General features: G+C 36.8%; 3 protein-coding genes and 1 long non-coding RNA gene across 4 annotated transcripts; 3 read left to right on the top strand and 1 right to left on the bottom strand.

Annotated features, from left to right (window-relative positions):
* The first annotated feature begins 24577 nt into the window (after positions 1-24577).
* LOC149389396 (uncharacterized) lies at positions 24578-26129 on the top strand. The gene is made up of 3 exons (XR_016301080.1): positions 24578-24818; positions 25544-25643; positions 26030-26129. It is a non-coding gene; the product is annotated as an uncharacterized LOC149389396 (long non-coding RNA).
* A 9609-nt stretch (positions 26130-35738) lies between these two features.
* On the top strand, positions 35739-38712 carry PHT3;3 (phosphate transporter 3;3). The gene is made up of 6 exons (XM_089624038.1): positions 35739-36016; positions 36319-36671; positions 37267-37310; positions 37409-37623; positions 38076-38200; positions 38368-38712. The coding sequence occupies exons 1-6, from the start codon at positions 35870-35872 to the stop codon at positions 38426-38428; spliced, it is 945 nt and encodes a 314-aa protein (XP_089480164.1). The 5' UTR covers positions 35739-35869; the 3' UTR covers positions 38429-38712.
* A 22534-nt stretch (positions 38713-61246) lies between these two features.
* On the top strand, positions 61247-65324 carry LOC149389394 (calcium-dependent protein kinase 26). Its single transcript, XM_089623153.1, has 9 exons — positions 61247-61510; positions 62048-62908; positions 63001-63144; positions 63241-63393; positions 63580-63695; positions 63900-64067; positions 64262-64486; positions 64584-64731; positions 64849-65324. The coding sequence occupies exons 2-8, from the start codon at positions 62152-62154 to the stop codon at positions 64704-64706; spliced, it is 1686 nt and encodes a 561-aa protein (XP_089479279.1). The 5' UTR covers positions 61247-61510; positions 62048-62151; the 3' UTR covers positions 64707-64731; positions 64849-65324.
* A 541-nt stretch (positions 65325-65865) lies between these two features.
* LOC149389393 (glycerol kinase) lies at positions 65866-68349 on the bottom strand. Its single transcript, XM_089621592.1, has 5 exons — positions 68088-68349; positions 67522-67875; positions 66746-67035; positions 66187-66393; positions 65866-66070 (listed from the first exon to the last, which is right to left on the bottom strand). Exons 1-5 carry the CDS (start codon positions 68302-68304, stop codon positions 66032-66034), a joined length of 1107 nt encoding a protein of 368 aa, XP_089477718.1. The 5' UTR covers positions 68305-68349; the 3' UTR covers positions 65866-66031.
* Between the last annotated feature and the right edge of the window lie 3740 nt (positions 68350-72089).

Below are 72089 nucleotides of genomic sequence, written 5' to 3'. Positions count from 1 at the left end.
TTTTTTCACTGAAATGTTGGGTTGACTCATGCATGAACCAACCGGTGGTTGCTCATGTGGCCAAAGATTCCTATAAAATTGGTAGTTAGTGAGCATAGTTATGAAGGTGCATGTACTATGATTGCTCACTAATCTGAGATGGTTCTCATTTTCACTAGGTGTACTCCGTTACGTCACCAGAGTGAAACGGACTGTGGCTATTAGTCGAATTACCTTGGAATATAAAAACTGGGTTCTTTTGATTAGTATTTTATCTCGTGCATGTTTGCATTATAGTTTTTATTTCCTAAATTATATTGATAGTTGTTTCTTTTCATATTGCTAGTAAATGTGCTTTTATGTTTTTTAGTAATCATGTCGAACCCTATTATGGCTATGTTGTCGAAAGACGTCCAGACTGGAGATAACTTCCCTAAGTGGAAGTCGAATCTCAACATTGTGCTTGTGAGTGAAAGCATTCGCTTTATCCTCACTGAAGACAGACCTCCTCCTCCTGCTCATGGTGCCTCCAAGAACTTGAGGGATGACTATGACAAGTGGACTACTGCCAATAACAAGGCGGTGGCCTACATGCTCGCAAGCATATCTGATGAGTTGCGAACTGAGATGGAAGGGAAGGAGACTGCTGTGGAGATCCTTGACTCGTTGCAACAAATGTTTGGGATGCAAAGCGAGCAAGCCCGCATTGAGCTCACCCGGTGAGGGATCATGTCATGAAGATGACTAACTACTTTACCGAAGCTGAACTCCATGGGGCACAGATGGATGAGGTTACTCAGGTGGAAATAATCCTGAATTCCCTTTCGAGTGACTTCATACAGTTTACGTCCAACTACATCATGAACAAGTTGACGTATGGACTGTCTCATCTGTTGAATGAACTATAGACTTTCGAGTCTATCACTCGACATGGGAAGAACAAAGGGTCAGCTCTCTATGCTGACAAGAGTTCTTCGCCTAAAACCAAGAAGAAGTTGACTTCTGGTGCTGAGTCATCTAAGACACGCCCGAATACTTCAAAGGGGAAAGGTCCCGCTAAGAAGGAAAGGAAGAACTTCAAGAGAAGTGGAAAAGGAAAAGAGAAGAAACGAGAAAGCATTGGTAAATGCAACCACTGCAACACTGAAGGTCATTGGAAGAGGCATTGTCCTTTGTACTTGGCTGAGCTTGAGAAAAATAAGAAGAATGCTGGTATGGTACCTTAAAATTCATGATTAAAGATATCCTAAAAATGTTTTGAGGATAATTATTCATGAGCATACTTCTTTTCTTGTTGCAGAGCAGATCTGATGGAGCACACGTGTGTAGACGAGCTTACTAAACAATGTCAGATTCAAGCCCGAATTGTAGAGAAACTCATGCTCCGTTTGAAGATCTAATTTCCCGCTAGTTTTATTACTTTCATTTTTGGATTTACTTTTGAACATGGGATGTGTCATTTAATAATCCGAGGTTTTCTGGACTGTAGCCTTTATGGTTATTCCAGAAAGGATGAATCTTTCTTTCTTTATGTTTTATTACATTATTTATGAACACATGGTTGTGTCTTTAAATATTTCCTTCTAAAATTGAATGCCTTGATTGCTTTTATGATATTTGAATATGCATGAATGCTTATGTCCTTATGAAAAAGATATAGAATATGAAGGTCACGTTTTTCCGTTCGTATGCTATATAGAAGCACAATAAATAAATATAAATATTTTCTAAGTTATTATCTCTGTTAGAATTTAATTAGCTTTTATTGCTTCATTAAATTCTTATGTTGAATATGTTTGATTGTTTAAGAACTATTTAGAACTTTGAAAGCGTCTAAATAATTATTACCATTATTCGACAATGACTTGTGCGAATAATAAGTAATAAAGGAGACACAACTAAAAGTTAGTGTTGATTATGAATTAAATTAGTGGGAGCTTCCTTAATTGGAACCTAGTCACTAATATTCGTATTGATTGAGTGGAATCATCCTTGAAAGGAACCTAGTCACTCTAGATTTATTGATTGAGTGAGAGCATCCTTAATTGGAACCTAGCCACTCTAAAATTCAATTATTGAGTAGGAGCATCCTTAGCTGGAACCTAGCTACTCTTATTCATTGACTTAGTGGGAGCATCCTTAAATGGAACCTAGCCACTAAATAACCAATATTATTGAGTGGGAGCATCCTTAATTGGATTTTAGTCACTATTGTTCAATAAAAGAGTGGGAGCTTTCTTTAATGAAATCTATGTTGGAATCGATCTAGGGTTTGAGAAAATAATTAACGCTTCGGTAAGCGGCGGAATTTTAAAAATTTTCTTTTACAAGTAAAACAGTTTTTACTAACCTAGACAAGTGCAAGTACATGTAATTAAAAACCAATATGAGCTAGAAGTTTACTAACCTTTCTTGAAGCTTGAACTTTGAAGAAGCTTGTGGAAAGTTTGCAACGCTCGTCTCCCCTCGCAGCACGTCTCTCTTTCTTTCCTCGGCACCTCGAGCAACCACGAAAGTTTCTATCACTAAATCACTCGAAAAGAAGGAATCAGTGAGTGGGCACTTTTAAACGCTACGACTTAAGAACAAGTCTCGAAGTCGCAGAGCTAAACACTAGGTCGAGTGAGGACCTAGGTGCCAAAACAAGAAAAATCAAAAATAAACTAGAAAGAGAGAGAGAGAGGAGTTCGGCCACCACAAGGTCTAGAGAGAGAAGCTCTCAATCTCTAACTTATGTGGAATGAATAAAATGAGGGGAATGAGAGTCCTATTTATAGGAGAAGGGTTGGCCTTGGAAAGAAGTAGTTTCCTCTTATTTTCCAAGCTATCTTGAGCAACCCTTTATTTCCCATTTCTATCCAAGTCACTCGGCCAACATGTGCCTTCATGACACCTTGGATTTGTTTCCTCTTTTATTCTTGCTTCCCCTTAGACTTGTCTTGGCCGAAATACTTGATTCCTCATAGAGGAAATTTGTTTCCTCTTTTTCTTTTGGCAAGTATCTTGATACATTTATGCAGAAAATAATCTCCATTTCTTTCTTAGGGTTGGGCGCCCAAGGCCTTCTAGAAAAGGCTTCTAAAAGCTTTTCCATTTGTTCATGACAACATGAAAAAGGCCCATTAAGAATTTTCAATAAAATTCTTATGAAATGAAATTAATTCACAAGGCCCAATGATCAAGTCATGGCCGAGTGACATTAAGTCATCAAATGAACTTGTCAAAAAATTTATTGACATTCATTTCATCCTTTGTCTCAAAAGACAAAAATACCCTTTTGACTATTTTCGTTCTTGTTTTGACTTAGCTTCCAGTTTAACTATTCCTATCGATGTGATTCGTGACAGTGACCTCATGGACCCAAATGAACAAAGCTTTAGCTAAACACTTGGACTCAAAAGTTCACAAACCTTTTCCAAGTTTAGCTTAATGCCAACTGACTCCACTAAAGAGCTGACACTGAAAATCTCTCGGTTCAAATGAATTTATTTTCTACTCAAGAATTCACCTAATTATAATGAGCGGATCCACTGAATATTATCTATGCTACCCTTCATGAATGTCATCAGCTAGTCGGGATTTACTAAATTACCATTTTACCCTTCTAGCTGTTATTTCCTCAACTCCTTTGTCGCTTGTGAATAAGTTAGAAACAATGTATTGACGAGGAGCTAACAAGTCACATTGTTTCATCCAAAAGAGTCAGGACTCAATTTGGACACTGGCCAGTTCATTTATTCACACTCCAAGGAACAAAGCATGAGGTGACATACATTGCATTTCAGCAATCTTGTACATGAATTCCATATCTATGAGAACTTCACAAAGTTACTCATGACATACTCACAACTTAGTATTTCACCAATAGGCCTTGTTCGGAATCACATAGTGAGTCCGAACTTTGACTTTCTCAAATGAGAATACTAAGGTGTGAAATGTCATGTCTCATTTCAGGATTAAGGTAAGCATGACGCAATTCATACATAGTGACTTCGAGACATAAGAGGTTAAATGGTTTGTTCTTATATTGTCTCTAGAAGTGCACTGGTCAATTCAGTACCTTCGGAAGATACCTAGAAGAACTATAGAGTCCCCAACTCTCAATGCCTCATAACCAGACATCATAGATTCTTCTAACAATCATACTGAGGTCAATAGTCCTTTGACCCTAAGATTGCGAATATATCGTTTTAAGCAAACTACGAAGAGTTTGTTCATGCAAATCTACATTTGTCTCTTCGTAAGTTGTTAGGTTTGTTTATGGACTAAAAGACTAGGGTTTTATCATAAAGCTTCAGACAAGGAAGATTGAATGAACGTTTCAACTTTTATTAATGAATAAACAATTACAAGCAAGAGTCTTCGTAAGACTATATTACATCAAATGTACACAAATAGACACTACTACTCTTCTTGTGGGCACCATTGACAACAATCTAGCTACTTGTTGTTCAATAAATAGCAACATCCTTCATAGGATTAAACCCATCATTGAAGATGGCATCCTTAACCGGAATGTATATGCTATTATTCAGTAATTAAAGTGGAAGAGTAATCAATGATTACCTTGACACATAAATCAATGAATTGAAAGGAAGGATAATTTTGAATTATCTTGTCGTTAAAATCAATAACCTAGTGGGAGCATCCTAGAATGGATCATTGTCACTCTCATCAACAATAAACTTTCCTTAAATAGAAAGACATGATCTTGAGATATCACTCTCGATCATACTAACTTGTCTGAAAGTTATTAGCCCATATTTAATAGATCTACCTGTTAAGCTATTAGCTTAAAGGAATAGAGAGATCTATAAAAGGATTAATGAAATGGTTTAAGCTTTAATAAGCTATAAGGTAAGGGATTGAGCCCTTAAGGAGAGACATTATCATCAATGATACTCTTCTTTCTGATACCACGAACCACTTCATTAGGGATCTTCAAAATTGAAGATGAACTGTCCTTTGAGGATGAAGTTCCAATAACATAAAGACATGGATCGAAGTAGTTATACTACTAAACCTTTTGAAATATGAAAGGTAGATCCTAAGTACTTAACAAACTAATCATGATTGTACATGGATGTTTGTTATAATCAATATTTTGAGAATGATCGATAAGTGTAGCTCCTAAACAAGTGTCATGAATAATGTCAGTACTATTATAGTTCTAGACCTCATTATGACACAAGTAAATTGACTGAGCTAACTGTTTCTAAAATTAAATTCAGAAACGACATGCTCGTTCCATTATGTCTCAAACATACTTATTGATATGAGGTATGAGCTCAAAGTTGAGGCTATAGACATTGTCTTTAAAAGGACTAATAATTAGACCTTAGACAATGTCGTATTTCCGAGAATAACTACATGTGTTGTAAACACTGTAATTTCTGGAAATAGTGAGATACTTAGTTATTTAAATATAGTAGATCCTTAAAGTCCTGTGTATATATTGAATATGAACACGACAAACAAGGATGAACTATAAATAACCAAGTAATGGAAATAGGTCAATAAAGTTCTTATTTAAACACGTTCAATAAATCACACTATAGTAAGTGGTGATGAGATCAAACCATGCAATGGTGCAACCTGTTTTGGCACCAAAGGGATGTACACCTTGATAGGGAGACTTGTTATCTTTAGATATAAAGTCTGGTGTATAATCTAAAGGTATGCGAAGTGTTAATTTGTTCTAAAGTAAATTTATTTACTGTGAACAAATTGACTTGACCTTAAATGGTAAGTCAAAGATAACTTGCAAAAATGCATTAACTAGAATAATATGAAAATGAGACATATGTCAGATCGACATAAATGATAGAGTATAGATAAAAGTGGGAATCCATATGATGGGAATCTCAATCCTGGGTCAAAGTCTAAACCGTCTATAATGATGGCAAAGAATTAAATTGGCTGAAGGAGACTTATCTTCTCTGGTCAAAGTGGGAGATTGTTGGGAATATTTCCCACTTGAAGATAATGAATAAATGATTACTAAATTCGATAATAAGATTACTTTATTAGCATTATATGATTAGTGGGTTGAGTTCTAAACAATTAGAATCAATAACAACTATCTTCCATAGCCTCCGTATTAAACTGAGTCACGTGCTGGGCACCTGAGTTCGGGCGGTGAGCTAAAACGAGGTCGATGACTAATATACGCCTGGAAAGCTATATCTAAAGTCATATATGTGGAACACATAGGTGAAGGCTGATCATTATGTGGGAGCATTCTACACTTGTGGTAAGTGTACGACTTGGACAGGTCTTGGTTGTAGATGTGTCGTTTAAGGACCGTTACGACACACTAACCGAGGTCACTATGATGGTCACAGTGAGACTTGATCTAAATCCTAAAGTGATCATGGACACTGGGTTATGTTACTGAGCTCTTTGACTCATTCGCTAAAAAGCTATTCATGCTAATCACAACTTATGTCTTGAGAGTTTTCTCAGAGCATAATTCGAGTGGGAAATGATTTACAGATACGGAATCCAGCCTTCCTGAAAGAAGGTTAATGTTCTCTCACCTAAGGGTTGATTCCAGAATCGATAGATTGCTAGCACTTTCGAAGTAAGTAACGTTCGAAAGAATCTTTCGCTGGGGAAGCAACAATGCTTATGGCTGATATGTATCAAAGAAAGTATAACAGAATAAATTGACTTCTCTCGATACGGGTTAAACCTGGAGGATCTTGATCACGAACTGACTATATCAGTGGACACTCGTCACGATGAGTAAATATAATTCTAGTATAAAGGAGAATTCAGTCTTGGCTTACAAGGTGGAGTATTTGACCAAGATTAGACGAATCGATGGAAAAAGAGAAATGACTATTTCGTCTTTTTCATCGGATTTGTTAAGCTTCTATTACTAGGTCCATAGTCCCCGATTCGGCTCTGATAAAGGCGGATAAGAACTTTCGTATAATAATGTTTATCATTATTAATCTCACTTGCTGTAATTGTGATTGACAGCATTAATTCTGGAAAACGGGTATTCGCAGAATTAAATAAATATTTATGGTAGAATTGTTTATTTATTGTTTGATCAAGTAAATAAACAATTATTAATTATTTGTTTATTATTGGACCAAGTAAATAAATGATTACTGGGTTCTAAGCAATTGGGCCTTGCACACATGGAAAGTCGAATTAGGATTTTTGGCACTAGGATTTGCGCAAATCTCCTTGGCCGTGTGCCATCAAGTTCGAAATTTTCTAGTTGGTATTTACCAATATTTTCTCTTTAGTTGCTTAAATAAAGGAGCGAGAATAATATAAGATATTGTCCTATATTTTCTCCTTATTTAAAAGAAAGTATTTAGGAGAGAATATATGGAAATATATTTAAAGAGAAATAATATATTCTCCTTTATTCTCTCACTAAATAAAATATTCTCTATTTAAATAGAGAATAATATCTCATAGATATTGATATGATGGATGAGAGAAAAAGTAGGATTCACTTGTTGAGATCCAAGGGCCTAGATTTAATCCACCAGTGTGAACACAATAAAATGAAATAAAATATTCTGGAAGATTCCATGAATATCTCATTTTACTACTATAAATAGGGGTTCATGAGAAGGCAAAAATAAGAAATTAATTTGTGAAAAAATTCGTGCATTCTAGCTCCCTTGGCCGTGCACTTCTGTCTCTCTTCCCCTCGGAAATTCGTTTCCATTCTTAGTAAAATAAGAGCGAGATCTCGAAACACCTAGTTTCGTGATCTAGTGAGATAAAGACTGTGCCCACTCATCTTTCTTATTCGTCTCGGAGATTACGTTTCGGAAGACTAAGGTGTCATCCTCGAGTCCTTCATCAAGACGACGCAAGGAGTACGCGATTGGTTTAGGAGCGTTCTGTAGCTGAACCGAAAATCAATGTAAGTATTCTTTTTTCGCTCAAATCGGTTGCTTGATAAATATGCTCTCGTGAATTAAATTAATTAAACATAACTAGATTTTGTTAATTATAACCATAATTTAATTAGCTTATGATCAGCGTAATTAATTATTTTTCCGCATTAATATGGTTATATGGTAGAATCATCTCCAACGAGTAGTATCAGAACGATTGTTCGTGTCTGATACACGCTTGATTCACCAACATTGTTGACATCTAGTTGATGAAGTGACCAATTTTTCATTGCAGCTATAGGAAGAAGAAGGCAAATTGTAACTAATTTTGCTACTGGGGCAAAAATATCATGATAATCAACACCTTCGATTTGTGTGTAACCTTTGGAAACTAAACGAGCTTTATATCGTTCAATGGTCCCGTTGGAATGGTATTTGATCTTATAAACCCATTTACATCCAATGGCTTTCTTTCCAGGTGGTAGAGGATGAAGAGACCACGTGCCATTTGATTTTAAAGCACGGAGTTCGGCGCTCATTGCATCACGCCAAACTGAAGATTGGACAGCCTGAGAATAATTTCTAGGTTCATCATGATCAAATATTTTACTTAGAAAAAAACAATGATGATAACTCAAATTAGCCAAAGAGAAATAATTGACTAGAGGAAAATGAGCGGAAGAATGAGTAATTGTGCATACATAATCACTAAGACGATGTGGTGGTCGCCGAATTCTCTTAGAGTGACTGATGTCTTAATAATTTCAGGACATAAGTTAGCGTTGTCTGATGAGCAATCATTATTAGCAGGAGAAGAAGCGGGAAGCGTGGGAGATTCAGTATGAGGTGCTAATAAATCATGATTAGGTAAATCAGACTCCTGTTGTGAAGGTAAGGTTGAAGAATCAATCATCTAGAGGTGTGATAGAAATGCCACTAGGATGGGAGTTTGAAACATCATGATATGGAAATCTGGATTCGCAAAAAATGACATCATGAGAGACAATAATGCGATTAGTTGATGGATCGTAAACGCGATATCCTTTTTGGTCATAAGGATAGATGTGGGGTTTTCCTCGAGCATCAAATTTGTGTTGGGTATGCATATTTTTAGCAAAACATAAACAACCAAAAACACGCAAAGAAGAATAATTTGGAGGTTTACCAAATAAAATCTCATGTGGAGATTTGAAATTAAGAATTGGAGTTGGTAACTTATTTATTAGAAATGCGACTGTGAGAACACATTCTCCCCGAAATGAGAGAGGATGATTGGCTTGGAGCCCTAACGAGCGAGTAACATCGAGTAAGTGACGATGTTTGCGTTCCACAATCTCATCTTGTTGAGGGGTAGAGACACAACTTCTTTGATGAATTATTTCATGTGAATGAAACCAATTTTGAAAGGTTGAAGAGATTAATTCAGCCCCGTTGTCAGATCTAAGAGTTTGAAGTTGTAGGATAAAAAATACCCCCATTTTCCATAATGAATTGTAGAAATTGTTAATCTGAATTGTCGATTAATTTGGTTATAAAAAATGTGTTATCATGTGGAAGGTTTGAGATTTTTTTTTCATTAGATACACTCAAGTACATCTAGCATAAGCATCCACAATTGTTAAGAAAAAAACGCGAACCATTTTTGGATGGAATGGAAAAAGGTCCCCAAATGTCGATATGACTTAATTCGAAACACTTCGAAGAACGAGAAATACTTAGAGGAAAAGAATCACGAGATTGTTTTGCTTGTGGACAAATATCACAAATAAAATCTTTATTAGCAACAATAATTGGAAAGTTCTTAACAAGGAACTGAAAATGGGAAACACATGGATGGCCTAGGCGTGAATGCCAAAGGTCAAATTTATTTGCAAGGGAAATCGAAAAAATTGAATTCAAATGAGCGGAAAAATCTAAGAAATAGAGGTCATGTTGAAGACTACCCCGATCAATCATCTTCTTCGATACATGTTCCTGAAAGATACAATGAGAAATAGAGAAAATTATGTCACAATTCAGTTGTTTTGTTAATTGTGAGATGAATAATAAATTGAATTTGAATTATGGAATAAAAAACATGTCTTTTAAAATGAATGAAGGAGAATATTTAACAACTCCAATGTGGGTCACTGATGCATATGAACTATCAGGCAATTGAACACGGATATTTTATTGAATTGGAGTATAAGAAGACAATAAAGATAATGATGTGCATACATGGTTAGATGCACCAGAATCAATAATCCAACAAGAAGACAAACAAGAAAGGGCAATACCTGCGAAGTTAGCCGGTCCATCGGTATCGTTTTTGGCAATGAGCGCAAGCACCTTGTTGTATTTCTCAGACGTCAGTTGGGTGGCTGGTGCAGCAAGATGAGTGGCTTGTGGCTGCTTGTCAGGATATCCGTGTAGCTAAAAACACTTCTCTCGGGTATGACCATGTCGGTTGCAATGATCACAGAAAAGATGCTGCCTCTTCGATGGGGCACGATTGCGATATGGTGGCTTTGCAAATTGGAAGGCAGAGGAATCAACAGATGGAATTGATCGAACGCTCAGCTCCTGTTGCTTATCTTCTTGGCGAACTTCTTGGCGAACAAGGTTGTAGAAACGTTGAATGGACAGGAAATGTTCCATCAAGAGGATCTTACTACGCACCGCGGAGAAGCTATCATGGAGCCATTGTAGAAACTCCATGGCGAGGTCTTGATTTTGTTGCTCGATGATGCATTTTCCGTTTCCGCACGTACACGGAATGATGGAAATAATGCTGCTTAATTCATCCCATAGGGATTTTAGCTGAGTGAAATACAATGAAACAGTCATACCTCCTGTTTGAGAGAAGAAATAGAGTGTTTAAGCTGATATATCTTGGGAGCATTGGACTGAGAGAAACGCTCTTTGAGATCCATCCAGATTTGGGTAGCGGTAGCGGTATCGGCATAGAGAATGCTCGGCCTGATTTTCGGAGAAACAGAATTGAGTATCTAGCTGCTAACGAGATCGTTGCAGCGGCGCCAGTTGGCGATGTCATTTTTGATCGTCGACTCCTGTAGCAAACCACCGACGAAGCCATATTTTCTCTTGGCCCGTAAAGCCACCGTAATGGCGCGATTCCAGGATGCGTAGTTATCACCCGTCAGTAGAGGCATGACGAGGACAGCAGGGGGACTATCAGAGTGAGGAATAGCATAAGGATCAGAGAGTGCCGGAGAGGAAGTGAGATTCTCCGGAAAGGCATGGAAGTAGGTTCATCAGACATGGTGAGAATAAGGAGAGTGAACAAGAGAGAAATAAAAAATGATAAAAAATCGCAAGGAAAGTTTAAAGCGTATTACTGCTCTGATACCATATTAAAAGACAAGTGAATGATTCTAAACGGATGATTTCTTTATTCAATAACAAGTCATATATATAGGCTAATGAATACACGTAAAATATAGGATGATGTAGCTAAATAGTCAATTTAAAGTTATGAATTTGCAAAATAGCAAATTTTTTTCTTAATTTAGTGAAATAGCCAAAATGTGCAGCAAGTTGGTTTAAAAAAAAAAATTTGAACCCAAGATTATTTTTTTTTTTAAGTGATAAATTGTTTATAATAATCGTCAAAAAATTTAATATTGGCTGTCAAAAAAAATTTGAAAACGTAAATTTGGCTACTTTGCCGAAAAGTTGAAACCTTGTCTATTTTGTTAATCAATAAGTTTCAAATGGCTATTTTGTACAATTTTTCCTAAAATATACGATAAGGGGAGAAAATTTGGTGCTGATTTTGTGGATAATAAATCACACGAAATAAGGAAAATAAAAGCAGATATTTTGGGATAGCAGATATTTTGATATAGCTACTAACTAATGCTATTATTTTATTGATTGCGTAATATTCGTTCAACACTTATAACTTTAATTATTATTAGTGCACGTAATAAAATAATTATTGTATAATGACCGGACTGAGAAACGAACCTGTTATATAATTTGGGGTAAGTATTCGAGCACGTTAAATTGCCATAATTCACAATACTAGCTTCTTCTTTTTTGTTGAAAAGTACACCTGATTTTATTCCTAAGTTTAATTTGTGACAAGAAGTCACATTGAACTTAAAATTCGAAGCTGTACGAGCAGAAGAAACTGTATAAAATTGACAGATTTTTGCATGTGGTAATATGCTTGCTTATCAAATTATTGATGGTTTTATGCACAATATATATCCAAGTATGAAATCATAGAAGCATATCATCAATTGAAGAATATATGTAACATGCCCGTACTCTTTTTGCGTCTAAAGACTAAACGGCCGTCGTTAATTTCACCAATGCGGAAAAAAAAATAAGAATTCAGGGTTTGAATTGAGTCTCGTCTCTCCATCGTCATTGTCCTTTTATAAACCCCAACTCGGAGAGGGCCTCTGAGCTTGGTGATGAGTATCTACATGTCCATGGCCCAGAGGATAGGCCCATATTCATAGTCAAACTTCAAGGGGATTATACCACAGCTATGGTATAATTTTGAACAAAATCCAATAAAGATATTGACACATATATACCATTTGATAACTCATTTATCATTTTCCACCAAAATGTTAATTTGAACAATTCTACTAATAAACAAATGAGAGATAATATTTGAGATTTGTTAATATCTAGCCTTTTTTTATAATAGAGAGATTAAAATAATAGCAAAACTATGAATTTATTAGTTAAATAGCCAACCCTTAATCCTAGTTCCAAAAATACCCTTATCTCCGTATCCTGTTGTTGCACATCTCATTTCGTTCGTGTCAAAACCAAGAATCCTGAACTTCTCGAGCGGATTCGAATCGCGCCAGTTAGGGTATCATCGAATGGAGCTCGGTTCGGGTCGTTCTCCGAGGGCCTCGGTGTTCCATCGCCTCGGTGTTCCTCCACGGCGTGATACGCTCGGCGAGATTGTTCGTGAAGGTCCTCAAATGGAGTCAGAGAATTGAAATATGGACACAGCGGCAAGATTTATCGAGTCAGGCGCGAGTTTCCGGCGAAATAGCCAACGAATTTCAGTTTACCGGACTCGATCGCGGCGCGAGGACCGCGAAGGACAGGGATCTGAAAATCCAGCTCGACGAAGGCGACGGAGATTCCGTCCCAACGGAGGAATCGGAATCCGATGCCGATGATGTGGATGAGAGACTAGATCTTCTCTCGGAGGCGCTGGATTGGGGCTCCAGCGAGGATATAACTCCGATGAGCCTAGACCGGAGAGCGAACAATGTGGAGCTTTCGGATGAAGAGGAAGATGTAGTGGAGAGAGAGATTCAGAGATGACGGAGAGTCGGGCTTTGTGCTCGGTGAAGAAATGTTTCTCTTCGATGGTGTTCATAATCAGAGAGCTCCACTGCTATTCGATTCTAATGAGGGAAGCTCTGTTCTACGAGGACTTACAGAGGATGGTTTTGTGCATAAAAAAAAGTCTTCGTCATTGGTATAGTTTTGTAACTTTTGTTCTTCAAGAATGCCTTAAGTGGGTCCCATGTTGTTGAATTTTTTTGCTCGGATCCCTTGCTATGGTAAATATAACAGTAAATCGGATTTACTGTTATATTTACCATAGAAACGAATGATTTACTCAATGGTTAATATGATTTATTGTCGGATTTTTAGTCCTCGATTGTTCACGGAAATAATTAGTAAATCGTATTTACTGTTAGATTAACTAGTCATACTTACCATAGAAACGAATGATTTACTCAATGGTTAATATGATTTACTGTCGGATTTTTAGTCCACGATTGTTCACGGAAATAATTAGTAAATCGTATTTACTGTTAGATTAACTAGTCATATTTACCATATAAACGAATGATTTACTCAATGGTTAATATGATTTACTGTCGGATTGTTAGTCCTCGATTGTTCACGGAAATAATTAGTAAATCATATTTACCGTTAGATTAACTAGTCATTATCTCTGATACTTTTCCTGTTAGATTAACTACAAAATGTTACGGTAAATAAAATTTACTTTTGTTCTTGTTATGGTAAATAAGATTTACTGTTGTTCTTATTACGGTAAATAAAATTTATTGTTTTCTTGTTACGGTAAATAAGATTTACTATTGTTCTTGTTACGGTAAATAAGATTTACTATTATTCTTGTTACGACAAATAAGATTTACTAATTTTTTTGTTATGGATGATTTTATTTACTATGATAGTTAATAATATTAACCTAAGGGTATAACTGGAATATTGGAATGTTGTCATGATAAATTGGCTATTTTCCTAAATATGTTAATAGTTTGACTATAATTTTAAAGTAGGGGTGTCATTTTGGCTAGTTCTTTAGCCGGCCCGATAATATTTTGTATCCATTTTTACTCTTTTTTCTTTTTCTTTTTCTTTTTCTCCGAGTCTCTCATTTGTCAAGAAATCTGGAGTTTTTTTCTTCTTTTTTTTTTAAAAAAAAAATCTAGGTTTGTTTGACGATTTGTTGACATATATATGTCAACAATTGACACAATTTATTGGCACATATATATATATATATATATATATATATATATATATATATATAAACAAATAACAACACGGGAAAGTTTGTTGATTTGTTGACATAATATGTCAACAAATAACATAAAGTTATTGACATAAATATCAACAAATGACATGATTTGTTAACATACATGTCAACAAATGACATGATTAGTTGACATAAACGTCAACCAATGACACGATTATCTCATTATTAGTTAATCAAACTCTTAAAATAAAATTACAAATAAAGAAATCAAAAGCTCCATTCAAATGAAAGAATAAGGTAATTAAGAACATGAGCGCATACATAGAAAATTCGTTCAATGAGCATTAAAAACATCCACTTCAGGTACCACCGCGACACCCTACTCTGCGAGCGGGGCGGCCGCGGTGAAATCTGTGAATGAGGTGGGTTCTACTTCGAAGCCAAAGAAGAAGTACAACATCCACTTCAGGTACCACCGCGACACCCTACTCTGCGACGATTTGTACTCGTCCGCCGGGCTCCTTAGGCAGCTTACTGTCGACGTCTTGCCGCTGTCCAAGGTTCATATGCTCATCGAGGCGGACTGGTATCGTCTCATGGCCCAACAGATCACCTCGGTAAGTCTTAGAATTTTAGTGGGCGGACTGAGAGACTTGCGGATTTTATTCAGGTTTTGACTTTGTGTTTGTGTTCGCAGCTCTCCCATCAGCTCAACAGGGGTGTGTTCCGATATGAGGAACACATCAAGAGAGCTCGGACGGCTGCGGCCAGCTCCGAAGAGGCGAAGAAGAAAACTGACTCCCTCTGTGCCGAGCTCAAAGGGATGGGTGAGAAGGTAAGCGAGCTTCGAGAAGATGTCCTGGCCAAGGACGCTCTCTTGGCGAGGTCGAAGACGGTGCAGGCTGCCTCGGAGGCAAAGATCAAGGAGCTTGAGGCCCAGGTTGAGAAGGGTAATAAGGCCATCGACAAGTGGGGCATCCACTCGAGCGCACTTACCAAGGAGCTTGCAGGGGCCAAGGCTCGGATTAAGAACAATGACAGGGACCTCGCCAATGCCCGGGACGAGATTGCCAAGCTCAAGAGATCGGCCAAGGCCGAGAAAGATAGGGCGGTCCTGGCGGCGAGGAAGGCGTCGTCGATGAAGTACCGGGAGCAGATACTTAAGTATCGCGCTCAGCGGGAAAAAACTGATGAGGCAATCCTGATCATGAAGAAACTGGAGCAATGTAGGGGCAACAAGGAGTTGATCACCGAAGTCATCAGCAATTCAGCCCCCGACTGGTCGAGCGAATTGGCGGATACCGAGGCAGACATCGCCGACTACGAGAAAGAGCTCACCGCCGTCACCATTCCGGAGGTAGAGGATATCCCCTTTACTCCTTATAATGATAGTTCGCCAATCGGTGCTCCAGCCGACTCCGAGGTTCCTGCCTTTGATGAGCATGGCTTGATGTTTGGCTCGACCGAAGAGGTTCTCGCCACCATCCCGGAGTCTCGAGAGGATCAACCCTTTACTCCGACCCCGGAGCGTGCTGGAGGCGAGGTTCCAAGCTCTGAGCGAACTGAGCAAGATGCTCCCGGCCAGACTTGAGTCCGCCCCCCACCTTCATTTAGCTCAAGAATTTTATGATTTTGTTATTTTTATTTCGTTGTTGCGTTTCTTTCATTTGGGCCCGCTTGTTTTGGGCGAAACCTTTTTAGTATTTTGAACAATTATGGAGGGCTTCGGTACCTCTACCTTCATTTCGCTGTGTTTTATTCCTGTTATTTATTTCAAACAATTATGGAGGGCTTCGGTACCTCTATCTTTATTACGCCTTGTTTTCTTCATATTGATTATTCTTATATTATTTGGTCCGAAACTTGTACATGTTTGAATGTTCGTAAAGTTGCCAAGTCATTCAGGTCGTCCGACTGTGTGTTTCAGGATACTCTGAATTGACACTTGATCGCGGTCCGAACTGACTTAAGATTCCCCTAAATTCGGTTAAGTATTTTAGATTGTCGATGTCTAAAATGTTTCCCTTTGCAAATCTAGGGCGAGGTTCGATGATCTTGTAGTATGTTTCTAATTCACCAAGTCTTTTAGATTGTTCAAATCTAAAATGTTTCCCTTAGTCAGAACGTTGTGATATTTGCTAAGTCTTTTAGGTCGATTGACATCTAAAAACGTTTCACTTATGCTTGAGTAATCACCCTTCCGTAGTCAAGTCTCTTAGACGGGCGAGGTCTATAGATGTTTCCCTTGGGACGAAATGGGCGAGGTCGACTTTATCGAGGGGGCGACCTCGCGACAGGGTGTTACGTGCTAAATTGGGGGAATTTTTCGGGCCTTACCGGAGTCGAGATGGGGTTCACTGCGAGTTCGATCCGGAGTCCGAGGTCTTTGGAGAAGTGTATGCTTTCGCTGTAAGGAGACTGTGCTTTTTTCAGGGGCTGCCTACGTACCCTTATACAGGGATCAAGTCAGTCGTAGTTCGATTCTTATTGTTTTTAGCAATAGTATTTCTTTAGGTTCGAGACGTTCCATGATCTCAAAATCAGAACGCCGTCCAGAGTTTCGAGTTCATAGACTCCGGGACGCACAACCTTGGTGGCCCTGTATGGGCCTTCCCAGTTAGCTCCTAATTTTCCGGCGTTAGCCTCGACGGTGTTTTGGAAGGTCTTCCGGAGCACCAAATCTCTTTCATCAAATCTTCTTTCGTTAACTCATTTATTATAGAATCTAGTGATGGATTGCCTATAGTGGGATAGCCATATCAGGGCTAAGTCCCGCTTTTCTTCTACGAGGTCCAAAGCATCGCAAAGCGATTCGTTATTTTTGAATTCATCCCCCGGCGCATGCACTACCCTAAGGGTCTGTACTTGGTGCTCGATCGGGATGACTGATTCGACTCTGTGGACCAAGGAAAATGGAGTTTCCCCTGTAGGCCTTCGTGGACTAGTTCGGTGAGCCCAGAGCACGCCTGGTAGCTCTTCCGCCCACCGTCCTTTTTTCGTATCGAGCCTTTTCCTTATGGAATCTACTATGGTTTTATTTGTAGCTTCCGCGTGTCCATTCTCTTGAGGATATCGTGGTGTTGACATCCTTAATTCGATGTTATTGTGGAAGCAAAAGTTTCTGATTTTTTTTTATATGAACTGTGACCCGTCGTCGTTATGATCTCGTGGGGAGTTCCGTGTCGACAGATTATATTTTTCCAGATGAATGCTGTGACATCAACATCTTTTATTAGGACGAAGGCGCCTGCTTCCACCAATCTTGAAAAATAATCTGTCAGGATGAGTAGGAATCTTAGTCCGCCAGGGGCGATCGGCATTGGTCCCACAATGTCCATAGACCATTTCATGAAAGGGTATGGCGCTGAGATGGAGGACAATTCTTCTGCGGGTCTTTTTATGTTAGGGGCATGACGTTGGCATTGGTTGCAGCGGCGTGAGTGCGCTTCGCAGTCTGCCAACATGGTCGGCCAAAAGTAGCCTTGCCTTTTTATTTTGACGGCGAGCGCTCGCCCGCCTGCGTGATTTCCGCATTCTCCTTCGTGCACGTCTTCCAGAATTCGTTTAGACTCATCCATCCCGACGCACTTGAGGTAGGGTCCTGCGAAGCTTCTTTTAAACAGGCTTCCGTCTATGATGCAAAATCTCGCGCTTCTCAGCACGAGCTTACGTTTTGCCATCTTATCGGATGAGACCGTACCAGTCGTGATGTAATGTAGTATTTCATCCCTCCAATCCCCCTCTTCTATTGTTATGACTGCGGCGACGGTCATGGCAATAGAAGGTTGTTTGATTGTTTCGACTGGTATGACCCTCTTGAGGCCCGGATCCGAGGTAGATGCCACGGCAACCAATGCGTCGGCCGAAGTATTCTCGCCTCGAGTGATCCTTGTCAGGAAGAATTCTTCGAAGTTTTTTGTTAGTTCTTTTACGACTTTTAGGTAAGCTTCCATCCGCTCATCCCTAGTCTCGTATTCTCCGGAGTATTGGTTTGCTACAAGTTGGGAGTCGCAGAAAGCTTCCACTTTTTTTTATCCGACTGCAGTGGCCAACCTAAGTCTGGCGATTAGTGCTTCGTACTCGGCTTCGTTGTTTGATACGACGAAGTCGAGCCTAAATGACTATTCTATAGTCTCACCGTGAGGGGAGGTCAGGTGTATCCCTACTCCAGCCCCTTGCTTTGATGACGCCCCGTCCACTTTAAGTGTCCAGGTGCCTTCGACCTCGGTCACGGTGGAACTTTCCCTTGGGAGTTCGATGATGAAATCCGCTAAAACTTGCGATTTTGCTGATGTCTTCACTCGGTACTCAATATCGTATTCGCTCAGCTCCACGGCCCACTTGTTTAATCTTCCTAATTGATTAGGGCTATGTAGGAAACTTCTGAGCGGATGTGATGTCATTACTATTATGGTGTGTGACTGGAAGTATGGTCGCAATTTCCGCGCGGCGGAAACGACGGCCAAGGCCAGTTTCTCCATAATAGGATATCGAGTTTCGGCATCGACTAACGACTTGCTTGTATAAAAGATTGGTCGTTGGTCCCCTTGTTCTTCTCTGACGAGTACTCCACTAACTGCCGCTTGAGATACTGCGACGTATAGATAGAGTGGCTCCCCCGCAACGGGTTTTGCCAAGATTAGGGGTGTCGATAGATAATCTTTCAATTTTTTGAACGCCTCTTCGCATTTGTCGTCCCATTCGAGCTTCTTGTTTCCTTTAAGGAGCTGATAGAAAGGAAGACATTTGTCTGTAGACCGGGAGATGAAACGGTTGAGGGCGGCGATGAGTCCCGTCAACCTTTGAACTTCACGCCTATTACGGGGTGAAGGCATCTCTCGCAAGGCGTGTAATTGATCCGGGTTAGCCGCAATTCCTCGTTGGGTAACTAAATACCCAAGGAACTTGCCGGATGATACTCCGAACGAACATTTGGTGGGATTGAGTTTCATTTTATATTTATTTAGTACCTCGAAACATTCCTCCAAATGCCCTATGTGGTCGTTCTCCCTTAAGGATTTTACCAGCATGTCGTCGATATACACTTTCATCGTCTTCCCTATCTTTTCTTTGAACATTTCATTGACTAACCTTTGATAGGTGGCGCCAGCGTTCTTTAGTCCAAAGGGCATGACCTTATAGCAATACGTGCCTCGGTCGGTGATGAAATCTGTTTTTTCTTGGTCATCCGGATGCATAAGGATTTGGTTATATCCTGAGAATGCGTCAATGAATGAGAGGATTTTATGCCCCGCGGTTGCTTCGACTAGCTGGTCGATGTGAGGGAGCGGGAAGCTGTCTTTAGAGCATGCTTTATTTAGATCGGTAAAATCAATGCATACCCTTCATTTCCCATTTTTTTTCTTTACGACGACAGTGTTTGCCAGCCAATCCGGGTATTTTACTTCGCGGATTGAATCTGCACTGAGCAATCTTTCAACTTCGTCGTTGACTACTCGTCCCCTGTCGGGGCCGGGCTTTCGTCTTTTTTGTTTTACAGGTTTAAAACTGGGATCGACGTTAAGTTGGTGAGATGTAACGTCGATGCTTATTCCTTGCATATCTTCGGTCGACCAGGCGAAGGTGGATTTGTTTCGTTTTAAGAAACATATCAGCTCTCGCCTGATGCCACCTTTAAGCTTAGTTCCGATTCCGACACACTTGGAAGGATCGGAGCCATCGAGCTGCACTTGGGCTGTTAACTCGGTGCTTGGTGCATCGAGGAAGTCGGGATCTTCTGGTGTGAGAACACTCCCGGCCGACTCCACACTCATTAATTGCTATTGCTCTTCTTTGGTTGCTTTAGCGTGATGCTTATGGCTAGTGAGATAACAACTGCGGGAGGTCGCCTGATTACCTCGGATCTCTTTTATCCCCTCAGGCGTAGGGAAACGAATACATTGATGAAAGGTTGAAGGCACAGCCCTCATCCTATGTATCCATGGTCTTCCCAAGATAATATTGTATGGAGAGAGACAGTCTAGTATTGAAATTCCACTATTTTGTTGATTCCATGCGTTTTTATGGACAGCCTGATGTATCCTAAGGACGGGGTAGTGGACCCATTGAAACCTATCAAATGGGTTTGTTCTCTTTCAATCTCGTCTTCGTTGATTCCCATCCTGGCCAGGGTATCTTTGAAGATAAGATCTACGGAGCTACCTCCGTCGATTAGGACTCTAGCGACCTCGCAGTTAGACACGTCAATCGTGATTACGAGTGCGTCGTCGTGCGGTTCGGTTGTCCCTATCGCTTCTTTTTCGGAGAACGAGATTTGGACATCTTGTTTTGATATGATTTTATTGGTTTTGTTACTTAACCGTCGTTGATGTGTTTAATTTGAGTTGACCGTTCCGTTGCAAAACTTTGAGCCGGCCATTATGAAGTCAACTCTATGTTTTGCGAAGGTTGGTGGGGAACTTGGTTCCCCTTCTTCAACATGTCTTGATCTCTTGGGGGAGGGGTTACCTCTTCCTTTGGTGTTGTTATTGAAGACCTTCTTTTTGGGCAGGGGTCCCAGATCAACGTCTTTCAACTCCCCTTTTGCGTATTTTTCTGCTAGAGCCTTGCGCATGGTCTCACAATTAACCGTGTCGTGGCCGTTAGCTTTATGGAAACTTCAATACGCGTTGGGATCCCGCGTCCATTTTTTTGCCGGGGGGCCTCCCTCCCTAATGTCTTCACTGATGTTGAAGGCGTAGTTTGGAGGGGTGTATGGTTTTCTGACATGAGGTGTAGCGTCGTGGGGGTTGACCCTGCGGGGGTTGCTCCCAGCATTTACAGGTCTTACCCAAGTGTTGGAGGACGGTTTCTTCTCCGCTGCGCGTTGCCTCTCATAGGAAGCGAATTCCTCTTCGGCTTTCGCGTAATTTGCGGCTTTGTGAATCGCATCTTCCAACGTGAGGAGACGGTTAACAGTCATCTCTAGTTTCAGCTTCGAGTCGTGCCTTAACCCGTTTCTCAGAGAGGTTATGGCAGATTCGTGACATACGTTAGAGATTTTTGAGAGCACGTCCTTGTAACGGATCATGAAATCCTTCAAGGACTCGTTCTCTTTCTGTTGAATTCCCCATAAATCTGCTATGGTCAGGTCATCCTCCACGAACATCGAATAGTGTTTCAGGAATGCAGCCGATAGTTTATCAAAACTATTGATAGAGTTCGGCTCGAGTTTGGAGAACCACTCTAAAGCGGACCCGGACAAGCTTTTTGCGAATAATTGGCAATAACCTGCCTCTAATTCTCTCTCTGTGAGCATAACCCGTCCCATTGCGACTCTGAAGGACAAGATAAAAGCTTTCGGACTTGAAGTGCCACTATATCGCGGAAGGCGAACCTTTCCGGTATCCCCCAGTTGCACTTCGGTAATATTTCTGGCAAAAGGAGTCCTCCTTGTTTCTTCAACGAGGCGATCTATTTCTGGGGCCGAGCTGGTTACAGAATGAAATTCTGAACGAACAGCTCTCTGCTCGGCCGTTACCGACTCCTTAAATTGTTCTAGTTCGGTCATGTTGGGTTCGCCCTCGTGAACGAGACGAGGTCTCGAACGTGTAGGTGCGACCGTGGTGGCCTCGACCGAGCTATGATGGGTCCGATTCATTCCACCAAAACGTTGGGGAGTGAACATTCGATAGGTCGCCGAAGGGCGAGATCCCACATTAGTCGGGAAAGACCCGGATGGTGCTCCCCCCAGGGGAGGTGGAGGGAGACCGTAAGGGTCGATCGTGACTTCTGTCGCGACTTCGCTGGCAGCCCCCCCAAGCTGGAAGCTTGTACCGGGAGACTGGTCTGTTCCTTGAGTGACCTGGATCCCAGAGAAATCCAGACGGACTCCGGGAGGGAGAGTTCGGCTTGCCTGAGCTGCCGAGGCCGCTTGCCGAGTAGATTCCGAGGCTGTCGTATCTCCGGATCCCGTCTGAGGGTCCGGAGTGTGTTGAGGAGTAGACAGAGTATTCAACCGATCATTAAGAGCCAGGTTGCTCTCTGCTTGCTCGTCTATTTTTTTGGTCAACATATCCAGGATTGCCCTGATCCCCGGAGGGATCTCCTTTCCAGATTCGTAGTCAGTCGGAGTGGAAGACATGACGAGTTTTTTTTTTTACGAACCGTTTCTTTCGAAGTTGGTATTTCTGAATCTTCCCACAGACGACGCCAAACTGTTGATGTCGATTTTTGGATCGATCAACAATCACAGATATTAAAATGCTAAAATATGATATATATTTTATCTGGGTTCCGAAAGACGTCGTATAAGAAACTATTTAAAGATGAATGGCAATACTAAAAGGAAATTATTAATAGGCTTTATTGATCACGACAACGAATTACAATAGGGCGAAGTGACGAAGTCTTATAGGCGAATTCAACATTGAGAACAATAATACTGAAAAAATGATTGGAAGATAAATTCTGAACTTGTGGCACAAATACACATCTGATCCCCTATTTATAGACGAGGCGAGACTCCTTCGTTGAAGACACGTGTTGCCTGATCCGTTTCACACTGTCGGGGTTGAATTGGTCCTAAACCCGGTCTTCGTGGCGCGATTTCCCTTTGACTGACCGATTCTTCTGGTCAGGATGACGTGGTCGAACTGGAAGGTGTGACTAGGTCGGGGCCGATCTGGAGCATATCTGATCTTGGGCCGACTTGTCGAAGTCGAACTGGGCCCAAGACTGATATGCGGTCTGTCCTGCAAAAATGGTAATGGGCTTGGTCTGGATTGAAGCCCAATATGAGATAATATTTTTTAGAGTAGATTTTTAACCCCCACACATACTATTATATTAACGTTCTTATCCGCCTTTATCGAAGCCGAATCGGGAACGATGGACCTAGTAGTAGAAGCTTAACAATCTCGATAAAAGATAAAATATTCATTTTTCTTTTCTAATCGAATTGTCTAGTCCCTTACCATACTCCACCGTGTAATCCAAGACTGAACCCAACTTTGATACTAGAATTATATTTACTCATCATAACAAGTGTCCATTGATTTATTTTGTACGTGATCATGACCCTCCAGGTTCTCCCGTATCGAGATAGGTCAATTTGTTCCGTTATACATTTCTCGTTACATATAAGCCCTAAGCATTGTTGCTTCTCCAACGAAAGATTCAACTGAACGTAAGCCAAATTTGAAAGTGTGCACAATCAATCGGTTCTGGAATCAACCCTTAGGTGAGAGAACATTAACCTTCTTTCAAGAAGGTTGGATTTCGTATCTGTAAAACATTTTCTTCTACAATCATGTCCCGACTTCCCAAGACACCTATTTGATCAGCGTCTAACTAGCATTTAACGTGGTGAGTCAAAGAAGCCGGTAACATGATCTAGAAGTCCATGATTACTTCAGGATATTAGATCAAGCGTCATTGTTACCATCATAAATGGCATCGGCTAGTGCATCGTAACGGTCCTTAAACGACGCATCTATCCAAACCAAAGTCTGTCCAAGTCGTACACCTTCTGCAAGTGTATAATGCTCCCACTGAGTGATCAACCCTCACTCATGTTTCACATATATGACTTTAGATAAGGCTTTCTAGGCGCATATCAGCCATCGACCAAGTTTTAGTTCACCACCCGATCTCGGATGCTCAGCATGTTGTAATGTATAAACTTTTGTAAACGCTCGACTTGTGAATTTGAATAAAATAGACGAGCTTTATTTCAAATTCTTGTTGCATATGAGACGTCCTTAAATTATAAATATCTTGGAAAATAATCATGTTTAAGGTCGACGAGATTTCGGAATAAGAATATTCGAGTAAACTCGATATTATTTCCGAATAAAATTATTCGGAGCATACCCGAAGATTTAAAAATCTCAAGAGTAAAAATAATTTCCGAGATTCCTTAAATATATTCAAGATAACGGGAAATAATAATAATTTTCTCGGTTATTTTTCAAGATTATTTTTTTTTATTAAGGACAGGATTGTGAGATTTTATGTTAAAAGGACTTATGTGCAACATTCTGAAGGACGAGATTGAAAGAAAAATATAAAAAGGGGTCGTTTTAAAAGAGTCGTGTCAAAATTTTAGTGGGCCACCTGTGCATATGTGGCGTGACGCGAGGGTGCCATGTGGCAATTTTTTATTCCCCCGTCTCTCTTTTTCGGCCACCTCATCCTTTACCTCTCTCTTCCTTTTCTCTCTTTTCTTTCTTCTTCTTCTTCTTCTTTCTTTCTTCTTCTCCGCGCGCGCACACCTACACACACACACACACAGAAAAAAAAATTCGGCCATTATCATCATCATCACCGAGCCTCACCGTCACCACGCGACCTCACCTTTCTCTTCTTCTTCCTTTCTCCTCCTCGTGCGCCATCACCGAGCCTCCATTCGCGCGCACTCCGGGCTGAGGAAGAACAACGCCGCTGAGAGCCGCCGTGACGCTGGAGCAAGGAAAAAACACCGGGAAGGAAGTGAGAACCCTCCGAGGAAGCTAATCTCACGGGTTGAGGTGAGAATTTCTTTTCCTTGGATTAGATTCGAAGCTAGGGTTCTTAGATTAAAAAATTGGGGTTTTTGAATCCGGGTTGAATTCGGTGAAATTGGTGGGTTTTGTGTGTTAGTTGGACTCGGTTATTGATGATTATAGCTTGACTTTGATGATTGAGTTCGAATTTTTTTGGTTTGGTATGATTTTGGCCGAAAATTTCATAATCTAGGGTTATGGACGTTGATTTTTGGAGCTTTTGAATTCCTGAGTTTTAATTGATGTTTCTGAGATTGTTTAGTGGTTGGGTTTTGATCAAAATAGCTGGTTGGAATTTTGTTTGAATTTTGGTTATTTTTGATCACTTGGCCGTGTGGTTTATTTTTTGGGTTTTGGTTGAAATTCTGATGGTTGTTGTTTGATTTGTTGAGGCTGTGATGATGAATTTGGGAATCTGAATATTTTGGGTTGAGTGGTTGCTTGGCCGTGAAATGTTTGATTGAGGCCGTGGGCTTGGTTTTGGCTGTGTGATTCGGTCTAACTATGTTGTGATAATTTCTGAGCGTCGAGTTGGTGATTGTGTGTGATCATTTTTGTGTGTTAGCGTTTAGTTATTTGGATCCGTGTTGAGTTCGCTTGGTTAGTTGGGTTCGGGTTTTAAATCGTGAAATCAGGATATGGTTTTTTGAAGTTATAAGAGTTGGAATTAAGATGTTAACTCGTTATCGGATTCCGGGTTTAAATTACAGATCTTGACGGACGAGCGGGAACCCGACGAGTCGAAGGCGACAAGGCCGGTTTTTGAAGATATCAAGAAAAAGAGTTATCGAAGTAAAGCTCGATTAACTTGTGAGTTTTAAATCGCTTATAGCGTTTAAATACTCTTAGGTTAATTTATGTAATGTATTTTCTTTATTTAAATAAATAATTTATAATTATTTATTTAATAATGTTTATGAATTTAATTTAATTATTCGTTTGGAATTCTCGGTTATTTTAATTTCGGATTAATTAATTTATTTAAGACTCATGATTACTCGTTGAACTTTATTTCGTATCATTCTCGATACGAGAATACACGAGTCTTGAATAAGTTTAACTTCCGAAGAACAGGAGAATAATAAATTAAATTCTCGAATTCCGAACCGACTCGAATCGAATCTCGAGAACGAACTCTATCCTCTTAACGCAAACTCAAATCAAATAACTAACGGATATTCAACTCCGTATGCTAGTTCTTTCGACGTTTCAACAAGTTTCAAGTGCCTCGAAGAACGTGTGAAACAAGACATCTTTGGGACTCGTCAAGCTTTCTGTCGAACTATTCCGGGTAAGTGAGGAGACCTAAGTCAACTACTTACCAAGGGGATAACCCTGTTTGTTTGTGCATTTGTTTGTTTGTGCATTTGTTTGTTAGTAAAGAAGAGTAGGTGAAAGCCTAAAATGAATAAACTTGAAAATTAAGGCTTCGGCCAGTCTTGCTTGAAAACTTAGTTCGGGTACGCCCGTTAGGTTCAAACGCTAACTTGAACCAGCCACGTTTTCTTTGTGTATAGTTAGACTTCTCTTTTAACTCTAGGATTTAGGTTAGGATCAAGAGGAAGGAAGAGTGATAGACTCTCGAATTCAATCGAGAGTAGAAGGTTCGAAAGTCACATTTCGAACTTTCAGCTTAAAACATTTAACGAGCTTCAAAGGGAAATAATATATTCTTTCGGAGTTTATCCTGTTACGTTTTTCCGTATATAAGTTTAATGTGTACGCTGCTAGCTGCAGAGTACCCAAACTTTAATTAACTCGTGACGGTGGTACTCACAAGTCAACGACTTGTGCTTAGCGGGTCATGTCGGTTCGTGCGCCGAGTACTCAAACCAATGGGTGAAGGTCGCGCATCGCGAGCTCGTTGCTAGCTGGAAAACTCACCGAAAGCTGCCTTGAGCGCCCCGGGACGTAGTGGGTGAAGGTCGCAGTTCGCGAGCTCACTATGTCGGAGACCAGCGGCGCTGACGTCATGATGAAGAAAGTACCACTAGTGGATCCCAGACAAGTGTTAAAACTTAGATTAACTGACGACTGTTGCTCGAAGTCTGAAGCTAGTCTCTAGTCGGACTGGGGGTTATAGCAGTGAAGAGTGTATAACCTTGCGGGACGGCCAGTATTTTAGGATGCGCACTCATTAGTCACTTTTAGGTGATAGCGGCATCCTGCATTCTTGCTCGCTTGTTCGCACGTCATATGTTTTGCATTAGCTTGCTTTTCTTTCCTAGGCTAGACTCCCGCTTGCTGAGTCATTCGACTCATAGTTTTATGTCCCTTGGTAATGTAGATAAGGGCAAGACGGTAATTTGAGCAATAGAGAAGAAAATCGAGACGGGACGGGTATCTCTTGACCTACGAACTATAGGTTCTGGCTCGGGAAGTAGTCCTCTATATATAATATTTTGAATAATATCGACTCTTCTTAAAATAATATCCCGTGTATATAAGTAAAGTCAGGAGCTTCTATATACACATGTAATGATGTATAAGGGTCGATATACGACTTCTAGTTCTAAACGAAAAACGAAAAATTTCCGGAGATTTTTGATAACCACTTTCGTATTAAACGTTTCCGCACTTCAAAGAATATCGTATTTCGTATATTATATGTTTAATAAATTTTATATTTACTTTAAGTACATTTATTTACATTTTATTATTCGTATGATCTCATGCTCCCGCTACGCGATGTTGGTTCCGACGAGTCGCGGCTTGCGGGCGAGGTGACGATGCTCGCGGGTCGTGACACATGCGATTCAGTTTGATACGGAGACTACGGATTATAGTTATTATTGATTCTGAATGTTATCAGACCTCAACCCACTAATCATATGATGCTAATAAAGTAACTTCTTATCTTATTTAGTAATCATCATCTTCTAATGGACAATATTCATAACAATCTCCCACTTTGACCAAAGAAGATAAGTTACCATGAGCCAATCTATTTGTAACCATCGTAAAGATAGTTTCAGAAGTTTTGACCCAGGATTGAGATTCTCATGGATTCTCAATTTGATCATACTCCACAAGTTATGTCTATTCGACTTATATCCCAAATATATATCCACAGTCCATGCTAATCATGCAAGTGTTCTTGACTTACCTCTCAAAGTCAAGTCATTTTGTTCTCAGTAAATCAATTTACTTTAGAAAATTTTAACACTTTGCATGCTTCAGACTATACACCAGACTTCATATCTAAAGATACGAAGTTACCCTATTCGTTGGTCTACATCTATTGGTGCCTTCAACAATTTGCACCGTTGCATGCTCAGATCTCATCACCACTAACAATAGTGCGATTCAATATGTTTCAATAAGAACTTTATTGACTTCTTCCATTACTTAGTTATTTATTGTGTATCCTTGTTAGTCAAGTCATATTAAATATACATGACTTTAAGGATTTACAATTAAATAATTAAGTATCTAACTATTTTCAGAATATTACAGTGTTTAAAACACTCGTTAGTATTCTCGGAAATTTGACGTTGTCAAAATGGCTAATTTATAGTCCACTTATTGACTATGTTCTTAGCTTCAACTTTGAGCTCATACCTTATTACAATAAGTATGTTTGAGATATTTATGGAACGACCTTGTCGTTTCTAAACCTCAAGTTTCAGAAATTGTTTTAGCTCAGTCAATCGTGTCATCATTAAGTCTATTACACAACGGTAATAACTATCTCAATGACACGTATATATTTAAAAATAACACTTATCGATCATTCCAAGAATATCGATTGCAACAAAAAAAATCCTTGAGTCATCGTATGATTATTTGTTCGTTTTTAAAGATCTACCTTTTAATTATAAAATGTTCGGTAGTATCTAACTACTTAGATCCAAAGTCAACAGAACATGCTCCTCAAAGGAAAGTTCATCTTATTTTAAATAAGATCTCAAATGAATTGGTTCGTGGTATCAAAGAGAAGAGCAAAATCGTTGCCGATGTCTCTTCTCAAGGGCTCAATCCCTTAAGTACCAATCCGCTTGTTCGAACACATTCATTGTTCAATTCATAGATCTCTCCAATCCTTCAAGCTAATAGCTTGACAGGTTGATCTACTAAATAAGGGTTTAATGACTTAAAACAAGTTAGCTTGATATTCATTATTAAAGATCAATACTTTCATTTAATGAAAGATTTTGTTGATGATTAAAGACAAGGATCCATTAATGGATGCTTTCTACTTAATGGCAAGTAATGCATGCTTCCATTTATTGTACGATTTAATAGCTTATTAGAGTCAATTAAGAATCTCATCATAAATGATGCATAAAATCATGTGATGGATTAAGCTATTTTAAATTCGTTCAATAGCGGCAAGATTATAATTAAAGATGCTCTCACTTATTAATTGATTATTTATGACAAGTTAATAATTAATTACACTTCCATTCATATTATTGTCATGATAGCAATATTAATCCATATTAAAGGATTCCATCATAAATGATGGTAACAATCGTGTGAAAGACATAGCTTTCATTTTATTGTTCAATAATAACGAGATTTTTATAAAGATGCACCCATTAAATTCATTGAATAATCGTGACTAGAATCCTTTAAAGGATGCTCCCACTCAATAATATGATTCTAGTGACTATGATCCAATATTAAGGATGCTTCCACTTAATCAATTTTAGTGACTAAGTTCCATTCAAGGAAGCTCCCACTTAATTATTGAACTAGAGTGTCTAGATTCTTATAAAGATGCTCTCACTTAATCAATGTATCATCAACACTAACTTTAAAGTTGTGTTATCTTATTATCTCTTAGTCACACAAATCATTTGTCGATATGAGATAATTATTTAGACACTACCAGAGTTCTAAATAGTTCTTATTATTACATAAAATACATTTATAATAGCAATTTTAATAAAGCAATAAAAGTTAATTAAAATTATAATAGAGATTATTAACTCGGATAATATAATATTGTGCACCTATATAGTTAATGAACGGAAACACGGTCTTTCATATTCTATATAAAAATTAAGGCTTAAGCATTTATGCATATTCAAATATCATAAAGGCAATTTAAGGCAATTCATAAATGAGTAGAGAAATATTTAATGACATATTCATATGTTCATAAATAATGTAATAAAACATAAAGAAATAAAAGATTCATTCTATCTGGAATAGTCATAAAAGACTACAGTCCAGAAAACCTCGGATTATTTGTGACACAACTCTTATGTTAAAAAATAAATCCAAAAATGAAAGTAATAAAACTAGTGGGAAATTTTAAATCTTGAGCTGGAGCATGAGCTTCTCAATAATTCGAACTTGAATCCGACATTGCTCAGCAAGCTCACCAACACCATCGTGTTCCTCCAGATCTATTCTGCAATAAGAAAAGAAGTATGCTCATTAATAATTATCCTAAAAAACAATTTTAGGATATCATGAATTTTTTGGTACATTATCAGTATTCTTCTTGTTCTTTTCAAGCTCGGCTATGTACAAAAGACAGTTCCTCTTCCAATGGCCTTCAATGTTACAGTGGTGGCATTTGCCCACCATTTCATGCTTCTTCTCTTTTCCTTTTCCACTTCTCTTGAATTTTCTCCTTTCCTTGTTAGCTCGAGCTTTCCCCTTCGAAGTACTAGGACATGCCTTTGATAACCCAGCTCCAGAAGACATGTTCTTCTTGGATTTCGGCAAAGAACTTTGGTCAGCATACAGAGCCAATCATTTGTTCTTTCCTTGACGAGTGATAGACTCGAAAGTCTGTAACTCATTCAATAGCTGAGGCAGTCCATACGTTAACTTATTTGCCCACCATTTCATGCTTCTTCTATTTTCCTTTTCCACTTCTCTTGAATTTTCTCCTTTCCTTGTTAGCGGGAGCTTTCCCCTTCGAAGTACTAGGACACGCCTTTGATAACCCAGCTCCAGAAGACATGTTCTTCTTGGATTTCGGCAAAGAACTTTGGTCAGCATACAGAGCCAAAAGACATGTTCTTCATGACATGATCTCTCACAGGAGTTCCCGTAATCATCCTAGTGCTAGTGCACTTATGGGTGAGTTCAATACGGGCTTGCTCGCTTTGCATCATAAACATTTCATGCAACGAGACAAGGATCTCCACAGCAGTCTCCTTACCTTCCAACTTTGTTCGCAACGCATCAGATATGCTCGCGAGCATGTAGGCTATGGCTTTGTTGTTAGCCACAGTCCACCTGTCAAAATCATCCTTATGTGAGCGGGATGAATTTGATGTCGGAAAAAGAGGTCTCTCTTCAGTGAGGATAAAGCGAATGCTTTCACTCCACCAGCACAATATTCAAGTTAGACTTCCAGTTCGGGAAGTTCTCACCAGTCAGGACGTCTTTCGACAACAGGGCCATAATAGGGTTCAACATGATTACTAAAATATAAAAACACATATATATTAGCAATATGAAAAGAAAAAAGCTATCAATAACATTTAGGAAAATGAAAACATAATGCAACCAAACACGAGATAAAATACCAAAGAAAAAGAACCCAATTTTTATATTCCATGGTAATCCACCAATAGCCACAGTCCATCCCACTATGGTGGCGTAACGGAGTGCACCTAGTAAAAATCGAGAACCATCTCAGATTAGTGAACAATCGTGGTTCATGACACTTCATGTTCACTAACTACCAATTAATTAGGAATCTTTGACCACATGAGCAACCACCGGTTGGATTCACGCATGAGTCAACCCAACAATTCAGCAAAAATAGTATCACCCGAACGCACTGACTTAGCCAGTACACGCCAAACTCAACTCCCCCACCTATCGCTAGAGATACAACCTTGTTATTGGAATCAGAAAAGCATATCCTTAGGAGCAGATCACCATGTCTAAAAGATCGCCGATCAAGCAGGGATCTTTCATCCTCACGGTGTTGTGGCAGTGTTGGAGGTCTACGACTCAATATACTTTCAGTATTTTTTTTATCTCCTAGCATTAACTTTAATCTAGGTGATCTACTCGAATTATCTAATCATATTAAAAACTCGAGTGTTTCTAAGCTACCCTTAAAAACAATTAAGTTTCGATATAGCTTAGTGATTAGGAGTATCGTGACATCTAGTCTTGATTATCCTAATAGCATTCCTTCACATAAAAAGCTTCCAGCAAATAGGGAAGACATAGTCTTTTATTCAAGCTTAGCCTCTTATCGGCTTGGTGACAAATCTTCTCCGATCCGTTCAACTCATTTATTAAAAAACTATCATAATCATATTAGATAAGTTACATATAATAAATGAAAGCCCATGATAACCCACAAAACAATTTTTCAAGATATACCATACATGGCAAACCAATTAATTAAACAAGCATGACAAAACATATATGGTTTTGATTCAGATTGATCGTATCCTAATTGATTCTTAGATAAAACTTGATGAACTCAATCACATTAGTTCATGGATTCTTGATGAGCACATTCTATGTCTCAAGTGAAAAATAAATCAATGTAAAAGATTATTTATTTTTCCATAGTTGTCAAAAAATAATTTAATGATTAAGGCCCAATACAATTGGCCTTTGAAAAATAAATCGATGTCCTTGATCATTTATTTTTCATGTTTTAAATAAAATTTATTAGGGCCCAGCCCATATAATTAATTTAAATAAAACATCAAAAATTAATTTTTTTAAATAAAATTCGGTTTGGGCCTCTTGGGACCAACCGGGCTAACGGGCTTCGACCCGGTCGAATCCTTGAGCCCACTTGCCAAGGTAGGGTTCAACAAGTTAGCTCGGATCAAGAGCCAAGGGGGCAAAAAATCCGAGACTCCTATCTAAGGGTAGGCGGAATTTTGTGACAAGGATGTCACAAAATTCGTCTTTTTCGTCAAAGGTGGATCTCTGGAACTCCGATAGGACTGTGCTTCGGACCGTCATCTCATGTCGTAGTGAGTAGTCAGCCCTCCGAATTTCACAACGATCGGATTATAGCAAGTATTTTAAATAAAATTACAAAAATTATATACCCTTTGAATTTCGGGTTAAACAACAATTATAGAAAAGTGAGAATACAAAATCTACGATCAACCACGAATCACAATTCACATATCATATCATACTAAATTGAATGAATAACATATCGTAATATAAATTCGTAAAAACTATATTAAAATTAATTACTAGAACGAATCGATTAATTAAGTAATCATCTAGTTCTGATACCACTTGTTGGTGATTAATGCACATTAAATAACCAATTAAATGCGAAAAAGAATAATTACGCTAACAAGAGCTAATTAAACATGGTTATTAACAAGATCTAGATTACTTAATTAATTGAACTTAAGAAACTTAATCAAGGAACCATATCATGAAAGACGAGTTTATAAGAAAACTTACATATTAGGCTCAGCTACTGAAAGCTTTCGCAATCTGTCTTCGTCTTGAACTCACGAGCCTCCTCACGATCAGATCTGGAACTCCTCCTTCAAGGACTCGATGTGATGACACAAAGTCTTCTGAGACGTAATCTTCGAGGAAGATAAGACAAAAGAGTGGGCTTCGTTATATCTCACTAGATCTAGAAACGGTGGTGTTTCCGATCTTTCTGTCTTATTTATAAGAATGGAATTGAAGTAATTTCGAGGGGAAAAGTAGGAAGCAAGCTCACGGCCACAAAGGAGAGTGTGTGGGCGTTTTTAGCTGTTTGGCTAGGTTAAAATTTGCTTCACATCAGCCCACTATTTATAGCAGTTTAAAATGTATCTTTATAGAATATACCAGAATATTCTAAAAGATATTATTTCATTTTATTGTGTTCACACTAGTGGATTAAATCTCAGCTCTTGGATCTCAACAAGTGAATCATATTTTTCCTCTCATCCATCAGATCAGTATCTAGGATTTTATTTTATACAACAGTATAAAATATTTATTGTTGAGAAAATTTAGGAAAATATATTTTTCCTAAATATTCTCCTGAATATTCTCATAATATTTAGCCTAAATATTAGGAGAGAATATAAGACAATCATATCTCCTATTTATTCTCTTATATTTTAGGAACAGAAAAACAGAAAAAAATACTGGTTTGCACCAGACAACTAAAAATCGCCTACCACTGGTAGGGAGGCCCAAAATTTTGATTTTTCAAGGCCCAATAGATTTAAACTCATTTAACACATATTTACTTGTCCAACAATAAATATAGAGTTTATTTACTTGATCTAGCAATAAATAAACAGTTTTACTATAAATATTTATTTAATTCCCAAAATACACTTTTTGGAATTTAATGTTGTCAATCACTACTACAGCAAGTGAGATTATAATAATAATACATACTATTATATTAACGTTCTTATCTGCCTTTATCGAAGCCGAATCGGGGACGATGGACCTAGTAGTAGAAGCTTAACAATCTCGATAAAAGACAAAATATTCTTTTTTCTTTTCTAATCGAATTGTCTAGTCCCTTACAATACTCCACCGTGTAATCCAGGACTGAACCCAACTTTGATACTAGAATTATATTTACTCATCGTAACGAGTGTCCACTGATTTAGTCAATACGTGATCATGATCTGGAAGGTCACCAACATCAGATTATGTCGTCACGATCTCCCCAATCCTCTCCAAAGCCGTAGGCGCAGTGGGCCATTGGCTGGAGTAGCCTCTGCATATGCCATAACAAGGAGTCCTTGACCCTAGTGATCTATGGGTTCAACATCTTTGCCTCGTTGTGGGCAACGACAAAGGCAGCTGCTAGGCGAACAATGTAGTATTTGTCGAGTTAGTGGGACATGAACAACCCATCATGATATCAAAGACAAAGAGACCAAAGAAGACGTCAGACTAGGGGACACGCTATTTCTGGGCTCGACACAAGGCAAAGAGGGTGGAAGAGACATGCGAGGGGCTCGATTATTAGGCTCGATGCAAATTGAGCTCGCTACGGGATAGTAACGGTTCGCGTGTAGTTGAATGTTCTTTTGTTTATTTTTTTTTCTTAGATTCACTTTTTCAAAAGATAATAAAATTATTATATTAATAAAAATATTGTAATTGTATTCACACAAACGCCTCCCACATATATTTCCATCTAAAGTTAATTATATTGATTATAACAGTGCAACTAAAATATAACCATAGATATTTATACAACCAAAAAATAAATTTAGTTAAGTGGGTTGTGCATGATCCGGTCCGGTCCAAAACCGGCCAAAAAATCAGACAAGACCGTTCAAAACGGTCCAAAAAAATCCAAACCGGACCGGACCAAAAAACTGTAAAACTGGACCGGACCGTTTAGACTGTTTTGAACCGTTTGGACCGTTTTGAACCGTTTAGACCGGACCGTTGTGAACCGTTTTACATAATTAAAAAAAACATTAATTTTCCACAAAAAAACATATAATCATGTATGAGAGGGAAACACATGCACAAATGTCTAATTTAGCTAGTTGAACATTAAATTTTTATTTTTTATTTTTTTTATAAATTAACTAATCTGGTCCGGTTTAACCGTTTTTATTAACCGGACCGGACCGGATGAAAAAAAAACCGTTTTAAATCGGACTAACGGTCTAAAAATTACTGATCTGTTCCAGTTTACAGTTTTTACGATTTTTTTCGCCGGCCTATTTAAAATGCCTTTAAATCTAAATATATTCCATTTCTCCTATAATAACCTATGCACATTTAATACCGTCACGATTGTGGGGCTAATTTAGTGACAAACAATAGGGTGGCATTGCGATTCTTATTCTTAACTAAAGCTTGTCCATGAATTTCGGAACCTTAAACGTGGCTCTACAGCCAACAAGTGAAAAATAAGACCTCCCACGTCACCACACACACTTTTTCTCCGTTAACTAAAGCCTTTTTTGCGCATGAACACGTGTCATGCAACAAAGCCCTTTTGTTTTCCTTTTGCTCTGTTCGCCGCCAAAACCTTGGAACCCAGTTTTTGGATCAAAATGGGGTCTTGGAGAGAAATGATGGGTTTTTCGAAATAATTGCAAAGAAACATACCTGGTTTTAATTATATATAATAAAAGTGAAGAATGAGAGGTGGTCAAGGGCAAAGAAGAAGGTGGTGTGAAGAGTTTTCTCCGGGCTATTATGGACTTTGCACAGCCGGTGGAATGCTCAGCGCAGGAACGACCCATCTAGCCATTACTCCATTTGATGTCTTAAAAGTTAACATGCAGGTTTGTTTCCTCTTCTTCAACTTATACAATATACTATTTCATTCTGGGTATATATATATATATATATATATATATATATATATATATATATATATCTAGGTTGTTTCTTGTAACAGAGTTGTAAATCATGTGATCTTTTAGTTCAAACATCATATCGACATGAGGCCAAATGAATAAAGTTCTAGGCTTTCTGTAATTGGGTTTGATTTGGCTTGGCCAATTGCGAGTTAAAAAGTTTGATTTTAATGTAAACTGAAGAAAAATATGTAGTGAAATTGTGTTTTTACTTGGTTGATAATTAGGTTAACCCTGTGAAGTACAACAGAATTGGGACAGGATTTTCGACTCTGTGGAGAGAGGAAGGACCTTCCTCTCTGTGGAGGGGCTGGTCAGGGAAGCTTTTCGGGTACGGCGTTCAAGGCGGTCTCAAATTCGGGCTCTACGAGTACTTCAAGAAGCTCTACTCGGACGCTCTCGGCGACCGCCAGAGCAGCGGCGTGGTCTTCTTCCTCAGCAGCGCCTCCGCTCAGGTGTTCGCTGACGTGGCGCTCTGCCCTTTCGAGGCCGTCAAAGTCCGGGTCCAAACCCAGCCCGCTTTCGCAAAGGGCTTGATCGACGGCTTTCCAAAATTGTACTCGACCGAGGGACCACCAGGGTAAGGCTTTTTTTTAATTATTTTAGCGGAAATAGTTTCTGAACTATTCCCCGGGTTTGCATTTCGGTCTTGCAACATCGGTTTTTATAGCAGCTTTGGTCTTCTTTCTATAGAAGTTGATCTTTTAATGTAAATACCAAAACAACTTGAAACATATTTACGAACTGATAACCTTGCAAATTTCTTTGAAAGATATAACTTTGAACAGAATGCTTTATTGATTTTTGTAGCTGTTTGGGTCTCTTTTTGTAATGAGATTAATCTTTTTGTAATGTAATCTGAAACCCAAAACAACTTGAAACACATTTACGAGATAATATGACTTTTAAATTTCTTTAAAATATACAACTAAACAAAATCTACCATAGAAATCCAAAGCTGTATAACTTTAGGTTTTAGGGTTGAATTATGTTTTAATTTCTCGAGAAAACTGCTTTATTTCACATTGTTTAGGTAACAGGTTTACTCGATTAGTTTATAGATAAATACACAACTCGAATTATAGTACATGGACTGCTTGTGGTAAAAACCTTTCTTTAACTGTTTCTCTGTTATGTTAAGCTTTTAGATGATTTTTGATATGTTTTGGCTCCAGATTTTACAAGGGTCTTCTTCCACTCTGGGGCCGGAATCTTCCATGTAAGAATATCCAAAAACTTTTCATCTTTCTTGTAGCCCAAGTCACATCTTAATCTCTTCTATCATGTCTATATTTGATGCTGATTTGTTTTGGGCAGTCTCAATGATAATGTTCACGACATTCGAGCACTCGGTCGAGTTCATATACCGGAACGTGATTCATGCCCGGAAAGAAGATTGCTCGAGAGCCCAACAGCTCGGCGTGACGTGTTTTTCCGGGTACGCCGCCGGAGCCGCGGCGACAGTCGTTTCTAACCCAGCCGACAACATTGTCTCGTCTCTCTACAACAAAAACGCCAACTCCGTGATGCAGGTAAAACAAAACTCGATACAAGACTTCATTCCAATTAGCTTTCTGTGAATTCAAATCTGTGATTTGTTCCGGTTTAATATCAGCCTTTTGGCTGTTTAAGCATTCGTCGCACATGTGCTATTAAGGCACTGACATTTTGCTCTTTTTTATTCTTATTTTTTTATTCTTGGCAATTCCCTCCTTGAACTTGTAATTTTGGAAGTTTCGTACAAATTTAGTTTCTTAAACCAAAAATAAATAAAAAAATTCACGTATTTTTAGTGTTTTTTAAAGATACATTTTCATCTAATTTATGCCGGGAAATGACAGTTTCTTAATAATTTTAAAAAGTTAAAAAAAAAAAATACGAATGGAAGGAGGAAACTGCCGAGAAAAGTAAAATGGGCCTAAGTTTCATCACCGCCCGAAAAGTATAATGGTCATGAATGTCAATTTTAAACGCGTATTTTCAGGCTGTGAAGAGTATCGGGATCTCTAATCTGTTCACGAGAAGCCTTCCTGTTCGGATAATGCTTGTTGGGCCGGTCGTTACTTTGCAGTGGTTCTTCTACGACACCATTAAAGTTCTAAGCGGACTGTAAGCAAAGAAATAACTATGATATATTATAACAGTAATTCTTCTTTTAAGATTCTCAATATCATTTCAAATCATGCCCATAACGGTAAATTGGTAAATACATTCCATTTGTGGAAGATTCTTTTCTTAATCTTTTTTTGTTTTGTTTTTGTTACTATGTATCTCAGGCCTACGAGTGGAGGGCTCAGCAAAGACGTCATATACGCTGAAGCTAGCGTCTCAGCTTAAGCTGTAAAATGTAAAGAGATTGTGTAGTAGATAGTGAATTTATAGAGAAGAGTTTGGTAATTTCAAACTCAAAAAGTCTTTAGGAGTTCTTAGTTCTTTGATTCTTGATAAGATAAAATCTCTGTGATCTCAACGGTCTCTCTCTCTTTTTTTTTTTTTTTTCACCTGCATTATGAGTTTTGTAATGTAGCCTATAAAGGAACATCTCAGTTTGGCTTTTATGGTGTCCAAGAGTGTGAATGCACTTTTATCTGCAATTAAAAATGAATCCATGAGATACATAATGGTGATGTAAATGGATAATAATTATTAATGAATTATGATTCGTTACTAAATAGCACATGTGCGACGAATGCTTACAATTGGGTCTTTTACAATTTTTTTTTTTTTTTAACTTTTTTGGGCTCTATATACTTTATTTATTGTTTACAATTTTATTTATGAAAAAATTAATTGTTCATTGTTTGAAAAACGCTATTTTTTGAAAGGTGTTAAATTAGCAGCTATATTGAAAATATTGTAACCTAAAAATCATGTATTTGTAATTTTCCCGAAAGAACGTGGAAAATATGTTACAAAGCATAGCGTTAGAATATACACCGTCAAAATATCTTTTTTTAATTAGTTTATTTAATAATTAATTAATTTTGTATTTTAGGAATAATATCAGTAACATCAAATAATTTATTCATTGTTTTCTTTGTTTATGGACAATCATGCCTGAATACCGACGCCGCCTACATAGCTTGGAACAAAGTGTTGATCGTGGAACATTCGTTATGTCAATAAATAATTCTAAGAAGTGAATTGATAGAAATGGATACAAAATCTGTTGTGTGTTCACTTTACTGTATTGACACCATGTGTCCAGACCTAGTGATATTTGAGAAACGAATAAGTATATAGACCCCTCTTACTTAACTACTAATTATTAATGAATTTGGTTGATTACTACCGATCATTACAACCATAAGGAAGTGAAAAGAAGGAAAATAAAAGAGAGATTCAAAATATGGAAGAGAGAGAGAGAGAGGCTTGAGAATAAGTTGCAAAATCCTCTTTGATTATTCAAATCGCAAGCATATGCTAAAACAAAAACAAAAAAAATTAACGAAAAGAAAAAATCTGGATCCCAAAAATAAAGTTGAACTAATTATAGAGTTTTGTTGACGAGGTTGAGGACAACCTCGTCTCGTCGGTGGGAAGAGGCGGGATGGCTCCCTTCTTGGTGGTGGTGATTGCCCCGCACGCATTAATGAATCACAAAAAAAAAACTTTGAATTGGTCATCGACAATTTTTCAAAGAAGAGCACCGATAAAGGAGTAACTAACACCAGTGGTATAATTGAGGGGAGCTGGTGAAGAGCTCGAGCTCAACCTTGATAACCTCAATCTTGTCCCAGATGCTCATGATCTGCTCCATCGACGGCCACAACGGCAGCCTCAGGTTCGGACCGTATGACAGTAGGGCCCCCGCCTCTTTTTCCCCTTCATCGCCGCCATGTGCGCTGACTGGTACGGCTCCACCATCAGGCTAATGGAACACCTTCGCCTCCAGGCTCACACATTCATTCATTACTACCCCACTAGCTATCTATTAAAAGTGTGGGCCTAACTCACACTCAAAAGTTAGCTAAAGAGTGGATGGATGTCACACACTTATAAAGAGCACATTGCTCAAGTATCCAATCGATGTGGTACATTCTAATACACTCTTTCACACTCTAGATGAACAATTGGAGCGTGAAATTTGTGAGAATTAACATTCACGGGTGGTCTCACAATCGAAATTGGGCCCCGCTCTGATACCATATTAGAAGTGTGGGCCTAACTCAAACTCAAACTCAAAAGCTAACTCAAGAGTGGAGAGATATCACACACTTATAAAGAGCACATTGCTCAAGTACCCAATCTATGTGGGACATTCTAATACTATCCAAGATATAACTCTCGAGTCTCGATCTCACACAATGGAAGAGACTCCAATTTCAAGTTGTAAAAAGTTTTAAAAAAAATGGATTTCTAATGTAATTAACCACCAAAAAGTTGGAGAACATATTTTATATGAAGCATTTCGAGGGGCATTAATTATCCAAAATTTATGCCACTTTTTCACTATACGAAGATATGAAACTCAATAGTTCCAAAAAATTTCCACCATTTTTTGATGTCTTGGACTCGTCGTGGCCCCAGAAAGAACATCATTGAAATGCAAGCCACTTGATAGCCTCAATGGAAGTTTTCACATGAAGTCTATTTTCTGCAATTTCATGGGATGTGAAGTTTTCATACCTTTTTGTGATCTATTTTCTGCAATTAGGTTAAGCTCTTCGGACTTCATCGTGCTTCTCTATAGGAAGTTCTCAAATATGTGGCCGTATTCCCGGATCACGCTCTAATGAGTTGATGTCGAACCTGTCTTTGATTTCAATTCTTAAAGACTTTCGAGGAGGATCTTGAGAATTCAATTGATCATTCCCCACAAGCGAATTTGATATCTCACTAGAGGTTTGAGCTTCAACATTCTTTCTTTTAAAGTATGCGCGGATTGTAGAAGACTTCATCTATACAAAAAGCATATTTGTGTTAGATAATCTATAGTCTTACCTTAATGTTCTATTTTATTTATAACTTTTTTCTATTATAAATGAAAACGTAATGGCATGCTTTTCTTCTGTTCTCCTATTACCCCATAATCAATCAGTATAATTTAATGTGAATCCTACTAAAATAATAATAATTGCAACACTAATAATTTAGAATAAAAAAACTAAAATAATTATAACAATATATTATATCACAAAGAGTAAAATAGCATACGCAAATAATCAGACATACAATTAATTATAATAATAAAAAATAACTTACAGTTAATAACTTTCGAAAAAATCTCTTTAGTCTTCTCCAAAGTATTTGTATTCCTCAAGCATAGAAAAAATAAATAAGCCCTGTTAACGAACAAAAAAAATTATATTAGAGAAGAAGTAAAATAGAAGGAAAAAAATAATATAAGTTAATAATTAGACTTACAATGTATATCTTCACTTCACCACCACTATGTATATTGTCTTCGATGGTGTTTTTGTTAGGAAATTATTTCCTATGAGCTGTTATATTTTTCTAATTTCTAATTATGATAGTTATTAATTTGTGGTTTTATTTGGAAATGAATATTAGTAAATATTTGTAATTGATATGGAATGAATGAGTAGATACTAAATAATATTAATTAAGAGAGTTAAGAGTTTCCTTAGAAAATTATATAAAAGCTCACACTTGGTTATGGTCCACAATGCAAATCAAATAGTCTATTCTCTTCCCATAGAGAGTTAGGCCTTCAATTTTCTCGTCGGAAGAATAAAGTGATTTTGCAAAGGAAGACCACGTACCACCCGGCTCGTGTTCGTCCTACCACCGATCATCAAAGTTTTTCCGTATCAAGTGGTGGTCAACCAAGATAGATCCATATATTCTTTTAATCCTTAATAATCTAATAACATGTTGATTATGAGAATATTATTAGCATATAAGTTTTCCATCAAGTGGTATCAGAGCAATCATTGTTTGTTAGATTATTAGGTTTTAGTCTCTTGAATGATTAAAATTCTTTTGTATGCGTTCTTTGATCATTCAAGATTTTTTTTTCTCATGTTGCCATGCTTGAATATACAGTTTTATTTTGTTATATATATATATATATATATATATATATATATATATATATATATTTATGGAAATCGTTTATAATATATATAAAAATGCAATGATGGGTCTTGTTTATCATCATCTGTTTGGTTCATGTAAATATGTATATGTATCCAGTTTGAAATGTGGATGGAAACATACCTGTTGTTCAAAGAGACTTTTCTTGTCCCTGTTTTTTTTTGTGCAGGAAGTTTTTTCTTTGTTTGTTCAGTTGCTAACGCTGCCAGGTAAAGATCCATTATTTGGCTTTTTTTTTTTTAGGAATAATATAAATGGTTGTTTATATCAACTATCAAGAGCCTTTTTTTGTTTTGGACGTTTTTGGCTGCGGTGATCTCACAAAATAAAGGATTATTTCTTTTCCTTAATTTTTTTTTTCTTTTATTACTGTTGTTATTAGCATAACAATATTAAATGCTATGATATGTCAGGATCTTTACATATCATTGGTCCTTTTCTTGTGATTACCGTGACCTAGACCAATAATACAAATGCTTGATATATATATTTTCTTTGACTTTTGGTTGCTACGTTATCTCACCAAATAAAGTCTTTATTACTTAGCCTTATAGAATCCTTTTTTTTGCTTTATTGCTATTGCCTTAAAGAGCATTTACCTTTTTTTTTAAAAAGGATCCTTTTTTTTGCTTTTGCCGAATCCAGTTTTGGATATATTAAGAAGAAAAAAAATAATAATAATTTCGTTCCTACTGCTGGTTTTCTTTTTTGGTATTAGGCTGTTTTTATATAACTAGATACTAAGGTATATATCTTTAGTTATATAAAATTAATTTTTTTAAAATCAAATTGAACCATCAATTAAGGTTATCTGGTATATTTTAATTGAGTTGATTCAAACAATATGTTGTCAAAGTAGTCTCTGTTGTGAAAAATTAATTTAATTAAAATTATACGAATAGATGTTTGTGAGAAATTATTCATGCGAATTATGCTCAGCCCAAAGGAAAACATAGTTTGGCCGAATAACAACGTGCTTGCAATGATAAATGCGTGATAATTATAAAGTGTCATTCATGTGAACTATGAAAAGTCCAAAGACATTTTATAGTTTGACAGAAGTTATTATCAGTATTTGATCAATGCATTGAGTGTACCAATTACAATTAATATCTCTGTCCAAAGACTAGGAATTAATGTTGTGCTAGGTAGCTTGAGATGGTTTATTGATTTAATTATTAACTGAAGTAAGCATAAATTTTCTTTATTTTGTTCGTGGATCCAGTTTCAATTGCAACCGCTTCTAACATGTCTAGCCAAGTGAGCTACATTCCTATGCTGAACGGGACAAATTTCAAAGCATGGATGGAGACCGTGGAGATTGTCCTTGGTTGTATGGACCTTGATCAGGCCCTACGACAAGATCGGCCCATTCCTGCCGCTGGAACTGCTGAAGATGCAAAGACTGACAAATGGGATCGGTCAAACTGTATGTGCTTGATGATCATGAGGCGTTCCATCCCAGAAGCGTTCCGAGGCTCCATTTCTAAGAATAAAAGTTCCAAGAAGTTTATGGAGGAAATTGAACAATATTTTGCCAAGAACGAGAAATCAGAAGCGAGTAACACTCTGGGTAAGCTCCTCTCTATGAAGTATAAGGGAAAAGGAAACATCACAGAGTACATCATGGAAATGTCTCATCTTGCCTCAAAGCTGAAGTCACTGAAGCTTGAGTTGTCTGAGGATTTGCTCGTGCATTTTATTTTGCTCTCTCTCCCACCGCACTTTGGGCAATTCAAAGTGAGCTATAACACTCAGAAGGACAAATGGTCATTGAATGAACTCATTTCTCATTGTGTGCAAGAAGAGGAGCGGCTCCAGCGGGACAAGACTGAAAGTGCTCACCTGGCAACCTCATCTCGAAATAACAAGAAGAAGATAACCAAGGAAACTGCGAGACAACCATCTCAGCCGAAAAAACAAAAGACGCAGGAGTATGAATTCACCTGTTTCTTTTACAGGAAGGCAGGACACGTGAAGAAGGAGTGTCCCAAGTATGCTGCGTGGCGTGTGAAGAAGGGTAAGATTTTGACTTTAGTTTGTTCTGAAATTAATTTGGCTTTCGTACCTAAGGATACTTGGTAGGTAGATTCTGGTGCTACTACTCACGTAAGCGTATCCATGCAGGGTTGCCTGTGGAGCCGACCGCCAAGTGATGATGAAAGATTCATCTTTGTGGGCGATGGCAATAAAGTTATCGTGGAGGCTATTGGAACATTTAGATTGCTTTTAAAGACTGGTTTTAATTTGGATTTATTTGAGACTTTTGTTATAACGTCTTTTAGACGGAATTTGGTTTCTGTTTCTATGTTGGACAAATCTGGTTTCTCTTGTTCATTTGGAAATAATAAAATTAGTCTCCATCAAAATTCAAATTTATTAGGTTCCGGTTCTTTAATTGATAATTTATACCTGCTTGATACTGTTAGTTCTAACAATGAAATATTAAGTACAAGCTCGCATGGTACGAAACGAAAATTAAATGAGAATTCTGCCACTTTATGGCACAAGCGTTTATGTCATATCTCTAAACAGAGAATTCAGAGGCTTATGTCAGATGGAATTCTTGAACCCCTAGATTTGACAGACTTTCAAGTCTGCATTGAGTGCATCAAGGGGAAATAAACTAATTCTAGAAAATTGGGTGCCAATAGAGCTACGGATGTTTGAATTAATACATACTAATATATGTGGTACATTCCCTACATCTTCTTGGAATAGACAACGGTATTTTATTACGTTCATAGACGATTATTCTCGATATGGTTACCTATATTTGATACACGAAAAGTCACAATCATTGGATGTTTTCAAGTCTTACAAGGCTGAAGTCGAACTTCAACTTGGAAATAAAATTAAAGCTGTCAAATCCGACCGTGGTGGTGAATACTATGGTAGGTATGACGGATCTGGAGAACAACGTCCAAGACCTTTCACCCTTTTCCTCGATGAATGTGAAATTGTTCCGCAATACACAATGCCAGGGAAACCTAGCATGAATGGTGTTGCCGAGCGACGAAACCGAACTCTTAAGGATATGGTAAGGAGTATGATTAGTCATTCTTCCTTACCAGAGACTCTTTGGGGAGAAGCGTTGAAGACAGCGGTTTATGTCCTGAATCGGGTACCAAGTAAAGCAGTTACCAAAACCCCTTATGAGCTTTGGACTAACAAAAGACCAAGCATCAGGCACTTATACATTTGGGGTTGTCCAGCTGAAGCTAGGCCTTATAGGCCACATGAAGCAAAGTTGGACTCAAGAACGGTTAGCTGTTATTTTGTTGGTTATGCCGAACGTTCACGTGGTTTCAAGTTTTACAATCCCACATCTAGATCTATTTTTGAAACGGGAAATGCCAGATTTCTTGAGGATATTGAGTTTGGGGAGAAGAAAATACTAGGAGTGTTGTCTTTGAAGAAGAATCTTCAACTATCGGCATTCAAGATATTATACCTCTTACCGTTCAAGACATAGTTGAAGATATCATTCCTAACGTTGTCCCTAACCAGGACAACATTGAGATTCTTACTCAAGACCCGCCCATAGAACAAACTCAACAACCTCAAGAAGTGCCATTAAGGAGATCCACTAGAGAGAGAAGAAGTGCGATTTCTGATGATTATATCGTTTTTCTTCAAGAACATGAGGATGGCATTGGTCTGACAGAAGATGATCTAATCAACTTCCATCAAGCCATGCGTTCTTCTAAATCTCAACAGTGGATCGATGCCATGAAAGATGAGATATAATCAATGGAAGACAATGACGTTTGAGATCTTATTGACTTACCTGAAGGTGCGAAGCCAATTGATTGTAAATGGATATTTAAAAGCAAGTTGGATTCAAAGGGTAATGTTGAAAGGTATAAGGCACGTGTAGTCGCCAAAGGCTTTACTCAAAAGGAAGGCATAGACTATAAAGAGATTTTCTCTTCGGTTTCATCGAAAGACTCTTTTAGGACTATTATGGCACTAGTAGCTCATTTTGATTTAGAGCTACATCAGATGGATGTAAAGATTGCGTTTCTCAATGGAGACATTGAAGAGACAATTTATATGACTCAGCCAGAAAACTTTGTGTCAGGAAATCCAAAGTCTATGGTTTGCAAGTTAAAAAAAAAATCATCTACGGACTTAAACAGGCATCCCGGCAATGGTATCTCAAGTTTCATCAGGTTATCACTTCATACGGTTTCGAGACAAATATTGTTGATGATTGTGTATACCAAAAGTTCAGTGGGAGTAAATACATCTTTCTGGTTTTATATGTCGACGACATTCTGCTCGCTAGTAGTGACATTGGTTTGCTACATGAGGCCAAGAAATTTCTGACGAAGAATTTCGAATCAAGATACTAAGAGATCGTTCTCAAGGTGTTCTTGGATTATCACAAAAGGGCTATATTGACAAAGTGCTTAGCAGATTCGGCATGAAATATTGTAAGCCAGGAGATACGCCCATATCTAAAGGAGACAAATTCAGTCTCAAACAATGTCCCAGTAATGATCTTGAAAGAAATGAGATGCAAAAGATTCCTTATGCCTCAATTGTTGGGAGTCTTATGTACGCTCAAGTTTGCACTCGTCCCGACATTGCATTCATTGTGGGTGTCCTTGGTAGATATTTGAGTGATCTAGGTTTGCAACATTGCAAGGCAGCAAAACGTGTGATGCGTTATCTAAGACGAACAAAAGACTATATGCTCACTTATCAGAAATCAGAGAGTTTGGAGGTCGTAGGTTTATCTGATTCCGATTTTGCTGAATGTCAAGACAGCAAGCGCTCCACATCAGACTATGTTTTTATGCTGGCAGGAGGAGCTATTTCGTGGAAGTCTGCTAAACAGAGACTTGTAGCTTCTTCAACCATGGCAGCAGAGTTCATAGCTTGTTTCGAGGCATCCAACCACGGAATTTGGCTGCGGAATTTTGTCACTAGATTGCGAGTTGTATATGGCATTGACAGACCATTGAAGATTTATTGTGACAACAAATCTGCGGTTCTTTACTCCAACAACAACAGTAGCTCGACGAAGTTAAAGTTCATCGACATCAAGTTTCTAGTTGTGAAGGAGAGAGTTCAGGATGGACAAATTTTTATAGAACACATAGGAACCGATTTTATGCTAGCAGACCCATTGACTAAAGGTTTAACGCCTAAGGTGTTTCATGAGCATACTGCTCATATGGGCGTTATTCTAGATAATACCTTGGTTTAGTGGGAGTTTTGTTTTGTGTACTATGTGTTCTGTATTCATGTTTTGATTGATGATTTCTGCAGAATAAAGTTGATTTTTCATCATTGTCCTGAATTCTAAAACTTGCGATATTATATTGCATAAAGAAATAACCTCACTAAAGACTACATTAGGACCAGTTGAAAATGAACATGCCTAATGTCATATTGCACGTTATTTTCATGCTACTCATCCATATTTGATCTATGTCATTAAATGTGTATCTATAGTGATTATTGTGGCTTAGTCATAACATTCATATGATTAAAGCTGCATTGGTTCTATATTTATGCATGAGATGGACCAAATTGTTTAAGAAAAATAAAACCAAAAATAGCATCCAGAAACGCGCATTCAGATTTTGGTAACATAATTATCGTAAATATATACAGCTCAAGTGGGAGATTGTTAGGAAATTATTTCCTTTTAATGAGCTGTTATATTTATCTAATTATGATAGCTATTAATTTGTGGTTTTATTTGGAAATGAATATTGGTAAATATTTGTAATTGATATGGAATGAATGAGTAGATACTAAATAATATTAATTAAGGGAGTTATGGGTTTCCTTAGAAAATTATATAAAGGCTCACACTTGGTTATGGTCCCCAATGCAAACCAAATAGTCTATTCTCTTCCCATAGAGAGTTAGGCCTTCAGTTTTCTCGTCGGAGGAATAAAGTGATTTTGCAAAGGAAGACCACGTACCACCCGGCTCGTGTTCGTCCTACCACCGATCATCAAAGTTTTTCCGCATCAAGTGGTGATCGACCAAGATGGATCCAGGTATTCTTTTAATCCTTAATAATCTAACAACATGTTGATTCTGAGAATATTATTAGTATATAAGTTTTCCATCAGTTTTTTCTTCAACCACAAAACATCAAATGTATTTTAAGAATATGGCTGAGGAAATGTATATATTTGTTGTGTTCAATGTGGAATGCATTGTAGACTTCTTTCATACTGGTCCAATGGGCATGTTACCGTTGTTTTATAATAAAAAGGAATGCCATGATTACTTGACACAAGAAATGAAAAGACTAACTCAACAAAATTATTATTAATATATATACAATCTATTATGATTGGTATATATTCTCTAGGATAATAAAAGGATTTGAGCAGTCGACCAGGATTACATGATATATTAGCAGTGCAAAGCGCAGGTGGCACTATCGGCCAAGATTACATAGTAGGTGGCACTATTGACCAATATTACATACTTATTAGAATAAATCCTAGGGGGCATGTATTTCTGCATCCCATGGGGGTTTGAACCCATGACCTCTCCGTCGAGTTGTGTGTGAGATTACCGCTAGACCAAACTAGCTACCACATAGTTAAAAGTTATTAAACCCCCTTACATTTTTTTTTTTAAAGATAGCAGGGGCCCCTGGTAACGTCCATCTCCATCCGCCACTGTTTATAACCACCAAAAAGTGTAATTACGCTCATAATTTTGAGGGCTTTTTCGTGTAGTGGGAGCTTTACTTTCCTGAAATGAAATCTACGCTATTTGGGAAGCTTTAAAAATAACTAATGATTGTTTAAAAAGTAGCTCTTAATTTCTTTTATTGCGTAAATAATGGCTTTTTGAAATTATATACTGTTATTTTTCTTATAAATGAAAATATAAACAGTGAAGCTCAAACACTAACCAATTTTGAAAAACATTTGTAAACATAAAAAAAAATGATTATTTATAATTTGACAAGAGCTATTTTCGCAATAAAAATTTTAGACACATTATTCTTGTGAATAATTTAACAAAAAGGCACAACCGCAAGAAACTTTCACTTTCATATTTGCATCGGTTCAATATTAATTTTGGCCTTCAAACATAAGAAAAAATACATCATCGGTTATTAATTTGTCAAAATTTGATCTAATATAAATGAGAAATTGATGCTCAAATTCTATAAAAGAAGGATAAAACTTTGAAGCGAAAGGAAAAAAAAATCAAAAGCCACATATAGGTCTGAAAACTCAAGCTAGGATGGTTTTTAAGGAAGCGTTACTTTGTCTAAGTGATAAGTTGTTAAGATAGACGCCCTCTCTTGTAGGTGTTTTAATCATGGGCCAGATTCGGGTCAGGGGCCACAAGACGGGCTACCTTTTGCTATTTTCCGAAATGATTTTTGCTATAAAAATGAAACATTTGTAATCTGCAATCAACATGGCGATTTGAATTTTTTTTTTAAATTTCCCCTAAAAGAACGTTGTAATGGCGATGAAGAATGTAACGGTTTGTCAAAACCATTTTTTTGCCTTAGCTATAAAATCCATGCCCGGGATTTCATTTCTCTACGCCAAAGAAAGTCTTCAAAGAACATCATCTCCTCTCTTGTCATTATTATTTTGATCATTGGTGATAGTATTATAGTATTATGATTGGTATTTAAGTTAATCGGAGGTGTAAATTAATTAGTTCTTTCGTGTTGTCATCGTCTCTTGAGAGTAGAGGTAAAGGCTAATATATTTCAACACCTGATAAGAGAGAAATAATATTTTAGGGTAATCGTTTAACGAACATGGACGTATCCAACTCTTTCTGTGTATTCCAATTAAGGTTGCTTTGGATTTTATACTCCAACATCTATATTTCTTGATACTTCAATTTTTGGTTATTATTATATAAATTTGAAAAAAATTAGTTGTCTATTTTATTTTAGTACCAAAACAACCAACGTTGCCTACAATTTAATGGGTAACGGTAATTGCTTAAAAAATTTCTTCACCTCAACAAAGATCATCTCTTGTTGTAGGTGTTCTTATTGCTGCCAATTATCTATAAAACAAGAAATTTACGCTATTTTGACAAAATTTTAGTTAACTCCAACAAATTTGTCAACATTTATTGGAAGTACAAAATGTGATCGAACGAGTTAAATACAAAACGACAACTGAGCTGTTATACAACAAAACAAACACGAATGTAAAAACAAAATTGTTTATTAAGTAAATAAAAATAATAAATATATATAGTCATTTAGGTGACGTCATCGCTTAACGCAATGCATGCATCAGAAAGTCCCGCAGACGCTCTGGTACAAATACAATTTAATTTATCACGATACTTCCCCTCATTTTTGTCACCCTATCAAGCAGTCTTTTTCTTACGAAGTCAACCATATAATATGAATACGTACGTCCACACCCCACACTGATTGCGATTTGCTCCCATTCTATTTTAAGAATGCAAATTTGACTTTATATAAATCTTACTGATTTGATTTTATCTGTCCATTTACTCAAATATTTGAATAATTACAGCAAAGATTAGTCTTGTGGTACATCATTTTTTCATGTGTTTCGATCGTACTTAATCTTAATTGTATATGTGGTCCATGAATTTTTTAAACCGTGCTTGGCGTTGGCACCTTTTACACATAGTATAAACCATAATTATAAATATAAGTTAGATCATAATAAAATATTTGTTTTTGCTCTATAAATAATTATTGCGCTTCACTCTATATATCTCTCGTTCTCCACACCGCTCCGCTCCGCATATATTTTTTTGGTCTCGTGAAAATCTGATGAGTGATGTAACACAAACACCGATTTCAATGACGAATCTAGAAATCAAGCTTAGAAGGAAGACAAATAATTTTTTTTTAGGAAAAATCGTACAAAATAGATAAAGTTTCAACTTTTTCAGCAAAATAGTCAAATTTACGTTTTAAAAAAAAAAATTGACAGCAAAGATTAATTTTTTTTACGATTATTATAAGCAATTTATCACTTAAAAAAAATTAATCTTGGGGTCAAATTTTTTATTTTATTTTTACTTTGAATCATATTATTGTACATTTTGGCTATTTCACTAAATTAAAACAAACTTTGGCTATTTTGCAAAGATGAAATGACGGTAAAAATCCTCTAAGTTTTAGAAAACAGCTAACATAATCTCTATTCTTTATTTTGAATGGTAAAAATCTCTAATCTTGAAAATTACACATTTCGTTGGTCCCTACTGCTATATTACGTTAAATTCTTAACGGAATCAACATTTAAACATTTTTTTGTAAAATAAATCATTAAAACACTTAAAACAATTCAAACAATGAAAATAAAAACAAAACGTATATACGCGAAGGAAGACTTCGAGCCCTAAATCCCAAATTCCACAGACCAAAAAAATCACAATTTGAAATCCCAAATCGACCAACCCTAGACCAAAATTCCATCTTCTTTTGGTTCAATGGGTGATGAACAATCGTCGTCGTCGTTCTATGGCCGCTCACAGCGCACATCGAGGCGAGGAACCAGTCCCAATCAAAACCCGGTAGCTCATGGTCGTATTGTGAATGAACTGTGCATGTGAGGAGTCGCGGTGGTGCAAAGGCCGTTGTTGACTGATTTAAACCCAGGTAGAAGGTTTCTTAGTTGTTACAAGAAAAGAGTAAGTATGTGTGAATTTTTTAGGTCTGTGAACTTCGTGGTGATAGTTTTAGGTTAAATTAGGTCTGATTGTTTGTGGTTATGGTTTTAAGATGTTGGTGGATGCTTAAGCTTTCTGTGGATTGACCCAGAAGGCGTGGATAGGTCAACACAAGAAACACTGCTGAGAAGAATTAAGCAACTTGAGTTCGAGAATCGCCAATTAAGAGATCAAGTTTCAAGTTTGATGGAGTTTAGCAGCTCTGTTCAAGTTGTGGCTACAAAAACAGGAATTAAAATGTTGTACATAAATCTATTAGTGTTTGTGATACTCTGTTTAGTGATCATATGTATTTGTGCTTGATGATCACTCATATTGAGTTGAATTTGTGTATCATACTCTGTTTAGTGTATATGTTTTTGCTGAATATGCCTCAATTGTATCAATGAATTTGGTTTGGCCAATTTGTGTATCTGTTTTGGCCAATTTGCATTGACTGAGAACTGATTTGGCCAACTTGAGGCATCAATTGTATAATTAATTTGCATTAACTGAGAACTGGTTTGGCCAATTTGTGTAACTGTTTTGATATGTGTATCTGTATTGGCCAATTTGCATTAACTGAGAACTAATTTGCCCAACTTAAGGCATCAAAATGACAATTAATTTGCATTAACTGAGAACGGATTTAGCCAACTTGAGACATCAAAATGACCATTAATTTGCATCAAAATGATAAGTTGTGTCTAACGTTACACTTCATCATTACAAAACTGTACACAGAGCCAAACAAAATGACCATTAATTTGCATCAAAATGACAAACTGTGTCTAACTGTTACACTGCATCATTACAAAACTGTACACAGAGCCAAACAAAATGATAATCAAACTGCCTCAGATTTCCTCTAACCAAAATGACAAAAAAACTATATCAAACTTGAGACTGAGCTTTTTGCTTCTCTTTTCTTACTCTTCTCTTGATTGTCTATGGAAAAGACTATCAGCAACAAGTCTGCCTTTCTTCTTTGGTATCTTAACCTGCCAAAAGTCATTGTTAATTAAATGGTGCAATAATTAAACAACCTATAAAGACATTTTTATAACTGACTTGATGCTGCATTAGAACAAGTTCTCTTAGAATGATCTTCTTGACCACAATTGCTGCAGTGATTCTTCTGTTCTTTCCTAGAGTGCTTTGTTGCAGTTGCATATTCAGGAAATGGCCCAAACCCAGGAGATGGCTCATCATTGCTCTTGTTCCTTTTTTTCTTAGGTCTTCCTGGCAAGGTAATTTTAGAAGGTGGCAGAATAATGTTCAAACCAGGTTCTGGCCACTTGTCAGGACTTGTCATGGCCTCAATTACCCGACTGCAACATTCATTGTGAGCCTCACGTCTATACCAGGTATCAACATAGTCATATTCCTTGTGTTTGGATGACCAAATACATGCCAAGGCATGTGGACATAGTATGCCAGACATTTGAAAAACTCTACAGGTACATATCAACTACAAATGACTATGAGCTTTGGAAAGTTACCTGGAATTTGATTGACAACATGAGTTCATTGACAGCATGGGTTGATTTACTACAACAAACTGAGTTGAGGTTTGGAAAATTACCTGGCTCTATTAAACACTGGATATGAAACATTCGTGAAATGAGCTGCATCAACTAGTTCTTTGAAGTTATGATAGTCCATATTAGTGTTCAACCTAAAGTAATCAATAAACTAAGCAGACAACCACTTACTATTGACTAGTTTATTATAAAAAACTAGTCCACAGTCATGTTCATCTGTTAGAGTATTGATTCTCATGGTCTTGTTATCTGAATTCTGGACCTTAGCATACAATGTCCATTTACATCATTCTCCTCTGCACCTAGCCCTAATTATGGTTTGATCATTGTGCACGTACTTAAAACTCCTATGCTGCTTAATGAACACTTCTCTTAACGTTGATCTCAGAATCTCAACAGTTGGGAAAAGCATACCTAATTTGAACTTGAACTCAGCTAGATTCGTGCGCGGATTAAATGCCATCCTCGATGGTTGTTCATCATCTTCATCTTCGTCGTAGAGGCTCTCAAGCTCACTCTCCGTCCTAATTCCATCAGATTCTTCATCTTGACCACCCATGCCTTCTTCACATGCCTGGTTCACGGACGCCCACCATTGTTGAGGGTGCTTTGGGTGTGAATCCTCGTCGTTGTCTTCCTGGCCAAGATAGGCCTCTTCAGCGAACTCAAACTCTTCATTTCGGTGCTCGACTCCGATTTGAGGTTCCTCCATTTGTTGGGGCTCGAATTCTTCCATCGTGGATATAGGTTTTGTTTTTATTTGGGGTTCTTCCATTTGCTCTTGGGGCTCGAAGTTTTCAAATCCTCGTTTGAATTGTTTAAGTGTTTTAAATGTTTTAATGATTTATTCACCTTCGTGTATATACGTTTTGTTTTTATTTTCATTGTGTTAAGTGTTTTAATGATTTACTTTTGATTTATTTTACAAAAAAAAATTGTTTAAATGTTCATATCGTTAAGAATTTAACGTAATATAGCAGTAGGGATCAACGGAATGTGTAATTTTCAAGATTATGGATTTTTACCGTTCAAAATAAAGAATAGAGATTATGTTAGCTGTTTCCTAAAACTTAAGGGACTTTTGCCGCAATTTTCTCTTTTTCAAATTCATAACTTTAAATTGGTTATTTAGCTACATCACCTTTTTTTATGAGTAATTAACTTATAGTTTTACTTTTTTGTATTAATTTTTTTAACTGTTTTAAGTATATTATATACTTCTAAATACAAGTATAGAGATTTGAATGTTGGTTTTGTGGTGTTTAAGATTCAACTCTAGTTAGTTAAATATTATGAAAATAAGCACTAGTTAATTATTAATGAATTTTAATTCTAAAAGTTACTTTAAAAAAAACGTGAACAAATCCATTAAAAAGTTAATCAAGTTTTGATAGTTGTAAGGAAAGTAAAAAAGTCATTGATTCCTTTTAAATATTTAATTTCAAATGTATAAAAAATGTTTGCATATATAAAATCACATTACTCAAAAAGTATGGTAACAAGAAACATTGAACTTAAGTTTAGTAGTAATAAAAAAAAGAGATTTATAATTAACTAAGCCACTTTAAACATGTGATTTTGGATCTAGCATACGTTTGATAATTTTTAGGGATATAGTCAAATGGCTTATGTGGCAATTTGCTCTTATTTATTAACAAATTCGTTACTTTATCTCTCCTATTTTTTTAAGTAATTTTTTTGAAATTTTTTATTTAATGCATCATATTTACGTTTCCATTTTTTGTTGTTGATAATTTCAAAAAATTTCAGTTATTTTCATATTTAAGGTAGTAATGTGATTTTTCTACATCTATGATATTAAACATGATTTTTCATCAAATACAATGGATCTATTTTTTAAGATCTCGGTGTCACGAATCCTTAGAATTTGGAATCACTCAATTTCGAGTTCATATGAGATAGATATGGTTTTTTGAAGTTTTTCTGTAAAAAAAATGTAGGAAAAAATATGAGAGATAAAATTACGAATTTATTAATAAATAAGGGCAAATCAGACCTTAATTATTGCCACGTAAATTTGTTGGCTATTTCCCTAAAAGTTGTGAAACTTAGGCTAAAAACAAATTTCTATAGTTTTATTTTGGATATTTTACTACATTGTCCTAAAAAAAATAGCGGCAAAAGTACTCAAATGTTTTGGATTGTAGCACTTAAAAGTTGTGGGAAAAGTGCTCCTCCGTAACAACTTCTACAATTAGAATTGGATGGTGAGGATAATTTCGATAAAGTTAAAATAATAAATAATTTATTTTAATTGTGTTTAAATTATAGTTTAAAAAATTCTCTATCTTTCTCTAAAAAAAACTTGAGTTGTATACCAAACAGTGAAAATAGGTTACAAAAAAAAGAGAAGCAAATTTATAATTATATAAAAAGAAAGTAAGAAAAAGAATAAGCAAATATATAAAAAAATAAAAATAGAAAGGAAGTCTTAAAGAAGAATTAAAAGATGCAAATTATTATTATTATTATTATCTATAAATAATTCACTATTCACTGTCAAGTAAAATTACAAATTTATTTTTAGATTTCAAGATAATTACATCTATCTCATAAGAAACATTTAACCTATATATTAAGAATTAGAGTGTTGTGATTAGATTTGTCAAAAAAAATTCAAAAACACCTTCTGCTGAACTAATTTAGATTTTTTTAAATACATATTTAATTTTTTTTTTTGTGTTTTTTAAACTCTCTATTTATTTTAAACTTTCTCGGGCAACGTTGGGGCATAGCGCTTGTATATAAATAAAAGAGGAACTTAGTAAAAATTGTTGAAAAGAAAAAAAAATATAAAACATGGGAACCGGAGACCCCAGAGTTAGCCGCATAACTGAGGATTACTGCTCAACCATTCAGCTAATAGAGATCATAGTTTTGTTATTGCAGATTTTAAACATAATAAAATGAAGATATTTAATTATATAAAAATTAACCTTAAATTACACATTTTTTATATCGTTTTTTGAGCGGGGGCACCTGATCCTCCAGGCCCTATGTAAATTCATCTCTGACCGGTATTGGATTGATGGCTAAGTGAAGCTCTATTATCCCTCAGATCAAGGGTTTCTTGACAAGGGATTGAAACTCAACCACACCATTTGTTTTTTTCTTTATCAGCGTTTGGATTGTATAAGGCCTCGCGATTAATGGAGAGCTCGACCTCCTTCAGCCTTGACATCTCAGTGTAAATTTTTTGTATTTAATTTTTATATACAAAATTAAGTGTTTCCTCGTCTCAATATTCACATGCCCCCCCTTTCAAGAATTATAAGTATATTTTTTATTTTAAGTTTATGTCCCTTTCACTCACAAACATTTCCAACCAAATTTTCGTATACATCATCCCCGTTCTCGCCAATGTGCAAAGAGTTTTAAATAAATAATACTACACATATAAATTTAGACGATTTTAGCTTAATAGTCATCTTAAAATAATAAGTTTACAAAATAATCAAGGTTTGTCTGAAATTAGAGAAATAATCAAAATGAGTAATAATCATGTTTCAAAAAAAATTGTGATCTTAGAATTAATTTGTTTGAAAGTGATAAATTGATTATAATCTTGGTGCAATTTTTTTTTTTTACAATCTAACTTTTTTTTGCTATTTTGCTGAAAAATTGAAACTACGGCTATTTTGCTAATCAATTAGTTTTTTTTACTATCTTCGTTCATACACATGATACATTTGATTACATGGAACATTTAAGCATAGATTACAAATAAATTTTGTAAATATTAAATAATGGAGATGAATCGCTATGTCGTGGGATTGAACTCCTCACATACAAAAGGTATTGTCATCCAAGCTAGATGCTTGGAAGTTTGCTAATCAATATATTAGTTTCAAATGACTATTTTATATAATTTTTCCTCTAAATTTGCATATTATTTTAAATAACTTTTCATGTTAACATTAGTAAATCGTATATATATATATATATATATATATATATATATATATATATATATATATTAATTTGACGAAAATCCACGTGGCTACCTTAGATTAAACACAATTAATTTTTTTTAAAAAGAAATTAGGTATTAATTATATTATTCTTGTTGCAAAATAATTAATGAATACTAACTTTACTATTAAAATCAAGCAATAGTGATATTATTAACACGTTTTTTATAATAAAAAATAATAATTAAGCATTTTTCCATAAAAAAAAAAAGAATATTGTTCATGCTTGATTAATTTAAATAAATGAATATGAAATCATTTTAAAAATATTATTAATCTCTAATTATAATATAAAAGCCTTTTATAATTAAATGTTTTATTATTAAAATGATATTAATAATTTTTTGTTAATTTTATGAAGAAAAAAAATGTTAAATCATGTTTAATTTAAGGTTGCCACGTGAAGTTCTGTCAAAATTAATAGACTTTGTTTGACGGTGTAACTGAAGCTTAATATTAGATATTTTTGTCGAAAAAAATAGATATTTAAGTGTCTGTTGTCAAAAATATTAAGTATTTATACAACCATTTCCTCTAAATGTAATCATAATGTTGTTTATATATCTAATGGAATGAAAAGACCAAGGAAGGACCACATAAAAAAAAAAAAAAAGAAGAAGGTATTATTATCTAATGTTTTCCGAAATCTGGCTTAGATATAAGTATAACCCATTACTTTACTGTTTAATAGAGCAAGCGCGTATATAGTCACCGGAGACGGATTCTAAATTATAAAGTCGCTGACAAAGAATAAGAAGATAATTTAAAAGGAGCAACTAGAGACGGAAGAAGCGTTTGGGATGGCACGATAAAATGCATGCTAAATACGTGGGACCAACTGTCTCCTCCTATTCAATTTATTTTCCTCATATTTAAGCTAAATTTATTACAGCTGAAAAAATTATCTTGTTACCTTACGACTTTTTATTATTATATCAGTATAACACGCTAGTTGAACATATATACTTTAAAATGAATCTAACTTTGAATCAAACTGAAATTCACATAAACAGAGTAGTTTATTCTTAGGTATTTTAACTTTTTTTAATTATTCATCTCTCTATTTTGATCACATACATTAAAGAGATTATTTTAAAAAAATTGAGTCACTAAAAAAACAAAACCCTCAACAAACCTCGAAACCTAACATGGCTTTTATTTTCTAGGAACTAACATGGCCTTTTTCGGACGAAGATAACAATAAAAACAAAATGTCACATGAAAGGTTGTAATACAGTATGATTTTAATAAATTATTAGTCATGAGAATATATTTGAACTCGTAAGATTATCAATGCTCAAAGCGGTTGAAATTATGCGCACAGTATAATTAATGCATCACTTCAAGCCAAAATACTAGCGGCTATTACGATTCTATTTTATGTCTTATCGTTGCACTTCTATGTCAACTTAAAGAAAAAAATATTGAGCATTTTCTTCGACCACATGTTCCCTTTTTTTCCTTTTATTATTATTAATACCATTTCACCCAAATTTTAGCTACTTTAGATTATACAAAAAAATAATGTCAAAAGTGGATACCCTTTTTTTTAAAAAAAAGTTATACACCAAAAGTAATTGGTTGCTGCATCAATCCAATTTAATTGATTGCCCACTTTATCTTTTTATTTATATATATATATATATATATATATATACTACTCATTTTGTGTATTTATCTCTCTCTCTCTCTCCACCACCGAGCTTCCACCATCACCATCATCCTCGCGCGACCACCACCACCATGCCGTCCTCTCTCTCCGACCACCACCATCACACTACTCCGAGTATCCACCACGCCGCAATCTCCGACCACCACCACCACCTCTCCAACCGTCCCACTTCGACCACCACCGTCCTCTCTCTTCCTTTTCTCTGACGTCATCATCTCTCTCCGCGACCACCACCGACGCCATCCTCTCTCTCCACGACCACCATCAGTGAGTTCCTTCTCTCTATTTTCTCCCTTTTTCTGTCAACTCCGACTCCCTCCGCCCATCACTCTCTTTCTCTTCATCTAAGCCCCGAAAACCCGTCTCGCAGCCTCGATAGTCATGCGAGCTCGTCGGTGGTCCCCGCTTCTCTCGACAGTCTGGCGAGCTCGTGACAGCCCCGCGCCTCGCTCGGTCAAAGCCTCCTTACGCTGTAGCTTTGTGTCGCATCGAGCCCCGCCTGTTCACTCCGCGTCGCATCGCAGCCCCGTCGCCTCAGCCCGATTGAAGCCCCGCAGCCCCGTGCCCTTGTCGGTGAAGGTTAGTGGTTATTTGTGGTAATTGAATTAGTTCAGTGGTTACATATATAATTAAGTTAATTTCAGTAACGCTTCTTGTTTTTAATTAATGTGATTAATTTTATAACTATTGTACGCATGCCCGGATCGTAGATCACGTAGCTGATATACGACGATAAGCTTAGGCTCGAGGGGAATCCTTGAGTCAAGACGCTATGGAGGAGGCTGCGATGGGTATTGTTCTCAGCACGCGACGTGACTGGGCTAGGCTCACGATATCGAGGTTAGACCTTCATTAGCTCAAGTCCGGGAAGACCCCGCGCGAGAGGAAGAGATGTCTACGCTACGAGAAGCAGTGAGAAACCTAGCTAGTGCGTACAACGTCTTATCTAGAGGAGCGTTCGACTCAGAGGTTGCGTCGAGGTTGAGCTAGATTGCGAGCCGTTATGGATCGTCGTAATCGAGTTCTCCGCAAACATTCGAGCGTAGCACAAAGGCACGACGTCGAGGAACACCTGAGGATCCTCCATCTTCATCAGCTCGAGCAAGTAGAGGAAGTCATGGCCCCAACCTTGATGAGCCCGAATATGGACCAGGTGGAAGACGCTCCTCAGGCAGACAACATTGAGCGCAGTTATTTGTTATTTAGATATTTTATTATGTTCTTAATATTTTTATTTCGTTTTTATTTTGTTTAAACTTTTAATTAGTTATATTACTACGTATTTTTTTGTAGTAATGAAACTTTTGATATCATGTGTTAAAAAATTAAATTAAATTAAATCTGCAGATTTTAATTAGAATCCGAATAATATAATATTAAAAACAGTACTATTAGAAGCGACATTCGCTTTTAAAGTCATTTCTAAATATTACATGTTAAATGGCGGGAAAACATTAGAAGCGGTAATCCGTTTTAAATGCCACTTCTAAATGCTTCTTGTCATTTTAAATGGTGAGATAATATTTATTTTTCTTAATTAAATTTTCGGATATATTGTGACATTTTCTGATATAAAAAAATATTGCTCCTAACATTTTAAAGCCATCCAAGAGTATATATTAACATGTGCCACAATTTGTCATCAATTACATCAATGAATACCATGTTAGAAATAAAATAGGTGTTCCTATTATAGAAGATTAGAAGTATAGAATAAATGTTATCCCTTTGGTAGTTGTTTTTAGTTGATGTGTTTCTAGATTTTAGTCTAATTATCTGTATTATATTTTTGGTACTATAAAAATATATTATATTTTTGGTACTATTAAAAATATGTTATATTTTTGGTGTTACAGTATTTTCTAAAAATATACAATGGTTTTTGGTAAGGACTAAAAATACACAACTTACTGCGATAACCTTTTATTTTCGTTCTCATTACAGATAGTGTAATTATTATATAAGAATCCCACTCGCCTTATTATGAGTTATAACTTATGACTTATAGTTATAATAAACTGGTCAAATTTTACGACTATTTATAATTAAATTCTATTGTATTTTTCAAAATAGCGACACTATCACCGATTTTCGTGTTATTACTAGGATTATAAAAGTTATAAAGCCGCGTCGTAAAAATATTATCTATTTCTATTTAAATATCAATGAGGAAAAGAAAAAAAAATTAAGTTTAGCTGGTCAGCACTAACCTCTCCTCTCCGACGTTTCCCAGCAATATCTCCTAAAATAACAACAAAGAAATACCAAACACTCTTTCTCTCTCTCTCTCGCTCTCTCGTTCTCTTATTAATAAAGAAGAAATAAAATTTGGGCAAAAAAATATTCCATTTCTTTCTCTCTCTTCAGAAAACTAGCTGTAAAGGTATTCCTAATTCTTTCTATTGAAGATTTAATGGTTCTTCTCAGGGAATCAGGGATCAACAATAACCAATAGCTTCTTTATTCTCTCTTCTCATTACAGAAACTGGTAATTTCTCTCTCCTTTTTTCGTATTTCTTTCTAAAAGTTTTTTTTCTTCATTCCTTTTTATTTTTCCGTTTTGAGGATATTGAAGTTTGGTTTCAATTTGTCAGCTTCAATCCGTTTCGATTGAAAAGTTGTGGGTTTTCTTTTCTTCTTCTTCTTCTTCTTTCTTTATATGACGTCGTTGTTTGACTGGTTGTTTAAGATGATGGGTTGACTTTTTTTTTTATAACCCTTTATTGGAGTCTGTTTGTTTCCTGGGAAAGTATAATGCAATTTTCGCAATGGTTTGGTGCGTAGATTTGCGTGTCCGTTCAGGTGTTTTAGCTATGGAAACGCATAATATGCCATTTATATGTATGACTGATCTGTAGATTAGGTTTATGTCCCCTAGATTCGTTATAGCTCTCTGGAGCTATCAGATACCGAAGTTTGACTTAAAAGATTTGGTCTTTTTTTATCCTTCTTCTTTCCTTTTTGGTGAATTTGTGTGGGTGAGTGTGTATTAATGGGAGACGATTATGGTTTTTGGTGATTGCAGAATTTGTGTGAGAGGGATCAAGTAGATGAGTAACAATCTGATGAGGAAAAAGGTGTGATTGGGGTTTTTTTCTGTTTCTTGTAAAAGGGGGTTTCTTGTGTTTCATGGGCAACGCATGCCGTGGGTCTTTTCGGGGTAAACACTTTCAGGCCGAAGAAAGCCAACCCGATAACCAATCCGTGTCGAAGCGACAAACACCGTCCGATCTCTCAGTCTCCGATCATTCCTCGACCAGCTTGAACTCCCACCAAACACCCCAAGAACTCCCCGCGAAGACGAAGCCCAAATCCCAACCCAACAACGCAAACAACAACAACAACAACAACATGAGAAGGTGCCCGGAGATGCAGAGCTACTATGTCTTGGGACACAAGACAGACAACATTCGCGACCTCTACACGCTGGGTCGGAAGCTCGGGCAAGGCCAGTTCGGCGTGACCTATCTGTGCACGGAGAATTCGACGGGGACCGAGTACGCCTGCAAGTCGATCTCGAAGAGGAAGCTGATCTCGAAGGAGGACGTGGAGGACGTGAGGAGGGAGATTCAGATAATGCACCACTTGGCGGGCCACAAGAACATCGTGACGATCAAAGGCGCGTACGAGGACTCTCTCTACGTCCACATCGTAATGGAGCTCTGCGCCGGCGGAGAGCTTTTCGACCGCATCATCCACAGGGGACACTACAGCGAGAGGAAAGCCGCCGAGCTCACGAGGATCATCGTCGGGGTCGTCGAGGCTTGCCATTCGCTCGGAGTCATGCACAGAGACCTCAAGCCCGAGAATTTCTTGCTCGTCAACAAGGACGACGATTTCTCCCTCAAGGCCATCGATTTCGGGCTCTCCGTGTTCTTCAAGCCCGGTATGTATACATCGAGAGCACTTCGTCACTCAAAAACGAAACTAGAATGTCCGTTTGTGAACTTTGTTTTCTCTTTCCGCAACTTTTTTCAGGCCAAATTTTCACCGACGTTGTTGGAAGCCCTTATTATGTCGCTCCCGAGGTCCTCCTCAAGCATTATGGAATGCAAGCTGATGTGTGGACCGCGGGAGTCATTCTCTACATATTGTTAAGTGGTGTTCCTCCGTTTTGGGCAGGTACGTTTGTTGACCTGGTCAGCTACTAGATGTGAGTAACGGTTTTCCCATGGTGTGCTGTTATTCAAATCTTTCCATTTCTCGCCTCGTGTTTAGAGACGCAGCAAGGAATATTCGATGCAGTCTTGAAGGGACATATTGATTTTGATTCGGACCCGTGGCCTGTAATATCTGAAAGCGCCAAAGATCTTATTCGGAAGATGTTATGCTCTAGACCTTCAGACCGGTTGACCGCTCATGAAGTGTTATGTATGTTTATCCTCTCAACCATTTAATTTACTTCGGTTGATTTTTTTTTTTTTTTGGCATTGTTATCCACATTTATACATTTTTTTTTGTATGGCTGTAATAAATGCATGTCCCAAGATATGTTTGTTTCGGTATTAGTGGAAAAAGTCGGCTCTAAATGAAAATGTCTGTTTGATATCCTTGTAGGTCATCCTTGGATCTGTGAAAATGGAGTAGCTCCTGATAGAGCCCTTGATCCAGCTGTTATGTCTCGTCTAAAACAGTTCTCCGCGATGAACAAATTGAAGAAAATGGCTTTACGGGTAAGGTCTTTTTTTTTTTTTTTATTATTATAAATATACAGGGTCTGACTTTGGAAGATGTCACAGTTTCGATACCCGAGAGTTTGGCGGCGTGGGCTTTAACTTATCATAACATGGAATAAAATGACCATGAATTTTTTTTTTTTTTTTATATCATAATTTTTTTTACTGATATGACACCACGTCCCATTTCCGTCGCTGTAGGTAATTGCCGAAAGCCTTTCCGAAGAGGAGATTGCCGGTCTGAGGGAAATGTTTACGGCAATGGACACTGATAACAGTGGTGCAATCACATTTGATGAACTGAAGGCCGGATTGCGGAGATATGGCTCCACCATGAAGGATACAGAGATAAGAGATCTCATGGACGCTGTATGTTTCCTATCTCGACCCTGTACTAACTATGTCTGTATATAGTGAAATAAAAAAGAAGTCCCGATACTGATTTTTGGTTCTATTTTTTTTTTTTTTTTTTTTGGGGGTGGGGGGTTGAAGTCATAAGTCGGGATGTTTTACGCCACTACGCTTGTGCTTGTATTAAGCAATTTATTGATGATTCGTAACAGGCTGACGTGGACAACAGCGGGACGATCGACTACGGAGAGTTCATCGCAGCTACGGTGCACCTGAACAAGCTGGAACGAGAGGAACATCTTGTGGCGGCGTTCAGATACTTCGATAAAGATGGTAGCGGGTACATCACCATCGACGAGCTCCAACAGGCTTGCATGGAGCATAACTTGACCGACGTCCTCCTCGACGACATCATCAAAGAAGTCGACCAAGATAACGTAAGATAAATAAAATCGTCGTCTTGGAATGGAAGAGCTTTTTTCATTTTTGTGTGGTATGGTTTTATTTGATGATCATATGTCAATCTGTTGCCAGGATGGAAGGATCGACTATGGTGAATTTGTGGCGATGATGCAGAAAGGTAATGCGGGGATTGGAAGGCGAACCATGCGCAACAGTCTCAATATAAGCATGAGAGACGTACCAGGCGCTCATTGATATTATCCATTTCACACGTGTATAGGTACTTTTTTTTTTTTTTTTTAATTTAGAATTTTGACCTCTTGATCCCTTAGTTTTAAGAAGCAAAGATGTTTAGAGAACCTTGGAGCTAAAGAAAACCCTGTCTTTGCTTGCCCAGGTTGTACAGCAAAAGCAAGAGGATGAGTTTTGGCGATAGGATTTTGTGGACCAATTTTAAATCCTCAGCTCCCAAGATAATAATAATATAATACCTTGGAGGATCGAACGTAGTCTCTCAATGGAGTCTCTTTTTGGGTTGTGAAGAGCCCGGGTATTTTTAATTTCAATCGTGCCTTTTCCACATTGCTGTATGACCACAGAAATATGATGTTGTAATCTTTTTTTTCTCTTTCTTGTCTGAATTCTTGGAGTGTGTAAGTGTTCCGTTTTGAGGCTTTTGTCTTTTCTGTTTGTTTATATATTTGTGGAAGAAAAATGAAGCTGAAAGGGCTGGCATACTTTGTTACTCTGCTGCATAAAGCTCTGATTTTTAGTACCATTTTGTATGTAAATTTTTTCTCTGCCCACTTGCTATTTTGGTTGTAGCTTTAACTTTCAGCGTCTGCATATTAGAGTTTGTAACTTTATTGATGACTCCAGCGATTTTTTTTTTTTGCAGTTTTGACTTTATTCACTTGGAATCAAAATTTCAAACCATAGACAAATCACAAATCACAAATCACAAATCACAAATCAATTTCTGACAAGCTTAGAAAAGAAGACACGAACGAAAATCACGGGCGCTTTAATCATTCATTGGTATTTTGGTCTGATATGGGTTGCTTGACTTGAGGTTATAGCCTTACACATATATGGTGACTTTGGTAGTTGGAAATGCCGATTAAGATTCGAATCAAAGTGACGTGTTAGTTCAGATTTTCAAAGCTATTTATTAATTATCCCTTCAAAGTTCAAACCTCAAAATCAAACGAGTGCGGTAGGCGGAGGGAATCTAAAACATTTCTTTTTGCTCAGAAGGAATCTAAAACATTTCTTTTTGCTCAGAAGGAATCTAACACACTTCAAACGTTGAACTTTTAACCTAATTTTTTTCCCTTGTAGTCAAGTCTGAATAAATTTCTCATGCATGAACGAGTGATGTCAGATAAATAGTTGTAGACAAGGCACATGAACATACATATCATGCAATGACTTTGGAGTGGGACCAAATTGAAGCAAAAGTACGTGTATAAACTATTGTTTATTCTTATCATTTTGCAGTATAAAAAAATTACATTCATATCCATATGTACTCTTTGAGCTATATACATGTTTTGCTTATGAGTTTCGACGGGCGGGGATTATATACCCTCCAACGTTTCTGTTGCAACCGAAATTTCCTGTAAAAGAAAACCGAGACCCATGTTTTAGAACCAGATTATTCAGGGCTGGCTAAATCCTTTGAAAGGTCATGTAACAGTAAATGGTAAAATCAATAGGACTTGAATAAACTCGCCTTCAAAACAGATTTTCCGGAGAAGGTGCATTTTGAAGTGACGGCATGGCCCGGCTTTGTTACCCATCCAACCTCGCAACAAATATCACGGCCGTCGTTGAACTCTTTGAGTGAACACCAAAGCTGCTTCGGAAGAAATATAATGTCGTCGCTGTTGTTTCTCACAGATTTCCGAACGCTCTCATCCACAAGTTGCTGAAAAGTCACCTGTTTTTGTGAAGAAGTTCAAATATTTGGCTTAGTAAAGTTACACAGAGCAGTGATAGTAGTGCCCACAAAGAGGGTCTCAATGCATCAATCAGATATGCAAAAAAGATGTGATGTAATCAGGAGGGACGGTCATAATCAAGTATATTTTAATTCTCTCTCTATATATATATTCTTCATAATGATCCAAAATGGACGACCCAAAAAAAGTAGAATAAGAAAGAGTACCTCAGGTAGAGACCGAAAACTTTAAAGCCTTGTAAAACATCACTTACCATCCTATTAGTTCAGTCACAGCCAGAGACTAATTGGAAAGGAAAAAAAAAAGTTGGAAATTTCGAAACAAACTCACAGCAAGAGAGCCATCAAAAGTGGCAATAGAGGTCAAGCCTTGCCAAACTCCGACCACGTCAGAGGCTTCCGAGGCGGGCGTGGAGGCGAACGCGGAGTCCTTTATCGAACACCCGCCGAGCTGATCCCCGTTCCTGAACGGCCCGTACCACTGCTCCACAAAGACCATAATACCCCTCAACTCAACCTTCCCGTTCTCGATGACACGGATCGATTGAACCACTCTCATGCGAGACTCCCGGTTTTCAGGGTTGACCAAGCAGTGCTCCAGTTTTAACGATTCATGACTACCTGCTTGGGATTTAGGGATTAAATTAAATTAAATTACTATAAATCAGTTGCCAACGAAAAGAGTAACTCTGTTTGCTAGAAATCCGACAAGGAAAAGAGAATGAGAACTAACAAAGTTTATAAAGGTTATGAGTTACTTCTCTTACTGCCAATCTGTTTTAAGATAAAACTCCATGATACTATCATATTGTACATCAGAGCCCAACAAGCTCTAACGAGCATCCGGCCCAATTTTTTGAAATTCACCCTAAGATGATGAACCATTCTTTAAAGATGAATCATCTTGAGAGGGCATGTTTAGAATCTCACATGGAAAAAAGCTAACAAGATTTATTAAGTTTATGGGTTACACATCTCTCGTTGCTAATTAATTTTAAGATGGAAATTATTTCGCAAACTCATTCATACCCCTTGAAGATGGTGGAATTGAGCTATGATACCATAGAGTTCATGGAAGAGAAAGTTAGCGAGGTTCGAAGAGAATACCCGCATCAGAAACAGGCCAAACGGAGACGTAAGAACCGCTGGAATGGAAGGCGAAAGCCGAGGCGCGGCTCTCAGTTCCTCCGAGGCTCCTCTCGTCAATGGTGTGTCGCGTGGCTGCATCGGCTTCGCACCCGACCGTCGGAAGTAGCTTTATGGTCTTGTAGTTGAGAACGGGCTGTTGTTGGTCCGCGAGGGACGGGCATTGGGTTTGCCAATCGAAGACCTTGACTTCCCATTCTCGGTAAGCCTCTGGGACCACATATTCCGGGAGCTCGATCGGCGTTCCTTCCTTTGTGAAGTCTGCTCCGAACCCGTCCCATTCGCCGGACACGTTCCTCGCAAACTCCGACCAAGCTTCCATGGTTAACAAATGAAATCTAGTCAATGCAGAGACTTCTTATCTTACTCATGCCAAATAAAGGAATCCACTTCTATATCTTTTTGTTTCTTTCCAATTTCGTTATCATTCAACAACATTTCCAACTTTCGGTACAAGAAATTTGACTAATAAACGCGCGCAGAAATACAGAAGAGCCAAAGAAAGTTTTAAAAAAAATTTCAGTTACCATTGTTAAAGGAGGTTGAAGCGAGAACCTCCTTGACCTCAACTTGCTCAACATCGGACACCGGGGATTCGATTTTCGCAGCAAAAGAAGGGAAATTTCCACGGATAATCTGCTTTCTCGGCCGAGAAAAACCATAAGAAAAGGAAATCAGTGTAGTCCTCGTGAACTCCCAAGGAATACTGGTCTGAGGAATCACGGCCTTGAAAGCCAAAGCCATTTTTTTTTTATATAGTACTGAACTTCCGAGAAAAAAACCGAAAGAAAAATTAAAATAAATAAGGAGTGGTGTGAGTATGAGGTAATTTTTTTGAGGGAGTACGAGGTAATTGGCTAAAGTAGAAGACGTTGACTATGTAAACTGGAATAATCTGTAACTCTACTCTTGCATTAGAATCAGGAAAAAATAATTAATTATGGACAGTTACTGGTAAACTTGGGCTGGGCCAGGGATTTACAGTGGATAAATTCCGATATAATATATATTAATTAAAATTAATAAAAATATTTGCGGGATTTTTTTTATTTTTTATTTTTAATTTTTTTTTTAATTTTTTATATTTAACCGTGAGTCTCAAACCATGGTAAACTGTAATAATTTTTCAAGCTCCAAGGCCACCATATATCTACTAGAATATCACATCAAGATATAGGTGCAAGAAAGAGAAAAATAGTCGAGATTCAATGGTTAAACGTTTTGGAAGGATTCACAAATATTGTAGTCGAGCATTTGGACGACCCTATCATTGTGGATCAAATGGGATGCAATATGTGTAACACCAATAGAATGGCAAGACACTGACCACATAAATAATAATAAAAATCTAGACATATTTACTTAAAATTATTGCTGCCACTTATTCATATGGATATTGCCGAGATCATCATTTATGGATATTATACAAATAATATTTGATTTATGCTTCGAAATGGACTAAATTCTCTTATCAAAAATACAAATTTAGGATCACGAGACGATAAACAAGAGTAATTGAAAAATACTCTGAAAATAAGATTGAAGAATCAAGAAGTATTGTTTTTTGGATTAAGCAAATGACATCACATTTACTTCTTCCCTTTGTTAAGGATTCATCATTTCAACCATTGTTGTCCAAATTTCCAACCCACTGTGAAAAGCGTATATATTTTTTAACATATAAAATATAATTTGCGACCAATTTCATAACATTTTCCCATTTTCCACCAAAACGTTAATTTTTCCCAAAATGCCACCTCTATGTTAACAATGTTGACATCTCATAGTGAATGGCAAAAATAGATGTCAATATTGTTGACATAGATGGTGGCATTTTGGGAAAAATTAGTCTTTTGGTGAAAAGTGGGAAAATGTTATGAAATTGGTGGCAAATGGGACAATTTCTCTTCTTGAAAAGATCAAGAAATTACTCACTTACGTCCAACACTTCAAATGATAGTCCGTTGTGTATAACCCCAAGATTCATTTGGTTGCTCGTGACGTCCATCTTTAAATAGACCTCGTCTTTTTTTGGAGGCCGCAGTATATGCAATATTTCTCCATTGAGCCTTTAGTGTCACAACATTGCTATTAAAGGTCTCATCAATGAAGATTTCAATTGTATTATCTTGGTCTTCGATTATAGTTTTCCTTCGCGTTGTGCATCAAATTCAATACGTGTAATTAAGAAAAATATCACAACTTTGAAAGAAATTAATAAAAAATAATACACATTAAAACCCTATTAGCTAAGGAAATAATCAGATCCAATTATATTGTACATATGAATTAAAAAATAATTCTTTAGTGTATGGTATAAGGAAGACAAGAACTTTCAAAGAGGAAATTTTATAAACCGAATTATTACACTTGCCCTTGAGAAACAGAATGATAATAGTGCATAATTCAGTATTAATATCAAGAAACAATAAATATTTTTTAATGTAAACATATGTAATATCTTGTAAAAAAAAGCATTGATGATTACTTTATTTTATTTTTGAATACATACAATGTTATTATACTATAGTCTCCGCCACTGCTTAAAGGATTCGTAATCCAACAAGAGTAGTAGCCTCCGCCGGAGATATAGATCTCCGACAACATTGCATGAGCACGTACATGAGAAATGGTGCCAGATTCTCTATCCGACCAATCATATTCTTAATTTAGAGGGGCATTATAACGAAACTCATCCCTTCAATCGAGGAGATGCAGTAGTCGCTCGACATGTTGGGTTGAAGCACTCAGTGGCGGATCTAGAACTTTAGCTTAGAGGGGGCACAAAATAATTTTATATGAGTAATTGTGTTATATTTTTAATGCTTTTTATATTATTTTATCATAAAAAAAAACTTGTATTTTCAAATACATAAAATAAGATTACAAAATCTTTGAAATGCAAGTTTTGAATGTTGGTTTGTGGTGTTTAATGTATTATATACTTCATTAAAGTCTGGTTAGTTAAAAATATGATGAACTATAAACTCTAGATAAATATTTTAAAATCTTAATGATGAGAAATAGCTATTTTTAAAGCGTGGATAATTCCTATAAAATATAAATCAAAATTTAAGAGTCGAAAAAATATTATAAAAAAATATTGATTCTAATTAAATTTCCTTCTTAAAAAATCATACTTAATTTCAAATATATAACTCAAATTACTATAGAAAGAATTTATGTAACGAATGGATAAAAAAAAAAAAGGAAAAAAAAATCCAAAAGCAAATGTGGCAAACATTAAAAAGAACAAGGTTCAAAATAATTCAAAAAAATAGATGAAATAAAAGTAAAAGAATGTAAAAACTAATTCTTTAAAATATATGAGCACCCACCGCAACCATCTATAGTTGACTGAGCTTCTATGTCAACAATTGCTCTTTATATATATATATATATATATATATATATATATATATATATATATATATATATATTTCAAACAAAATATATTTAATTATATACAAAATTATTTCAAAATTACATATAAATTTTTCTCCTTTTGTTGAGGGGGGCCACGGGACCCCCTTGGCCCTATAGTAGATCCGTGGCTAGAAGCACTCAACAACGATAACCTAATGATTCTGGCTTTCGTCACAATAGACTTTTTCGAGGATGATTTGGTGTGGTTTTAAATTTTTAAATTTATGTTAATGTTATAAGTATCTAAGGTTTATTTATTGTTTTTTTACACTAATGGAGTTATCATGATTTACGTGACAATGAGGTGATTGACAATCCTACGGTAACACAAAACACGTCATTACCTATGGATATGGAACTAACGCAGACAATATATAAGGTATTGTAAAGAACTAAGCTATCCCAAACATCCATTTTGCAAAATAGCCAGCGTTTAAGAATTCATAGGTATGTAGCCAAAGCAATGACGTGGCAATAAATAGCTTCCAATCTTGCCCTTCAGTTTGAATTTAATTGTTTCAACGCTCAGTTATTTCAATCAAGTAGTTTAATAATTGACTATTTGATAACATTTTCGTTACTATTTAAGTTGTTGACTTCTTTTTCCACAATTAAAGGAGGCAGTTGTATATTAAGGGTCATTTGACATTTCAAATAATCTCTGAGCAATTTTTATTACATTTATGGATGATTTGTAACTATTATTTACGAATATTAAGACAATTTATATTTATTAACGTTAAAGTTACTATTCATGAATTTTCTCGATATTCTTCACTGGAATAATGTTATTTGCACTATTTTGTCACATATCACCATATATATCTTCTTGACCTGTATGTAATTACTTTGTTAGTATACATTCATATGCAAATCCAGAAATCAGTTTCCTATAACAGTAGACATGTACATGTTCATAACATAATCTCAATAATCTCCCTTACAACCGTTAATTGCTGTAAAGCTAAATCAACAAACAGTAGTTGAAAAAAATCTTAAAAAGCCTACGCTCAATTTCCTTTAATTACCAAAAAAGAAATCCCTACTTTTTTTCTTTATAATCATAACCTTAAGATTTTTATATCTTTTCTGACAATCAAATA

This window comes from Urtica dioica, chromosome 8 (assembly GCF_054948205.1).
Source record: "Urtica dioica subsp. dioica isolate 48M chromosome 8, U.dioica_male_clone48M_v1_H2, whole genome shotgun sequence".
NCBI classification, from domain to species: domain Eukaryota; kingdom Viridiplantae; phylum Streptophyta; class Magnoliopsida; order Rosales; family Urticaceae; genus Urtica; species Urtica dioica.
The sequence above is the reverse complement of the archived record's forward strand: the minus strand, read 5'-3'. Positions and strand labels throughout refer to the sequence as shown.

Excerpts from the sequence above, each read along its gene's own strand:
- LOC149389394 (XM_089623153.1), top strand. The coding sequence starts at position 62,152 with ATGGGCAACGCATGCCGTGGGTCTTTTCGGGGTAAACACTTTCAGGCC. Across the intron at positions 63,145-63,240 it reads TGTTCCTCCGTTTTGGGCAG|AGACGCAGCAAGGAATATTC; the intron begins GTACGTTTGTTG and ends CCTCGTGTTTAG. Across the intron at positions 64,068-64,261 it reads TAAGAGATCTCATGGACGCT|GCTGACGTGGACAACAGCGG; the intron begins GTATGTTTCCTA and ends GATTCGTAACAG.
- LOC149389393 (XM_089621592.1), bottom strand. The coding sequence starts at position 68,304 with ATGGCTTTGGCTTTCAAGGCCGTGATTCCTCAGACCAGTATTCCTTGG. Across the intron at positions 67,876-68,087 it reads TTCAACCTCCTTTAACAATG|CTTGGTCGGAGTTTGCGAGG; the intron begins GTAACTGAAATT and ends TAACCATGGAAG. Across the intron at positions 66,071-66,186 it reads CCGGAAAATCTGTTTTGAAG|GAAATTTCGGTTGCAACAGA; the intron begins GCGAGTTTATTC and ends TTTCTTTTACAG.